Source organism: Barbus barbus (assembly GCF_936440315.1).
Source record: "Barbus barbus genome assembly, chromosome: 4".
Taxonomy (NCBI): Eukaryota; Metazoa; Chordata; class Actinopteri; order Cypriniformes; family Cyprinidae; genus Barbus; species Barbus barbus.
The window spans coordinates 3,374,946-3,447,034 of record NC_136732.1 but is presented as its reverse complement, the minus strand read 5'-3'; the positions used below and the strand labels follow the sequence as shown (position 1 = coordinate 3,447,034).

General features: G+C 37.7%; 2 protein-coding genes across 2 annotated transcripts; both read right to left on the bottom strand.

The window, feature by feature from the left end:
- Positions 1-25,287: 25,287 nt before the first annotated feature.
- LOC306866952 (CD48 antigen-like) lies at positions 25,288-31,322 on the bottom strand. The gene is made up of 7 exons (XM_079412406.1): positions 31,218-31,322; positions 27,100-27,408; positions 26,427-26,693; positions 26,184-26,309; positions 26,045-26,088; positions 25,710-25,823; positions 25,288-25,587 (listed from the first exon to the last, which is right to left on the bottom strand). Exons 1-7 carry the CDS (start codon positions 31,270-31,272, stop codon positions 25,450-25,452), a joined length of 1,053 nt encoding a protein of 350 aa, XP_079268532.1. The 5' UTR covers positions 31,273-31,322; the 3' UTR covers positions 25,288-25,449.
- Positions 31,323-37,690: 6,368 nt separating this feature from the next.
- Positions 37,691-43,116, bottom strand: LOC306867107 (uncharacterized protein). The gene is made up of 4 exons (XM_079412628.1): positions 42,771-43,116; positions 38,832-39,146; positions 38,202-38,516; positions 37,691-38,045 (listed from the first exon to the last, which is right to left on the bottom strand). The coding sequence occupies exons 1-4, from the start codon at positions 42,835-42,837 to the stop codon at positions 37,966-37,968; spliced, it is 777 nt and encodes a 258-aa protein (XP_079268754.1). The 5' UTR covers positions 42,838-43,116; the 3' UTR covers positions 37,691-37,965.
- Between the last annotated feature and the right edge of the window lie 28,973 nt (positions 43,117-72,089).

The following is a 72,089-nucleotide window of genomic DNA, read 5'->3' as shown; positions in this document are numbered from 1 at the left end:
ATTTAAATATGAATTCTGCATGTTCTGCGTGTCTGTATAATGGCACAGACGCGCGGCTTTGATTACCACACACACACACACACACACTGAAGTGTGCGACGCTCGCTGTGTTTTCAGCATCTGCCGTCTCACTAAATGAGGACATAAATGCATGAACAACATCGCCAGAACTGCTCTGAGAGTTACTTCATGAGCATTTGACCGTTTCATTTGAGTAAAACGATCGTCATATCATACATAGGCTACAGAAACTTAAGAGGTCCTCATGGCAACCCGTCAAAAAAAAAGTTTGGTTTATTTACTAATACTACTACAACAATTATTACAACTTTTGCTTAAAAGAATAAAATCACACAATACGCTATTTCTTCCATGTTTTAATTTGAATAGTAAACGCATTTGTTTGCCAAAAAATAGCTTAATTCATTTGATTAAAAGATAAATTAAATTAATGTTTTATGGCTTCATTTGCACTGCACTGTAAATTAAAACTAATGGAAATTACTGTCACATAGGCCAAGATTAAGATGACAGAAATTGTGACATTTCAGTAGGCTATTGAACCAAGTGTGCCTATAACAGGCTATAGTGTTATAGTTTAATTAAAATAGTTGCTGTCTTCTTCGCAACTTCTACAATGGAGCTATGAAGACGATTAAATTTACACTTATTATATACGTTGTGCTTTTTAAGTTAATTGATGTGCATTAGATGACAAACTGAATAGTCACCTCTTGTAAGTTATGATTTAGTCATCAGAAAAGAATGAATGAAGAATTATGAGAGGTTATGCTATTACACATACATTTCTAACATGTAAATTATTGAAGCCAAATACTTGCATTTCCTCAAGCTGTTTAGCTGTAGTACAGTATTCATAGGCTTAATCATGAAGCTGACAGCGGCCCCACTTTTAACATTCTCTATTTATATTACCCTTATTGTAGATGGATGCATGGAGGAAGACAAGAGTAAGAAGTGCAACCAATACCATGGAAGGCAGTTTTTGTCAGAGCCTTTGTTATTCTTAATTTTGACATTAATTTTCATATTTACACCAGACAAAAATCGGTAAAATCCCGGTTATCGGTCTACTTGGTCTGTAATAATCGGCATCGGCCCAGAAAAACACACATCGGTCGACCCCTAGTTGATTGTCTCTCTGAAATCATGAGGTGTGTTCTGGTCAATGGATGAGGTCAATGGATGAGGCTTCTGGTCAAACCAAGTCTCCTCAACAAGTACGTTCACCATCATCACTGAAGATTTACAGGTGCTGGTCATAAAATTAGAATATCATGAAAAAGTTGATTTATTTCAGTAATATCATTCAAAAAGTGAAACTTGTATATTAGATTCATTCATTACACACTGACTGATATATTTCAAATGTTTATTTCCTTTAATTTTGATGATTATAACTGAAAACAAAGGAAAGTCCCAAATTCAGTATCTCAGAAAATTTGAATATCAATTAAGTCCAATGCAAAAAAAAATATTTTTAGAAATGTTGGCCAACTGAAAAATATGAACATGAAACGTATGAGCATGTACAGCACTTAATATTTAGTTGGGGCTCCTTTGGCCTGGATTACTGCAGCAATGCGGCGTGGCATGGAGTCGATCAGTCTGTGGCACTGCTCAGGTGTTATAAGAACCCATGTTGCTCTGATAGTGGCCTTCAGCTCTTCTGAATTGTTGGGTCTGGCATATCGCATCTTCCTCTTCACAATGCCCCATAGGTTTTCTATGGGGTTAAGGTCAGGCGAGTTTGCTGGCCAATCAAGAACAGGGATACCATGGTCCTTAAACCAGGTACTGGTAGCTTTGGCAGTGTGTGCAGGTGCCAAGTCCTGTTGGAAACTGAAATCTGCATCTCCATAAAGTTGGTCAGCAGCAGGAAGCATGAAGTGCTCTAAAACTTCCTGGTAGACGGCTGCGTTGACCTTGGACCTCAGAAAACACAATGGACCAACACCAGCAGATGACATGGCACCCCAAACCATCAATGACTGTGGAAACTTTACACTGGACCTCAAGCAACGTGGATTATGTGCCTCTCCTCTCTTCCTCCAGACTCTGGGACCTTGATTTCCAAAGGAAATGCAAAATTTACTTTCATCAGAGAACATAACTTTGGACCACTCAGCAGCAGTCCAGGCAAGACGCTTCTGACGCTGTCTCTTGTTCAAGAGTGGCTTGACACAAGGAATGCGACAGCTGAAACCCATGTCTTGCATGCGTCTGTGCGTGGTGGTTCTTGAAGCACTGACTCCAGCTGCAGTCCACTCTTTGTGAATCTACCCCACATTTTTGAATGGGTTTTGTTTCATAATCCTCTCCAGGGTGCGGTTATCCTTATTGCTTGTACACTTTTTTTTTCTACCACATCTTGTCCTTCCCTTCGCCTCTCTATTAATATGCTTGGACACAGAGCTCTGTGAACAGCCAGCCTCTTTAGCAATGACCTTTTGTGTGTTGCCCTCCTTGTGCAAGGTGTCAATGGTCGTCTTTTGGACAACTGTCAAGTCAGCAGTCTTCCCCATGATTGTGTAGCCTACAGAACTAGACTGAGAGACCATTTAAAGGCTTTTGCAGGTGTTTTGAGTTAGTTAGCTGATTAGAGTGTGGCACCAGGTGTCTTCAATATTGAACATTTTCACAATATTCTAATTTTCTGAGATACTGAATTTGGGACTTTCATTAGTTGTCAGTTATAATCATCACAATTAAAGAAAATAAACATTTGAAATATATCAGTCTGTGTGTAATGAATGAATCTAATATACAAGTTTCACTTTTTGAATGGTTTTGAATGGTATTACTGAAATAAATCAACTTTTTCATGATATTCTAATTTTATGACCAGCACCTGTATGTCTAACATCTGTTTTTGGAGCATATTTTGATGCGTATCTGCTGTAAATAAGTTCACCCAACAGTTAATGGACATGTGTCCAGTAGGTTAGTGGTAGTGGAATATTTAGAGCCAGTTTTGTCTATCACAAGTAATTTTTTCTTGGCTAATTGTTACTTTAAAATTTACACTCACGACGTCCCCACAACACACCTTCAGTCGCTCAGTGTTGGAACTCTGATTGTGTGTGAAATTAGATGAATCTGGTCCCCATATGGAACAATAACGTTGTGTGAAAGGTCCTCATGAGGCCTGTTTTGTTGAAGATGTGCGTGTGCACAGACAGAGGATGTTGGGCTGGAATAAACTTTTTTTTTTATTTCTCTCTCTCTTAGCTCTGGTCAGCTTTTTCATTTTCAAATACTATACTAAGATTTCAAATACTAATGTCAAATAATGTTTATCCTTTTTGTTTACAGATTGTGACACTGCCAAAATGAGATGTTTGTGCCAAGACTGAGACGGACTAAAAGTGTCATAGTAAGTTTTCAAGAGACTTGATGTCTTTTTTTATTATTGATCAGATCATTCTCATTATCAATAACCCAGCAGAGTGGTGGAAAATAATTTATGTAATATTAATATTTTTATGTGATGTTGACTACCAAATATGAGAGAATAATAAAATTGTATTTTACTTTAAGACCAAAATTATGTAATCAGATATTTATTTTTATTTTTTTGGTCAGATCAATTGCCTGTAACTTGTTCACTGGGAACTTTATTATAACACCGTAAGAAGCAGCAAATCATCACATGTAACTTGAGGGAAAAAAGTTCTTATTTTGACAATAGTTGCCAATTTACTGTATGTTAATCTATGATCAATCAATTGCAGCAGTTCCACATAATTCTTTTTCTTTTCTTTTTTTTAAGGTGAAAGATTCAAATCTTGAAGATTCTGATGAGCTCTTTGATTCTACACCAGAGAGTTCAGATGATTATGTTCCAGATACCACTTCCGAAAGTGACGATGATGTTAGCCTTACACTAAACCAGACAAAACATCAGCTTCTTGATGAACTGGATGTTGATGAATCTGGCTTAGTGAGTTCCCCTGACTGTGACACAACAACATCAGACAAAATGCACAGCCTTGCATCCAAAGCATCTGAAACAGGAGAAGAGCCCAGTTCAAGTCAGAACGCAACAGACGGCGTAGTTGTTAGTGCATACCAAAAAAGAGATGGTGCTAGAGTGTACAACAAGAGACATTACTGCTTGTATTGTGCTAAACCTTATGCTAAGATGGCAAGGCATCTAGAAAGTTCACATGAAAATAAGTCTGATGTACGCTTTCCAAAGGGATCAAAGGAGGGAAAAAAACAGCTTGATTATATTCGCAACCGAGGAAACTATGCTCACAACGCTGCTGTTATGGAGTCAGGAAAGGGGGAACTAGTGCCATTTAAACGACCACGTAAAAAAGCACAGGGAGAAGATTTCATGCATTGTGCATACTGTCAAGGTCTTTTTACAAGAAAGGTCCTGTGGAGACATATGCGAACTTGTAGACTTCAACCGCAATCAGTCCCTCCCAAACCAGGAAAAAACCGTATTCAGTCCATGTGTACCTGTGCCTTCAGACATGACCAAACAACTGTGGCGAGTAATCAGTGCCATGAATCCTGACCCAATCACAGATATAATAAAAAATGGCAGAGTAATTACTGAAATTGGGCAGTACTTGTTGAATAAAGGTGGGCTATCAGATAAGAATAAACAATGTGTGCGGGAGAAGATGCGAGAATTGGGAAGGTTGATTCATAATGCTAGGAGAGTCACCTCCTTAAAAACACTGGAAGAGTGTGTAAATCCAAAAAAGTACATGGAGACTGTCAAAGCTGTCAAGTATACATGTGGGTATGACAGTGAAACCGACAAATTAACTACAGATCCCTGGTTACTAGGGCTGGGCGATATATCTAACGCGATATGCACGCGCATCTTGTCAGTAAAGCTGGTTCCTTGATTAGCGCTAAATCTCCATCGCCTGTTTTCAAATGCGGCTGCATTTAATACATGGAGCCGTAGTTCACTGACAAGCTACGCAGTATCGAGTTCATTATCGAAGGCGATATATCTTTGATAATGAACTCGATACTGCGTAGCTTGTATAAATAAAAATAGTTGCCTGCTGAAATTGAAATGTATATGTTCATTTATATATCATCTTCATGACTACAGGTGCATCTCAATAAATTAGAATGTTGTGAAAAAGTACATTTTTTCTTGTAACTTAGAAAAAGAACTGGACTGTTGCTCAGTGGTCCAAAGTCCTCTTTTCAGATGAAAGTAAATCAAGGTCCTAGAGTCTGGAAGAAGACTGGAGAGGCACAGAATCCATGTTGCTTGAAGTCCAGTGTGAAGTTTCCACAGTCAGTGATGATTTGGGCTGCCATGTCATCTGCTGGTGTTGGTCCACTGTGTTTTCTGAAGTCCACAGTCAATGCAGCATCTACCAGGAAGTTTTAGAGCACTTCATGCTTCCTTCTGCTGACAAGCTTTATGGGGATACTGATTTCATTTTCCAGCAGGTCTTGGCACCTGCCCACACTGCCAAAGGTACCAAAAGCTGGTTCAGTGACCATGGTGTTACTGTGCTTGATTGGCCAGCAAACTCTCCTGACCTGAACCCCAGAGAGGATCTATGAGTAAGATGAGAGACACCAGACCCAACAATGCAGAAGAGCTGAAGGCCACTGTCAAAGCAACCTGGGCTTCCGTACCACCTCAGCAGTGCCACAAACTGATCACCTCCATGCCACGCCGCATCGAGGCAGTAATTAAAGTGAAAGAAGCCCCTACCAAGTATTGAGTAAATATTTTTAGTGAATTGTTGGCCTTCTGGAAAGTATGTTCATTTACTGTATGTTTTTTTTATTGGTCTTATGAAGTATTCTAATTTGTTGAGATGTGAATTGGTGGGTTTTTGTTAAATGTGAGCCTAAATCATCACAATTAAAAGAACCAAAGACTTAAACTACTTCAGTCTGTGTGCTCTGAATTTATTTAATACACGAGTTTCACAATTTGAGTTGAATTACTGAAATAAATGAACTTTTCCACGACATTCGAATTTATTGAGATGCACCTGTAGATAGTCACAGTGAGTTTGTCTTAACTATACAGGTTAGATGCGAGTCACTCAACCGGAGGGAATCCTGTCAGATCATCGTTTGAGTAAAAGCGTGTGCAAGCTGGCCAATCTGGTTTCGTCCGTTAAAGTTAAACTTTTCAAATAAAAATTGCGGTCCCGGACAGTGAGTGACCTTACGTAGACAGGTTAAATTGGAATTTCTCCAGTTAATGTAAAAAAAAAGCTAACAGACTTCATTGAAGTGGTCAGGGTGATCTTTTTGCCTCCACTTAAGCTCCGCCCACAGAAAAACATCACAATATTTACTAACAGGAAAAGGGTCTATAGACGCTGATTTAAATACTGATTATAGGATTCAGAACTTCGGATTGGATAGCATACACTCTTAATCACTTTTTTTTTATGATCACTTTAAGGTGTTTTATGCAAGAGTGAAGCTTTGCATCACTAGCACCGTTTGCAGACCTCACTACATCTCCACATAAACTAATCTAAGTTAAATGTCAAAATTTTAACTTTTGTACTACTAATAAACATTTTAATTCTACTTGGTTGTAGATTAAACCCATTTTAAGAGCAAATTAACAAATGCAGTCTGAAGATTTACTTCATATAAATGCCTTTTATTTGTCATTCGTAATACTTATTGTTGTTGCAAGGTCCCCACAAATCATGGCAATGTGTGTTTATTATGCAAATGATATGCATATAATATTCAAATTAGGTCTCTGCAAGTCATGTTCATCTGATTTTTCAGAGGTCCCCATTAAGGATGGTCTAGTCATTACTTCATCAATTCAGTTGTCTGAAGCCGTGTATAGGCTAACAAAGTTGTGGTTAGTGTCCCTTATTTTTTTCAGACCTCGAAACCCTTTAGAAATGGTGGTCCCCACATGTGATGATTATATAGTTGGTCCCCATCAAACATGGAAACCAGTGTGTGTGTGAGAGAATGAGAGAGAGAAACAGTGAGAGAGATTGAAAGTAAGAGAGTGGCTCTTAAAAGTGCCTTAGTTTTTCTTTGTAAAAAAAGAGGGTCTTATAATCTATAGAACAGTAAGAAATCTGTGGAACAGACAAGAAAACATCATTAGAAAGACCAATTTCTACATTGACTCAAAAACATTGAAGACTTTGGTAGAAGTTGAAGTCAACGTTTAAAATATTACTTGACTAAAAGTCTTAAAATATGTGATATTTGTTGTACTTAAGTACGTTTAAGATTTAAAACAAATACTTTACAGAGCATGTATGTACATTTCTCAAGCACTCATCCCACGTTTTCATGAATATTAAAACCCATTTCCTCTTCCCAATCATGTTTTATTTTCTGAGTGTTATTGTCCACCTTTTCTACCAATAATTTGTAAAAATTTGACACCGTACCACACCATACATTAACAATACTCTCTAAACTCTTTAAAGTTAAATTCAAAACGTCAAAGTCTGAAATGTGCTTCCTAACAAAGCCTCTGACTTGCAAATAACGGAACCAGAGCATAGTATTGTTTTAGTTGTTCAAAGGAACTAAATGTACTCATATGTTTCCATTGAAAAAAGATCTTATCTGGTAACCCCGGAGGGAAAACATGATTGTTGCAGATTGGGGTATCCAGATATAAATCTGGAATTATCAAATATACCTTGATTTGTTTCCATACTTTAATTAGGTTTGAAATAAGTATGTTACCATTGATATTTTTTGCTTCAATTTTGATGGGACTGTTAAGCAGAGCTGATAATGAAGTCTTAGTACAAGAAGCTTCTTCGATTGCTAACCATTCTGGCTTGTCACCTAACTCCACTGAACCAATCTTCCTCCACCACACTAAAGTATTTCAGTTAGCTGCCCAGGAGTAGAATTGAAAATTGGGAACCCCAAACCCTCCTTCATCTTATGATTTGTTTACAGGTTTCTTGTTAATTCTAGCTGTCTTGTTGTCCCAAATGAAGCTGCTTATAATCTATTCTAGCTGTTTAAAATAATTAAGGGGGATAAAAAAAAAGGATTTGATTGAAATACATACAAAAATCTTGGAAATACCACCATTTGTATAGCGTTAATCCTGCCTACCATGGACATAGGGAGTGTCTTCCAAAAAATTATATAATCTTTAAACTGGTCCATTTTATTTTTCCAATTCAACTTTAATAACATTTTTGGTCATTATTACACCCAAATATTTCAAGGAGTGATTTGCAATTTTAAATTTGGTGCTAGATAAATATGTTTTATCTAAATCATCAGAGATTGGCATTAATTCACTTTGTCCCCAATTTATCGTGAATCCAGAAAGACTGCCAAGTTTTTCAATAAGCTCAAGTAATGGTGGAATAGACATTTCAGGGTTGGAAACATACAGGAGAATATCATCCGCATACAACGAAAGACCTCTCACTATAGGTGCTATATTAGGATGGTGTCTGATACTGGCTGCTAATGGTTCCCTTGAAATTATCAAACAAAAAAGGTGACAAAGGGCATCCCTGACGTGTACCTCGAGATAACTCAAATGGATTTGAAATGTCTTGGTTGGTAATAACAGAAGTTACTGGATGTGCATAGATTATTTCGATCCATTTAATAAATTCTGAACCGAATCTGAATTTCTTTAGAACAGCAATCATGTATTTCCACTCGAATTGGTCAAAGGCTCGTTGAGCATCTAATGAAATAACACGTCTTTATGTTTTTCTTGTTATGAATTATGTTAAACAGCCGTCTCAAAATATATATGTCTCTTTGGCATAAAACCGCTCTGGTCCTGATGAATTATAGAACAGATATACTTTTTCAATCTATTTGCAAGAATTTTAGTTATAATCTTAGATTCAGTGGAAATGAGAGCGATTGGACGATGGGAAGACATCTGCAGCTTGTCGCGCCCCGGTTTTGGAATTAATATAGTCCCCATCAAGCTGGCATCTAAACTCACAGACCTCGGCCTAAACTCCTCACTCTGTGACTGGATTCAAGACTTCCTCACCGGCAGACCTCAAGTGGTGAAAGTTGGCCAGTTCACCTCAAACTCCATCACTCTGAACATAGGAGCCCCACAGGGCTGTGTCCTGAGTCCCCTGCTCTACTCTCTCTACACGCATGACTGCGTGTCCTCTCACAGCTCCACATCTATTGTCAAATTTCGCTGATGATACGGTGGTTCTGGGCCTCATCTCCAACAACGATGAGACTGCATACTTGGATGAGGTAGAGAGACTCACATCATGGTGCCAGGACAACTGTCTCTCTCTGAATGTGGGGAAAACTAAAGAGCTGATCATGGACTTTAGGAAGAGACAGCAGCAGCCCTACTCTCCTCTCAGGATCAGTGGGACCCCTGTGGAGAGGGTGAGTAGCTTCAAGTACCTCGGTGTAAACATCTCCGAGAACCTGACTTGGACTACACACATCCAAACACAGGTTAAGAAAGCCAGGCAAAGACTGTACCATCTGCGACAGCTGAGGAAATTCAGGGTCTCACCAGCAATCCTGAAAACTTTCTATTCAGGGACCATAGAAAGTGTATTGACTCAGTGCATCTCGGTGTGGTATGGAAACAGCTCCAATCAGGACTGCAAAGCACTACAGAGAGTTGTGCGCTTAGCTGAGCGCATCTCAGGGTCTGCTCTCCCCTCTCTGCAGGACATCTACCTCAAACGCTGCAAAAATAGAGCTGTTAAAATCTTCAAGGACTCTAATCACCCTGGTAACCATCTATTCACTTTGCTTCCATCTGGTAAGCGCTTCCGTAGCCTGATGGCAAAAACTGAGAGACTTATGAGGAGCTTCTTCCCCCAGGCCATCAGGCTCCTAAACTCTAACTCTGTGTCATAATATCACTTGACTCCATGTAATATCACCATATCAATAAGGTATTCATAATTTTTCTCTACCTCATATTGCTGCTATTCAAATACCCTGTACAACTTTTTGTCAACAACATACTGACCTGCACATTTATATTTATATTTTTTTATCTTATCTTATTTTATCTTATCTTTTATTTTATTTTATGTTTGTACTTCTCCTTCTTAATATTTGTATTCTTTATAATTGCACTGTCCTTGGAGCGGACCTGACCTACATTTCACTGCTGGTTATACTCTGTATAATTGTGTATGTGACAAATAAAACTCTTGAATCTTGAATCTTGAATACTATACTCGCTTCCCTGATAGCACACATACATCTCGGAGACATCTATTTGATGTCTGCATTTACATCTGCAAGACGTGTTTTTTAAGGTGTTTGCTCATCTGCAATGCGTCTATAGGTCTATAGGACGTTTCCTTTTAGATGTCAAATAGATGTCTATTAGATGTCTTTAAGATGTTTATGATTTAGAATGTATGTAAAACTGACATCTTAAAGACATCTGCCAGACGTTTGTAGACAGCAGATGCTTTCCAGATCAAGAGATCTTTAACAGACATCTTGCAGACGTACATGTGCTATCTGGGTTCATACATTGTTGGTGGAAATGTATTTTGTGTTGTTGCACTTTTAATCTATCTTTGAATATATATATATATATATATATATATATATATATATATATATAGGTACAAGATTATTCCTGAATTTTTTATAGAATTCGGCACTAAAGCCACCCGGACCCGCAGATTTGTTATTAGGTAACTGTGATATTACTTCATTTATTTCTTCTAGTGTAATTTCTTTATCTAAGGATAGTTTTGCATCAGTGCTAAGAATAGGAAGATCCAATTGAGAAGAAAATTCTTCTGTTGCCTCTTGGCTTGTTTTACATTTTGATTCATAGACTTCTTTATAGAAATCAGCAATGCAACAATTAATTTCCTTTATTCAATTTAATTTTTTGTATTGCACGAGTTGGATGAGAGTGCTTTAATTGGCGTGCAAGTAATTTTTGGGGTTTATCATCTATTTGAAACTGTCTTTGCTTGATATAGAGTTATATTCACTTCTCAGTGCAACAATTTTCTTAAGAGTAGAACTAGTTGATTTGTATTCACTCTCCAAATTTGTCATTTGTACCGCCACCAAAATTTGTTCTTTCACTTGATAGTGATGAATTCGGGCAATAAATGCCCGACAGCGGCCATCTCTTAATGGTTGTGGCAAACGGTGTGCCCTGTTGATCTGAATTGGACGGTTCTCCTCGAAACTTCACTCCGTTACTCAGTATGTAAAATAAAATGTTCTGCCTGACCCTTTTAAATAAAAGCTGCACATTTAACCTTCCAACTCAAACTCAAAAAAGTTAACATTCCCATGAACTTGAACATTACGAACCTTGAGAATCTGGAGAATTTCACTTGATAGTGATGAATTCGGGCAATAAATGCCCGACAGCGGCCTTCTCTTAATGGTTGTGGCGAACGGTGTGCCCTGTCGATCTGAATTGGACGGTCTAAGTTCTCCTCGCCCAGCATATTTGCCAGAAGATTTGTCACAAACTCAGTAGGTTCACCATTTTCAGCGCCTTCTTTTATACCGACAATTCGAATGTTTTGTCGTCGAATGTTTTGACTCTAAGTCGCAGGTTTTTTTCCTGAAGTTTTTCACATTCGGCCTCCAGGTGTGCACACCGTTTCTCCAGTGACTCGATGCGGGTTTCGTGAACTTTTGCTGCCTCTTCAGTCGCTGCCACTCTGGAAGTAATGCTAGCTATGGATACGTTCAGCTCTGTTAAAGTAGATGAAAGGTCATCAAACTTTCTGTCAAATGATCGGCTCAGTTTCGCTTTTGCTTCCATTATGTCTGTGTTTGTCGGCACCGTTGCTTCAGCGCTAGTTTGATTAGCACTAGCTGGCGGTTCTTCTTGAACATTATCGATGAAAAATCGAATACTTCTTCAGTATTCGATTTTTCAGTTTTCTTATGCTTTGACGGCATTGCTCAGAATGTTACATTAACAACTTGGGATATTTAAACGGCTACAAGGTGACTAGAGAGAAAATATTACAGACACGTGGAGAGTTATAAAAAACCACGTTCACTCCATTCAGCACCGGAAGCGCTCTCCTTTAACTCTCGCTTCCATTTTGTATTTTTGGGTAAGAATAAGAAGCACTTCATCCGGTACTTAGGCCCCGTTTATACTGGCGTTTCTGATGCTTTTCAGAAACAATCTCCGTTTACACTACACAACCAAGAACGTATGTCACGTGACCATTCATGCAGGTACAACCTGTCACGAATCCGGTCCATGAACTTCCTTTTACTCACCACCAGAGGTCACTCGCTCACCACATTGACTCTTGCACTACACTACTGTTGCACGTCACTGATTTTATTTGCACTGATTACACAGCTGATCACACAATCACACACGGTTTATAAGCCTTGGACTTCCTCTCTGTTATTGCCGAGTATTGTATAGCGTATATCACTCTCCTAGCGATAGCTACTCTATGGAGCCTACTTAGTTGTCATAGCCTTGCCTTGCGTGTTTTGATTCTTGTCAGTGTTTCCTGGATTTTCCCTTTGCCTTGCCATTCAGACTCTGTTTGCACCTCTCTTGAACTATTGCTCGTGTGTATATGGTCCATTGCAATATGCTCCATTGCATATTGTTCGCCGATCATCGACCCACGCTTGCCCTAGGATTACTATCTTGCCTGTGATGTTCCTGTTTGCCATTGCATGAACCTTGCTTGTTTTGTGACCTCGCCTTTGAATAAAGCCTTGCAAATGGATCCACACGTCTCATGTCTTGTTCGCCCCGTTACACAACCATAGATATGTATAGGTAGATTCCCTATTATTAGATTGTCTGCGTGCTTGGAGCAGTCGAATGGGGGATCTACCCATACATATCTATGGGTACAATAACGAGCATGATGTTATTGTTTACACGGTCGTCAAGGATACGCAGAGAGAATGTGGGCAGCCACGCCATCGTTTTCAAAAGTCTCCGTTTTGGTCTGTTTACACAACTAAGTCTGCAGCGTTTTCAAAAACGCTTTAATTTCCGCTTTTGAGCTTGAAAACGCCGAAGTAGTGTAAACAATATGCGTAACCGTAGCAAAAGTTATGCGTTTTAATATGAAAACGCACTAGTGTAAACGGGGCCTTAGTGTCTTTCATTCCAACATAAGAAAACATTTCTGGAATCTGCATCTGAAACAGCATTTAGATGTATTTACAGTTTATGTATCTCAGAGGGGACATGGATGCATTTAAACTGCAGTTGCAGATGCATAAATAGGCCTAATGTTTTGCGTTTTAACATAATAACATTGAATACTGATATCTGAAATAATTTAAAACATGAAAAAAATAGTCGATATGAAATTAAAACTGTCAGTAGGTGGCAGAATGAGTAAGGATTCATTCATCAACCGATTCATTCAAACGACTGATTCATTCAATGAGTAAACACTGTCCATTGCTCAGAGACGCAAAACAGTGCTGTGATCTTTGTTTGGAACTATTTTCGTTTGCAAAATTGAGCAAAAACAAGCAATATTATGTCTAAAATGTAAGTCCTTTATTGCTTTACTGAATTTGTTTAAAATTATTATTAAATGTGTTATGCTGATATCTGAAAAAAAACGGTACTCTTTGTGATATTAATTTAACTAAAAATTGTATAAATATAAAAAGCATACAGAAGCATTTTTAGAATGTCTACAATTTAGAATGCCTGGAATTTTGAGTTTTAATAGATTAATAAATTAACGTGAATGCACTCTGTGTGTGATTTGATGATATAGTCTACTAATGTCAGATTGCACATCATTACAACAACACTTACCATATTATTGCAGAAGATATACTTTACATCGCAGCAAACCCCAGATTCAACTTGAGTGGAAAATGAAGCATCCGCGGTTGTGCGCGCACTTGTTTGCACACGAGCAAAGGTGATTTTAGAGTCTAACTTGCAAGCGCCAGACCACTGATTCGTCAAACATGCTTTCCTGCAGTCCGTGTTCTTCTGACGTCTGACTATTTTGTAGTAAGTAACGAATATGCTTCGGGGAATTGAATCGGAGTAAAAGTATACATTTTAATTAGGAAATGTAGTTAGCTGAAATATAAATATTCAAGTATTTTTTGCGAGTATCTGTACTTTACTTAAGTACTGTAATGAAGTATTACAGTGCTCACAACACAACGCAATTAAGCCACAACTCAACGGAAATGCTCCCGACCCCTAGGGGGCAGTGTTGGCAGTTAAAACCAATACTTCCTTGAGACACCACAAGATTGATCTTAATATGTGTAATCGATTTTTAAATAAACAACGTGTTTTTATTTAGTGTTTTGGCTCTGGAGATAATACAGTTGATAAAGTGTGACACTGAAATTACCATGAGCCTCACGTGTGTTTGAGTTTATGTAGTAGAAAAAAACTGTGCTATTCATCTAAACAGAGACACGCGGAACATGCGGCCTTATAAGAGACATGCATGCTTTGACTGGCTGTTGTCATGTGTATTTCTGCTGTGTAAAAGCCTTGACCTCTTATGCTGTGGGTGAAACTCATGTCATGTAATAGGTTGTGACCTCCATCTCTCCCTTCTTAAGTTGCCAGGGCTATGGTATATATTCCAAGTATTATACACATTAGTATAAGGAACTATCCTTACTTTAGGCGGCCGCGGTCCATTATAAAAGTAGCCCAAAAAAACGCAACTATGTAATTTTACCCACAAATCCAAACCATGACCCTGGCAACACTGATCCAGAGATTACTTGAGACTGAAATACACTTGAAACAATATTAAAAACGTGTATAAATTTCACAAGAAAAAAGTGTGCTGAAATAAAAGTACAATATATTTACAATAATTTTGATTTTGCTTGTAAACTTGATCTGACTTTGTACAAATTATTCAGTGATTTTTAAGAGGGTCAGTGTTGGAAGAGCTCCTAAACCATCAACCATAAAAAATATCAGCTGCCTTGACTTTTGATGTACCAGCAACAACCTGAACATCTCATAAGCCATAAATGTTCCCAAACACCAGCCAGCGTCAAAATGAGAGACTTTATAGATACTGAGTGAATATATGATAATAGATGCATATGAGCCTCATTTAAATGAACACAATCAACATTTCAGAAACTATTTCTAGTGTCTTTCTGCAGTGAGATGAAGTTCCTTTCTGCATAAATACATGGCTACACAAACACAGATGAGCAGTGCATCAGTCCACTAGTTTGTTGGCATTTAATGCTGGCAAAAGTGAATGAAAAATACAAGAAGTCAATTTGGAAAGGCGATTACAGATCATAAAGCAATTATAATGTAAGGTCCACCCTTTGGCCCAATGACATGGGTGAAGGTATAATGTCTTATACGTGTGTTTCCGCAAAGTTCACTTAAATTAGGATTTAGTTTCAATTTGATTTGATTAGCTCTGCGTTTAATTCCAATTTCAAGTGATCATTGAATTTAGACAGTTTCTCTAATTAAGAACTGACACAAATATTGATTATGTATTAATGTAGATATTTGGTTATTCTGAATACCCCATACTTTCAATTATTCAGCCATCAGGGACCCAGTGTCGCAACTGAGTCTCATGGATCTCATAATAACACAAACCTGCCAGTCTGATTTTAATCAGAGGTTGTAGATTGACCAATACCTTTAAGTCTGCCGCCTACTGCTTGCTCTTGACAAAGTTTAGTTTACTTAGTCTTCTCCCATACAACTTGCTAAATCAGTGATAGACAGGAATCAAAATATCACTGATGACATGCCTACTGCTCCATTCATCCAGTGTGACCTACCCTGGAGAGTTCATTATCAAATATAACATTTTATATTTTATATAATATATATATATATTGAACTGAGTCAGTCTGTGATAATAAAGGCATTTGAACCTCATTTAAATTAGCAAAATCAACACTGTTGAAACAATTAACTATTTCCAGTGGCCTTCTGCAGAGAGTTGAAGTTCCTTTTATGCAAAAATACTTAAAAACAGTTCCTTAACTGCATAAATACTGGCCTCACAAACACAGATGAGGAGCACAGCACAGTCTACTCCAGGAGAGAAACTAGTGTTAGTTTGTTGGCATCTTAAGTCAAACTGTCAGAAAGTGAATTAAAATATAGAAAAGGGAAATGTACAGAGAACATGAGAAAAGCATCAATTATATCTATGAAAATGACTTTGTCACAAAAGGAAAATTTGAAGAGACCACAGACAGAAACGCAACGAGAATCCAATCATCTGAACTCTAAAATGCATTTCATCACACAACATAATAGCACAAATTTGATAATTGTCACTTAGAGGCACAAGCATTTTCTCAATTTTCATGTTTTCAGTTGTTGTGTGCTGTGCAAAATGGATAAATCAAGAGAATAAAGTCAAGTTGGTTCATCTTCAGGAAGTGATTCAGCGAGGAACAGAAGATACAGAGCAGCTGTAGTGTGTTTGGTTCTTCTGCTGACTGCAGTCATAGTGCTGTGTGTCATCTTCACTTGAGAGACAACAGCTCATATCCAAGAATGAAAACCTGATTAATGAGACAGAGCAGCTAATGCTCAAGAACACAAACCTGACCAATGAGAGAGACCAGCTAGAAAATGAACTTCAGATTTGTGGTAAAATTTCTTTAGTCTAAGTAGTTATGTGCTATCCACCCTATTTTATTTTTTTTTACGTAAGAGCGGTCACTTTTAAGTTGAAAGTGTCCAGCTTCTGGATCATGCGCTTCCACTTATTATTAGCTGTATGAAACAGCTTGCTTTGCTGCTTGATATTGCAAACTGATATATTTTTTTACCATATTATTTTAATATATTGTTGTAATTATAAACAACGTGGTCTTTAGTGCACATTATTTGACCATTTACTACATTTCGCAACTCTTATCCTGTTCTATATTGAACATTCACAGAAAATAGCTTACTTCCGCATTGAGAAAATAAGGTGGATAAAACCGACAACAACCAAACCCCATGATGCTTGAAATGCATGAATGTCTAAGTAACTTTCAGTGTATACACTGTGAAATGTGTCCATTGTCTGTATATGATATAAATGTGTAATTGTTTTATCTGCTCAGGATTTTGTTAAAAAAAGGTTTGGTGGTACTACAGTCTGGATTGGTCTGACTGATATTGATGTGGAGGGCAGATGGAAATGGGTTGATGGCAGCACACTGACCTCTGGGTGAGAAATCACTGAATTGAACTGATTATTATCTAATAAATGATTCTCACAGTCAGCGTATCACACAGAAAAGCACTGAACATCTAATGCTGATCTGTAGTTTCAGCTTCTGGTCGCCTGGAATGCTAAATGGGGGAACAGCAGAGAACTGTGTTGTGACTGGATAATGACCCATGGTGGCCTACTTTATTTGGGTGGTTTGATGTTCAGTGTAATCATGTTTATCAATGGATCTGTGAGAAGAGGATTTCATAACTCACACTGCCATAGGAACATCACACAACCTTTTGACACAAGTTCAGCAGTACAAAACTAGTAACTGTTTCTCATCTAATGTCGAGTTCACACTGCATGATTTTCATGAAGTCATTGGATCGCCGTTGTTTTCACACTGCACGACTATCTGGCGTAGCAATCAGTCGCTGCTGTGTTCACATTGCATGATGGGTCGGCAACAGGAGGTTACACACTGCATGACTTTACAATAGGAGGAATCGCTACAGCCACAGAAAAACTACAGCCAAACGCACACGAGAAGTGATAAGGAAATAACGCAAGATCACACTGATATTATAGTCTATACGAACACACAATAATTAACAAAGATGACTTCCTTTTTAACAACATACTTCTACTGGGAAAATTTTATACACACAAATCTAAGTACTTCAAAGTGAAACAAACATTTTGAGTTTGAGTTTATTTCTAGCCTACAAAAGCCCTCAAAGTGATGACAAATAAAAATTCAATAAATCCTTTGTCCTTTATAGAAATGTGTGTATAATTTTACTTTATTATTGTATATATGTTTGTGTGTGTATATAGGCATAGCCTATATATCTTGTACCTGTTCTGTATATTCTAATGCAAAAAATGTACTGATATTGCCACGTTGTTTGTACACAAGTAATTGTTTAATAAAAACAATGCCTGTATCGCTGCCTGTATCATGCTCTCTCATTGGCTGTAGGTCATTGCCAATGTATTTTTCAGTCAGAACTCGTTCACACGCCATGATTTTGAATCGCCGACAGCTCCAGATATTTAGCCAGTGTTGCAATATTGGGCGGTTTTGAATTTGATTGTGCGGGTAAATATTGGTTTGGGCAGGTGGACAAAATTTGGGCTAGTTTTATAAAACATATAAATTGTATAGGCTAATTGGTTAACAAACAAGCCCAAGTATGCATATATATATATATATATATATATATATATATATAGCCTACTGCATGCATCTAATCAGTCATCACAACGTTACTAAACACACACGCACACTGTAAAGACGACTGGTGCTGATGTTGACATCGCGGTCGCACAAGTGCTTTGTTAGATCATCAGTCTGTTGAAACTGTTTAGCTGTTGCACTGGGTGGTCAGTCTGTGATGGCACTCAAAGGCCTGATGGTGTGGTGTATGATCTCCGTTGTTTCTCTGCCTCTCCTCAGTCTGGCTTTTGATTGCTCCTGCCAGAGTTTTGCATTTCAGGATGTTCTCTTCACCCTCAGGAAAAGTCTCAAGTGAAAGATTCACCCTTTCCTGCTTTAAGTCAGCCTTTCTACATGCAGAAGTGTGAATTCCTCTTTCTGGAGGGTAGTTGACAACGCATCAGCTTCTTTCTCTGCAGCCGTGTCTTTGCTTCTTCACCACTTTGTTAAACAGACTCCAGTTCATTGCTTCCCTTTGTCACTGTTCCAGAAGCCATCTGAAATTTTAACACTCAGAGACCACATTAATCAAATTGAACCTTTGTAATCTCTATCCAAATTGTGTCTGAGCAATCAGCTCTTTATCTAATTTTCACTTTTCTACCATCTCTTTCAATGGTCCCTAAGTAAAAAAATAAATAAAATAAATGAAAAAGGTCATCTGGTTAAAAACAGCAGTTCCCTTATTCTATTTTAGTAAAGCAAGCAGTTTTTTCTTTGCAAAATGCAGAAAGCAGCTACCTTTATTATATAAGTGAACTACAATAAAACAAAAGAATCCTTCTTTTCTACAACAGCATGACATGCGTATGGTAAACTAAAGACTTTATTTATATATATAATATATATATATTTTTTTGTCATATTTGCACACATGGTTCTAGTAATGGTGAATGAATTTAACATAAAATGTAATCAACAATTTCCATAACAATTATCAAATGTCCTATAGCTTTTGAATCTATTTCTATGAACTTGGTCACCCAATCTTGCTCTCATTCAACATTTCACTACACAAGTTATTTTTAGTTAAACTCAAACCCAAATCTCTGAAACTCTATAATAGATTCACTTTCATACGGTCTCCCAGGGACAACAAGATACACATTTTCTTCAGATATAAGATATAAAGTTTTAAGCACGTGCAATATTTGTATTAAGCTATTAAGATAAGTCATTAAATAATACAATAATATTTGATAAAAATTGTATATCTTATTTTAATTAATGTATTACTTTTTCAATAATCTGCAAAGTCCATATATTGGAACACATTTTTAAAACAACATTCATACAAGTCCCCATTTGTTATTTAGGGTTCATACACTCATCCTTTGTCCCTTTTTAAATAGGGCTCCTACACCCATTCACTCTTCTCCAGTGTAACACCAACTGCGTCCGTCTCCGTGACCTGATCACACTCAAGTGGCAGCCCAGGAGGGGCGCACACCTTTTGTCCCACCAGATATAGAGAGAGAGATTTTATAGATTTTCTCATAAAACCACAATCATTCACAAATACACTCAACACAAACTTTACACTGCACTCTTCCTGAGTGACCTGTCAGTTGTACTTCCTCTTTCACTGATACACTTCCTCAACACAGTAAAAAAGCAGCACCCTGCAGGAATCTTTGCCTTCCCGTGCAGACCTCTGTAATTTCCTTACAACTTCAACATAGCGGTATCCGTAGGACTTTGCGCGCTTTCCTATACTTTATCTGCTTCACGTTTGTTATCCTTCAAGGCCCACTTAACAATAAACACAGACCATTGCATGCAATGTATATCTGCTTAACGTTTACGTCATCCATCAAGGCCCTCTTGACAGTAAACACAGATCTGTGCATGCAATTATTTCTTCTGGAATCAAAACTTTTGTTCTTTAAATTTGAAAGAGCAATCTTTAGGAGTCCTTACCACCAAGGGCTAACTGGCAAACAATACAAACGACTTATATAAGCAAAAACTGCTTACCTTTAGTGGCCACAGAATCTGTGACGTCTGCCAAGCCAGCCCAAAGTGGAGAAAACTCTGCAGAGAGATCTCCCGAATCTCTTTTTGTATCCTCTTTAAATAGTTTTTCCTCTAAGCGTGTTCAATACATTTCATATATATGCGTTTTACCGTTTTTGGCTGTGTTTCTAGTCTGCTACCAAGATGCATCATGCCAATTACATAATGAAACAATTTGTAGCCAATTTATTACAATTGTGAAAAAGCAAAATGCATGCTTTCCTGTAGCTCAAATGGTAGAGCATGGCGCTAGCAACGCCAAGGTCATGGGTTCGATTCCCAGGGAAAGCAAGAGCTGATAAAATGTAAAAACTGTAACTTGAATGCAATGTAAGTCGCTTTGGATAAAAGCGTCTGATAAATGTAAATGCATACCTGACAGCAAAGCTCCAGAGACTCTCTCTTTTTGAAAAAGTTACCTAAAACTGATGTATGTCCGAGATATGAAAAAAAAGAAAAACTGTAATATGTTAATGGGCTTTTCAAAGAGCATGTTTTTTAGCTACGGTGAAGCCTATGCTAGTCAAATAATGCCTTATAAAATATATCAAATGAAACTTTCTTTCCTATGTCCATCCGTTCCTCCTTTTTTTGCCTATTCTTTCACTAAATTATTCTAATTCTATATAGATGCTCTTTTTAGATCAAGGGAGCTGCATTCAAGTTAGTTTTAGTTATTATTCAAATTATAATTTTTTAATTTTTTTAAATTGGAATGATATTTCACAGTATTTCTGTTTTTCCCTTGTAAAGAAATGCAGCTTTGTTTGTCTGTGTGGTTCCAGCCAATAATATGCTGCTAAATCTCAAAACTTACTTTTGGGGATGTCCTGTTATTTAGTATTATACGCAAACCAGCAGTCTAGTTTAATGCAAGTTTTTGCAGTTTGACTTTTTTTGAAATCACATTCAATATTGTTTTATTCTGAAAATTCTAAATGTTTCTTGCATTGTTTGTAGCTAAAATGAATGAATAATTCGAATAAATAACATGTTATAATTCAAATAAAATCAATAACTGTATGCAATTGTAATTTTCTCTTAGGAGACAACAGCATTTGTTGGGTCAGTGGAACAATATGAACAAACCATCAATTAAAAACAGAAAATGTTAAATATTTTAAATTACTGTATGCAAGACAAAAATAATACAATAAATATAATGAAATATCAAATAAAATAAACATTAAACAGTAGTTTGAGATCTTTCCCTCTTTATATCATGTCCTTTCAGTCAACATGTTTTACAAGTTAGTGTGTGAGAGGCTCCACACCTCAGCTGACCAGTAATTAACAAAGATTTGAACTATCCGTCTCCAAATCCTGTTGGGTTCCAGCTCATGGAACTGGTGTCACAGGTCTGCTGTTCATTGAAACTATACACAGCTTTCTCTGTTTTTAGTGTACAGTGTATCTGTGAGGGAGTGTGTTGCATCATACATGCTATGGCGGTTTATGTATGTGATTGTGCCTGCATTGACCTGTGCGATTTCGTGTGGTCTCCGCTGAACTTGATAGCACTCTACCAAAGGCTGCACTTTGCTCCCAGACAGCTGTACAAAGGTCATGGGCATCCTGGGCAAATCCTGATGAATGTCTCAGAAGAATAAGATCTGAATTATCAGCTAAAGGTTGAAGCATCTAAACAAAGTTTTTTATAGACCTTGTGAAATGTAAATCTGCAGAGATCGAGCAATAGTGGCCTTGCCGTATATGGGGTGTCAGTTATACTTGTAGTCAACATAAAACTAAATCTCCAAAGTGAAAGGTTGAACGCATATATTGTGGGGGAGCCTTATATACCTCACCATAACGTTCGTGTTGATTTGATTGTGAAAATTAATTTGCAATATTATAAAAAAAAAAATTCACTGTCAAGTTCAGCTCTGTATAAAGTTGCAATACCAAAGCCATAAACATTCAGTGTGGAAAAATATTTTTCAAGGCACGTCAGTGTCTATAACTTTTTATCTTTTGGAGCATTATCAACTCAGGATGATGGATAGTAAAGCCCAGAGTGTCTTCTTTCCAAAGATACCTAATTTGTTTGTGTAGCACACTTTGACAGGAACTGTTACCATTTTAATTTAGGTAGGTTATTTTCACCTGTGAGGCCCACAATGAGGGGCGAAGGTTAACAGGTTAAGCATTGGACTTCTGTGGTCTGTTTTAAATGTAATGGATCAGGTGGGTCATTTAAGGATAGGACCACAATACGACCATGTTTCCGCCGTACTAAAGGCATTTTGGCCATCTGCCAACAAAAATTCCCCCTTCTGGACACACACACACACAAACGCAACCATGCAGCTTGGAAGAATACAGCTATTGCAGACTGTTTGTTTATAACATAGTACAGTGTTTAAGTGCTGAAATTGATGATTATGTCTGGTTAATAAACAATAAATCGTGGATTTGGTCAATTGTAAGGAAAAGAAACAGCAAGATTATCTATTATCTCCCTATAATAAGGTGCAAAACTCTAACTGGGGCAGTATGCATTAAAAAGGTACTTATTAATACCTAAAATGTAAATATATGTACCTTTAAGTTAATGATATGTACTTTTTAGGGGTAAAGATGTACCCTAGGGTACATGACAGCCCTGTACCTGTACTTTCTCATTTAACAAGTTTATGAAGTTCATGCTACTACATTTCCCATCATTCTCAGCATTAGGAGGATAAAACATGTATGACTTTACAGATAATGATTTAATGGTATATTATGGTATAGTACTTTAGTTTTTAGCTTGACAACCATTTAGTAAAATACAAGACCTAAAAAACTATATTAATGCACTATTTTGACTGCTAAACTCCATTGTCCAATGCAGTGACAGTAGTTTCATGTAGCACTCTGTTGTCTCTTTCTTCTCATTTACTAAAATAATTTCAGCTCAAAGCAACATTATATGTTCATTTATTTATTTGGTAAGCAACCATATAATAAGGAGGGAATCGTTAGCTGAAAATAAACCACTTCAGGGTGACTCAAATCCCCTTCACTTCATGCCGGGGTCTTGATCACCCTGTCTGGGTTTATTTTGCAATAATACATTAGCAGTAGCCTATAAATTAGCCTCACATTTTAGTCAACGTAAAAATGTATTCGCTTCCATTTCCAAGTGACATTAATAATCTTTACAATTGTAAATTCTTGAGACTGAAAGGGAAAATAATGCATTGTAAACTCTGTAAGTACGCTAAAACTAAATTATATCTATCCTCTTTGTGCTGTTTCTGTTACATGATGGTGCCGATTATTTAGATTTTCTACTCTTTAAAGGTCATAACAACCAGAACATGAATGAAATGTGCAAAAATTAACTATATTTCACTAAAGTATATTCACCTATTTTATTTATATAAACTAATCTAACACATGAACACAAGCATTCACACGTTGCAGAAAGAGAGAAAGTGAGGAAAGGATGAGTTTAAGAGAATGGAAATGTGAAATCCCAAGTTTACAGCAATATGTTCAATTGCATCGACCTGAACAACCATCAATCACTTATTTAACCCTCGCTTTGAGTTTCTCAATGAGGCTAACATTTATATTAACTGCACCGATTCAGTTAGAACCTGGAGGTGTTACTTCCTTTGTGTCGTCGTTGCAGACGGGGGTTCCCTGAAGTGTCTGATTGGTTGAGAGTTCAGTAGTCATTGAAGTGACGTCTTGGGAAGCCGATGGAGTTGTGGCTGGTAGACGTTTTGAGGCAGTCACAGACTCCAGTTGAACTCGGTTAAGTTTTGCCGCCACGCCTCGTCTCCGAGTACACGAAACTCACAACGGAAAAGAAAAGAAATTGAAGTAAAAGAATAAAAGGATGTAAAGAGACTATAGGTTGGTTTTCTTCTCATTGTTGTAGCAGCTGGCACGTGGGCCAGAGCACGCTCAAAGAGCAGCTTCAAAATGCGGTGGCAAAAGAGAAGAAAAGGAGAGAGGAGAGGACCAAGAGTGAGTTTGATGCTGTCCTGAGTTTTTAAACTCGGCTTTCAGACCGTCCCATCTGGACGTCTTGACCAATTAGATACTGTCCTTGTTTCTGGGCATAACGTGCAATACACCAATCAGAGTCTCATTTCTCATTCCCTTTAAGAGCCAGTTGCGGCCGCACCATGGTGGACTCGCTATTTAAGTGGCGTAATTTTAAGGTGCACAGACTGAACACGTCTCCAGAGAGCTAACAGATCTGCTCATGCGCGAGCTAATATGTAGGCTAATTCTGATACACGCAATGACTATCCATTATGACATTTTTATATTTATGAAGCCAAGACAATAATATTCTTTTACACTGTAATCCTTTCATTTTGAATATTTGGCGTCCCTGTGTGTAATAAGCAAAATGGACCTGCCCAGAGGCACATTTTCCACTAACGCTCTCTTTAAATAACAAAAAGAATCTTGCGCCATTGACTTTAGACCAGGTTTGAGTTGATCTATGGGGCAGTCTATTTTCAGTTCCTCAAAATAGCAACGCACCAACAATGTGCCTGAACAAACCTCTTTTTTAGACCAGCATGCCCAAAAGCGCACAAATGAGCGCAAATGCATTTGCTATTTAAACAACGCATCACAGGACGGGAAAATGAGAACCGCGTCGGGCTGAAACTAGCAAAAACACTTACGCCGGGTGTATGATAGGGCCCATGATATTATGGCAATATGCTGTATAGTTCACTGAAAAATGACTGCCATCATTTATTCACCTCAAGTTGTTCCAAACCTGTACGAGTTTTTTCTTCTGCTGAGCACAAAAATGTTTTCTTCTTGCTTGATTTTACTTATAAATGTTTCTCATGGCTATAAGAGAGAGAAGCATGACACCTTACCTTTATTTACTCAAATCAAATTAATATTAAGAGCAGTTTCAGAGCAAAAATGTACAAAGAAGTCAGAACACCGTTAACTAAACAAAGAAAAACAGTTTAATGGCAACAAATCAACTTCATCAAAACAGTTATCACCAATATTAGCACTCATTACTTGCCATGATATGTTAAAAATATCTTTCAAATTATTGTATGATATCTATCGCCAAACACAATTTAACATATATTTAACCTCTGCTATTTAATGCACAGGTCGTCTGCCCGGCGTGGATTTACACACTATTGAATAAATTGTATGATCTGTTTTAGAGGCAAATGATGGCGTTTGGTGTTGTCCGATTGCACTGTAGGTGGTGCTGGTTTGCGCCTGTTTCCGTATCTGTGAATATATCAAATAGTAACAAACATTTAATTGGCCTTTTGACATCCATCTATCTATATTTGTAAGGTGTTGCATAAAACATTTGTGTGAAGAAGTAAATGCGTCCCTCTCTTTCTTACCTGAGGACTAGGCATTGTCTGACTGGTATTGTGTTCCCCTGTAAATCCATACACAGTTTGAGGATTCGCCGATTTCTCCGACATCTCCAGGGGTCTTTGCACTTTATTCCTCGGCTGCAGGTCAAACAGTCATATAAATCCTTCCGTACATGCACATTTGCATTTAGACTCTATGGCTAATATTATGTGGACACCACCTTCCAACTGAACAAGGTTGAAAGACTTCCAATGAAGAACACAATTCTACATTCTAGAGAATTATGTGTTAGGATTCATTCTTGAATTAAGAGTGTTAATTTTATATGATGGCTATACAAAAAATATGTGAAGCTTACCTGAACTTGTGCATAGACTGTCTGATCATTCTGTTGAGAAGCACCTAAGAGATTTAATAGAATAGATTTAGAAAGTGACTTGCTTACCAAAAACCATACTGAGGCTACAGTCATTTCTATTTCATTAAGGCAAACATACTCTTTTTGCGCTTCTTGCAAGAGCAGCATATTACAGAAACTGCTGTGAAAACCAACATCGATACACCAGCGATGACCAGGAGCCAATGGAGAGGAAACGAACCATTGTTTTCTTTGGGATTTTCTTCTAAAATGAAAGCGGTCACATTAACAGTCATCAGAACAGTCATGTCCTAGTTAAAGATACTTTTTAGTATTTTAATTTGAGAATTCAAATATGGACGATGTAAGAGTAGTCATTTACCTTCATGAGGTGGGCAAAGTTGGTTCATCTCTTTTGTGTCATTCTTCCAGCTGACTGGGTTGCTGTAGCTACAAACAACTACGTTCTCCATACAATACAGGGCTAGAGTCTGGATTCCAAACGATGTCACTTCCTCCTGAGTGCAGTTGTTGCTGTGGTAGCGGTCTCTGATTGTATGATCACGCCCACTGCATGAGACGTTCACAATACAGGCGTTAACACTTATTCTGGTGACGTCCCATTTCAGAACAGGAGACTCCACTGGATCTGAAACATGTTTAGGAAAGATTAGCGTGGAGAGGTTATAGGTTAAGACTTTTCAGAGCATGTTGCAGCAAAGGTGAAGCCTGACTTGGACATGCAATGCACTGAAATAAAATATCTTAAAAAATGTTCTTTCAGTAAATTATTCTGGTGCCTTGATGAGTGACTTCCTATAGGACACTTTTTAGGTGCTCTTTATAGATCAAGAGAGTTAAAATTTGCATATAAAAATAATAGTCTTTGCCGTTGCAGATATGCCTGAGATTGAAAACAGATGTTTCTCTGTAAGCAGATGCACAGCTAACAATATCCTTCATATTGTCCTGTTTCTGTTACATTATAATGTAGATTCTATTGCTATTCTCATCTGAAAATGTCAAAAGAGAAAAATTGTCCAATATGCAATCACCTATAACTGATACGTTGTGTTCAGCAACACATATTTCCTTTTCTCCTTTTGTTTTTGCCATGTAGAGTCCACTGTCTGTCTTCTTCATGTTCCTCAGTGTTAGAGAGAAGGTTTCCGTATTGAACTCCACTCTGTTCTTATATGAACTGTAATATTTTATATCTCCAGACTGACTAACGAATCTGACAATAGTTTCTGATTTATCTTTCATCCAGACTAATTTATCAAACTCTGGCAGTGTGTTATTTTTTATATCCAGTTCAACAGAGCCCCCTGTCTGTACGAACACATGGTCTCCAGGTCCGGATGCTGAGGAGAAGAACAAGAAGAAGAGGTGTTCATTTGAAAGAATGCATCATGCCTTTCTTTATCAGATTCATATTTTTGCAATGGACACCGCATAGTCCCAACCAAGGTTATTATAGATATATACAATATATATGCATTTACCCAACTATTATCAAAAGTATTTCTAAATAATTACAACAAAACATTTTCTTGCGACCTTATGTGAAGTATCATAACAAAATGCATTATGAAGAAGAATTGGACCTGTTCTGCAGGTGGATTAGAGCTAACATTAGCATCATGCTACATAAGACAATTTAAGAGATTAATAGTACACTTTTACTCAAAACTCACTTTAAACCACCATCGAGTGTTTGTAATAACTTCCTTTTGCGATTACATGTGGGATTTGGTCGTTTATTGTTGTTAAAATGTGCCATTTATAGCCTTTTTTAATCGCTGTACAAGTTAGCATTTCAGATGTAAGGTAACACATTCATTATTGTTATGAAAATATCCAAATCTCAAGAAAATCACAAATCATATCCTATTGTAATCGTGTATTTATTATTTGATATAATCTATAGTGGATGTTGTCATGTTTATTTCTGCTGTGTAAAAGCGTTAACATGTAACGTTATGCTCTGGCTGAAACTCACGTTGTTTGTGATGTTACAACCGCCTCTCCGTTCTCAAGTCGCCAGGTATACATTTCAGTATAATACACATTAATAAAAGGACCTATTTTCATTTTTATTTGTCTGTATGCACATTGGGCAGCCGCGGTATGTTATAAAAGTAGCCCAAAAAAGCGCAACCCACGGTTCTGTAATTTTTCCCACGACTGCGTTTTCAAACTAGCCCGACCCTGGCAATACTGGTTTGCTGTACCCTTATCACTAGGGGTGTTCGGTTCCAGGTTTTTCGGAGTCGACTCTGACCATAGGAGTTGATGGAATCGTGACTGTCCAAATTAGTCTAATTTAGGGGTGACATTACCTCTAAATAAGCTATCAGTGTTGTTTGCTGTTGCCAACACTTAAGTTCACAGAGGGAAAAGTCACGAAAAACAGCCGTGGTGGAATATTCTCTCAGAATTAAATAAAAGAAGATATTCTTTAATGAATTCGTCAAATATAATGGTCAGGGGATGGCGCTAAACGCATATTGTCTTAAACTGCATTGATATTAAAAAAAAAATACAAAAATACATACAAATGTAGGCCTACACTTACTGATTAGTTTATTTCATGCTTATTAGGCTATGTATGGTTTGCTGTACCCTTATCACTAGGGGTGTTCGGTTCCAGGTTTTTCGGAGTCGACTCTGACCATAGGAGTTGATGGAATCGTGACTGTCCAAATTAGTCTAATTTAGGGGTGACATTACCTCTAAATAAAGTAAGTAAAGTAAAGTCGTGACGTATTGTCAAGTATGGTGACCCATACTCGAAATTGGTGCTCTGCGTTTAACCCATCCAAGTGCACACACACAGCAGTGAGTAGTGAACAAATGCACACACACACACACACACACACCGTGAACACACACCCGGAGCAGTGGGCAGCCATTTATGCTGCGGCGCCCGGGGAGCAGTTAGGGGTTCGGGGCCTTGCTCAAGGGCACCTCAGTCGTGGTATTGAGGGTGGAGAGAGCGCTGTACATTCACTCCCGCCACCTACAATCCCTGCCGGCCGGGGACTCGAACCCGCAACCTTTCGATTACGAGTCCGACTCTAACCATTAGGCCACGACTTCCCCACTGATAAGCTATCAGTGTTGTTTGCTGTTGCCAACACTTAAGTTCACAGAGGGAAAAGTCACGAAAAACAGCCGTGGTGGAATATTCTCTCAGAATTAAATAAAAGAAGATATTCTTTAATGAATTCGTAACAATATAATGGTCAGGGGATGGCGCTAAACGCATATTGTCCTAAACTGCATTGATATTAAAAAATAAATACATAAATACATACAAATGTAGGCCTACACTTACTGATTAGTTTATTTCATGCTTATTAGGCTATGTGTCAGTTTTTAATGATTTAAGGTTAGTTTAATGATTGAATAGCCTCTATGGAAAACCGACTGCATTAAACCTAGGGTAACATTGCATAACATCAATTATACAAAGCTGTTACAGAGGCATGTATACAAACTAAATGTACTATTCCACACATGTTTAATACTCCGTTTGCAGTGCGTGCTTTTTTCCGTGTGGTGCCTGCATGCAGCATATCGCAGCGGTCGTTTCCGCACCGAGTCTATTTTTGCTGTGCTGCACACGCTAAAAATGTACATGGATTGATACGAAATGTATTAAATTGCACCATGAATGCATATAGGCTAATTAAAGTAGTTATAGCTATAGGGGGTAAAACAAGGAAAAGTAGCTACCCTAAACTTTGATAAACATGGCACTCGTGGAGTTAGAAAACAAAGTTATTTTTATAACCAGCAGGATTATTTGTAATGTAAATGAAAAAAGGCACGAGACGGCTGTTTCTAATTTAAAACTGGGAGAGCCTACCTTTTAACGTAAGAAAAGTAGGCTGTTTACATGCTTTTTCACTTGCCTGAGCATTTTAATATATAAACTTTTTTTTAATGAATCAGTACAGAAGTAAAATGCAATTAGTAATATTGCGCTTAAACGCGAGTATGTCTAGGAAAGATAGCATTACTGTGTGAAAAGATAATCACTATGCTGAGAGAGAGAGAAAAAAATGTAACAACGTTCGAATTTGAAATGAAAATAATGATGGTAAACAGCTGCGGATCATAGCTGAGCACTAAATAAAGCACACTGAGCCCGTGCTGCTTCTGCACCGCATACGAACTGCACTGCAAACGGATCATCGCTTAATTTTGTTCACTCCTAGCTGATATACAGCACTCAACTGCCATGCACTGGACTTGAGAATCTGTGAAGACATCAGCGATTTCAGAGTCGATACCGAGAGTCGATTCCAGCGCTGGAGTCGATACCGAGAGTCGAGGGATCGACTCCCCATCCCTACTTATCACACAATGATAGATTACCTTCCGCTCTGCGATGATGGGAAGACGTTGGGGTCAAACCTTATCAAACGATTAATTTGCGTTAAAAACTAAAATTTTTAGATTAATCGCATGTGTTAACATTGACAGCTCGAATACAAACATACACCAAAGGAAGCAGTCAAGCCTTTTTACTAAATAAATCTACACAGTTGCGTTCAACGTCATATCTAATGGTGTGTTGAGATATTTAATATGAAAATAAATGTAACCTAAATTACGTGTCTTTTTTCTTATTTAACCATAATCGTGATATTGTAACTGTCATGTCTTGCTCACTTTTCCGTGAACATCCGCACATAAATCATAACGGGGACTAATGAAATTCAATAATAACGGCAATCGTATTTAACAGTAAACGCTCATATTTGAATATGTTCTTTTCTTTATTTATGAAGAATTACAAGCGTGTATGATGTGATTTAGCCTATGCATTTTTGTTCAAAAGTTTGGCAGAGTGGTGCTAGACCAAGGTTTGTAGGCCTATTGTTTACAGAAAGCACCAACTTGCGTGCACAGGAGGGGGACGAGGGGGGGCTCAAGCCCCTGCCCCTTTAATACTCAATGCTAAAGTGCCCCTTTGGTCTTATCGATGTGCCCCAAGGAATGCGATTTCTCCCATGCCCCTCCAGAGGTCTGTGCACACCACTCATCTAACCAGTTATAGAAATAAATCATCACTTTAAATAGGAATATTGTCATGTATTGCACACAACCATATACATAACCATTAACTGATAACCAGGGTAAAGTAAATGGGTTTTGGTACCTGTGCTGGAGATCAGAACCGTCATGAAGAACACGAGAAAGTGACCAATTTCCATTGCAGCAGACGGATGGAGTCTGTCTTGCTGTGATGATGTGTTACCTACTAGAAGAGGAAGTAGAGCGTTTTGTGTGAAACACTCGGTGAACCTCATTTAAATCACCTAGACAGGAAATCTCAAAATGCCTCGCATATTAAAACAAAAACAAAATGCAGTACTGTATGTCTGTTCTGATCTGTTCTTGCAGTCACCTAAAGAACTAAACCGTCAGAGATAGAGCAAAGAAGATTGATCTTACTATGGTTACTTACCACTTGACAAACCACTAGCCCTTAGAAGTAAGTGTGTGCAGACCAGCTGTTTTGCACTTATCAGCTTGTCTTCAGAGAGCGGTACATTCTCATCTCATTATCTCTTATATTTGATGTTCATTTCATTACGATGGCTTGGACATTTCAAGGCCATCTTTAATGAACAAATGTTAAAATCGCTAAAACAGAATTTTGTATTCTTCACACAACACCAACAAAAACAAAAACCTAAGGATATTTGGTCAAACCAAAGTGAGCAGCATAGGAGGCCATTTATACAGCATACAGTTTTAGTACATTAGCTCAGTTAATTCAGCCTTAATGCCACATCTTTATCACGTGCATCAAAAAAATTTGTACAGAGAATCAATTGATCATGATTTCTTAGCACATGCAAAAAAGTTTCATAAAGCAGACTGATGAGAGTCAGAGTTGTTTTTGTTTTTTTGCCTGTACGTTTTCTTTTGTCTTCATCTTTGCCTTATATGTTGGCCTGTTTAGCTTGTAGACAGAGATGTGGGTGAGAGAGATCAGAAAGCTGACTGCCTGAAGCCCACATATCTTTCCTACATCAATGAGGACATCTAAGCACTTACCAGAAGCTGCTGCTGTAGAGAGGGGCATTTCAAAGCTCCTGTATGTCATAGACCAATGAGGCTGTTCTCAGAAATGGTTAGTGCACAACTGTGGCTGGTTATCTTTTCTTGCATCATTACATATTTTTCTCATCTGCGGCAAAGAATGTCATTTAATTCAGTCTATTGTTCATCCGCCATTTCTTATTTTCTGCACATTTCCTCTTCTTCTTTAATATTACTTTGATATGTTTACAGGCGTGAGGATGGGACAAACCTGTCAATGATATTGAAAATGATTAAAGTGGTCATGAAATCAAAAATGACCCGACCCTACTTATTTTTTAGTGCACATTACTAGTCTTTTGGTGAACAATTAAACCGTGCAAGTCAATACACCGGGAAAATAAATATATAAATCTTTAACTTTTCCCCGCCAGCATTTAAAAAAAAAAGTTGCCAGCCACCGCCAGCATTTTTGATGATTTTTACCTAAATTTGACGACCCTCCGAATATTTTCTACTATGAATATATGAACATATTATATATATCAAAATACTCTGCTATTAAATGGAAAAAAAAACCTATTTTATTCTAGCTTCGTGTGTTTATGTTTTATCACCACTTGAATGCAGATAGGTTTCATCAGAACTACAACATTTTGGACAAAAATACTGAGAAAAATGCATTTTTATCAAAGTAGTGCATTTTCAAGCAAAATACATTCAGATGTCATATTCTTTCAAAAATAAATAAACATTGAAAATAAATACAATTGGTAAATAAAATTTAGGCACTGTATTTTATCTTTGAGTGGTAAACTGTGTAACAATTCCCAGAATGCAAGAATGACTATTTTCACAGTTTGTTTGCCTCGCCATGCCAAGACCATCACATTTTCAGTGTTTCCCCAATCCTAAGGTCAACATTTCTGAGATCTCAAATGACTGGTGGTTCACCTCTGTTTTTCCTAATTGTACCACAGACATGGGTTTTCAAATCAAGTAGGTGTTTACACAGTGGTAATTATCCATAAATAACCTGTAACCATGACCTGCTAGGCAATCAAGAAGAGAGACAGAGCAGAACTTTCTCCACAATAGGGCTTCACGTTAAAACAGTACCCTGTTTCATAAACGCACAAGATGTAGGATTTTATTCCATATCTGATGGGTTTTTGAGGATTGTGCACCCTGAAAGCTAGGCACCCACGCCACAGAAGCATACCCTCATCAATGCAAATGTTTGTGTTAGGCTGATACATTTCACAGAATTTGGACACGAGCTGATCTAAAACAGGGTGCACTTTGTACAGCCTGTCAGTGTCATTGGCTGGCCTTGCTGTATTATCATTGAAGTGGAGAAATCTCCATATGATTTCAAACCTGCTGCGAGACATGACCTTGCTGAAGTAGGGGGTAGCTAACATTTAATCTGTAGACCAGTACATATCAAGTTCAGGCTTATGAATTATACCAGTGAGAAAAAACACGTGTCTGACCTTTCTCGTTGCTGTGCTCTACCTGTAAATTGTTATATGAATAATTGAAATTGCATTCAATAAACAGAACAGACACACACATTTATATACATATATAGATCATGCACACACATGTACATACATACATATACATTTATGTGTGCACAGTGCACACATATATATCACTATATGTATATGCACACTATATTACACCAAATGTGCACAAGAAAGATACACTTTTTTTGGCCATTTCCTTATCTGTCTAACCTCTATTGACTCTGGCACATTGGAAGGAAGATTGAGACAGCTTTGAATTTCTGCACGAAGTATCGCCGTCTGAACTATCAGTGTCCACACTGCACTTCGTCTAGATCGATGGGTTATCGGTCTATCCACGACACTAGAAGTTTCTGTGTTTGATTCAAAATTATCAAAGCACGAGTGATCGGAGTCCGAGTCCATCAACACCTCCAGTGCATGTTCAGCTGTATACCTCTTCATTTTAATATGTGATATGATCTATATTTTCCGTTTACGTTATGCTGATCATCTTTGAATTTCGCACCCAGAAGACCTGGAAGTCCCGTAACTTATTTAGGACATGCGCTAGAACACAGATTGCCATAAAAACTCATCAATGGCAGGGAAGAGTTGTCTCTTAATTGACGAGGAAAGAGTTAATCAAAAACTGAAAATTTGTTTCCGCTCTGGAATAGCGTTCTCGTTCTGATGACATCAGTGTGACAACTTTGGGAGAATCCTCTTGTTAAGTCATGACGTAAGGACTGCTGTTTCCGGGTCCAAGCCTCTACTCATTTCACTTGAGAATACTATCTGAACAACCATTTATGAGCACTATTTAATTAATATTACATATTTAAGCTAAGCAAATTACAAATTAGCTGTTCACACTACACATATTTTAGCTGAATCACTGTCTGGCCATCTGGGATTTCAGTATGGAGATAAAGGTTAGGGTTATAAATTTTCAGTATTACATGACATCATGGGTGTATATTAGCACAGTTTGTTGTTTTCTTGGGGCGTCTGGCAGAGCGTTAGGACCCAGAAGTGGTGAAGCGTGATGTCAGTCGTAACAAGCAGATATTCGTAACCACTCCTACCCAACCGTGAATCTGCTATGAGCAAGAGGTGGAGTGGAGGAGCACCACCATAAAACCCCGCCCTTTATTCAATATTCCCTTTCACTTGAAAATACATCACAACACTGAAGTCAGTTGCAACTTTGATACTGATATATTTTATTGAAGTTAGAAAGTCCTGTATCATGACCACTAATTCACGTACTTTGTCAATAGGATAAAAGTGGGTTTTGTTCAAAGTAGCTATTATCCAGATGCATCTTTGATATGAATTAATATGTTTTGGTAATTCATTATATACCGCCAGCTAAAAAGTAACTAGTAACTGAGTAGTTTTAGAGAAAAGTTTTTATACTTTTACTTAAGTACTTTTGACACCAGTACTTATGCTGCTTTCCAGGCAACCCATAACCCGTGTTTTTCCAACCGTCTACCCTTGAAAGTGCACTGGAACGGCAGTCAAACCCGTGAACTCGTACTAGATCGATGTACTCCCAGTTCCGCGCTCTGACACCACATAGCCCGCGAAACAACAATGGCAGCCCCTACGGATGCATTTCCAAATATACAAATAACGTTAAATAAAAGGTATAACAGCTTCTCTTGCCTTATGCGCCGTTTTTCCTCCTCCGTTTCCCTCAAATAAGTAAGGAGTAAGCACCTTTTGCGATAGAAATGATTGTAAATGAGCATAAGCCCCGTACGGTCCGCCATTGCTGGTTTGTTTACATCTAGCTACCACAATTCCTTGCGCCCTGGCAGTTTGCCGTGACTTGCCTGGAACGCTACAAATTTATGAGTCGTGATTTGAAGTCGTGACTTACGGGCTCAAAAACCTGCCTGGAACGCAGCATTAAGTATACATTTTCAGTACTCTTTCCACCACTGATTTATGCCTACGTATTTTGATTTTCAATACTGTAATAATACTAATTTCCAGTGTCAGGGGTAACGCATTACAACTAACGTGAGTTACATAATGAGATTACTTTTGTCAAGTAAATAGTAAAGTAACACATTACTACAGTAAAATATCTAAGTTTAATAAAGTTAATTTGTTATCCTATTTATTCACTGACACCTTTCCTGTCCCCGTGTTGAGAGAAACTGTGAGTAAGTGCAGAGGCAGAGGGATTTTCTTCATCCTGAGGCTTAAGTTCACTCTTGGTGTGAAAGGGCCTTTACAGTCGCCAAAAATATAACTTTTGGTTTTCTGTTATTAAAAATAAATAAGCAAGCCCAGCCCAGCCCAGGTGACAAAAAGTACACAAAAGTAACACAATGCATTACTTTCCATAAAAAGTAACTAAGTAACCAATATTGTAATGCATTATACATATGCATATACAGTGCCCTCCAAAAGTATTGGAACAGTAAAGACAAAATTGCTATGTTGGCTGTGGAGTCAAGACATTTAATAATATGATTTAAAGATGAATATGAGAAAAATCTACAGAATGTCACATTTTATTACTGGGTGATTCAACACATAGATGTTTTACCAGCATAGATGTTTTCAGCACTTTTATAGTTTCATCCCTCTATCTGATGTGAGCATAAGTATTGGAGCAGTTTCCTCACAGGTCTTTCTAAGTGATCTGCTGTGTCCTGTTGCATTAATTCTTCAGATATTAAAAGCAAGGAATGTGTTGTATCAGTTATATCCATTACTTCTGTATTCTGAATCTTGCATTCGATGATGACACACAGCTGACTTTGAGAAAAAAGCAAGCAATTTGGATGCTAAAAGAAAAGAGGAAATCAATTAGAGCTAAAAATAAAGGGCATGGAGAAATCAAGAGTTTGGAAACCACCAGCGACACCAACAACCAACAACTACCTGATCGGCTGAGAAAACAACAGTAGTTGATGACAGACAAATTAATCCTAAAAGACGTGTCTGTAAAATCACCAACAGCTTCCAGAAAGCTGGGGTGATGCTCTGACTGTCCTCAGGAGACTTTGACACAGAATTACAGATGCTACACAGCAAGATGCAAACCTCTGACCAGCACCAAACATAGAAAGACAAGATTAGAGTTCACAAAAAAGCAAAGTGTGGGCAAAGCTAAGTGATGGGAAAGCACAAATGTGGAGGGAAAAAAGGGAACTGCAAATGATCCCAAGCATACAGCCTCATCTGTAAAGCATGGTGGAGGTGGTGTCATGGCATGGGCATGCATGGCTGTCTCTGGAACAGGCCCTCTCAACTTTACTGATGACATCTTACCTACCAATATTCAAGAAAATGCCACCAGATTCATTGGGAAGTGCTTCATATTGCATCAGGACAATGACCCAAAACACCCTGCCAGTTCACTCAAGGAATTTATAAGAGCAAAGAAATGGAAAGTCTTAGATTGCCCAAGTCAATCTCCAGATTTAAATCAGATTGAACATGAATTTCAGCAGCTGGAGAGGAGAGTAAAGGCAGAAACTCCCCAAAACAAGCAACAATTGGAATTGGCTGCATTAAAGGCTGGGAAAAGTATTTCAAAGGATGAGAGCAAGAGTCTGATGATGTCTATGGGTCACAGACTCACTGCTGTGATTGTGTGCAAGGGATCTGCAACTAAATAATAGCTTTTAATCTTTTATATCTGCCTTATGTTCAACTGTCCCAATACTCATGCTCACATCAATGAGTGGGATGAACTCCGTGAGTGCTGTTCTTTATATTTGGTAAAACATCTGTGTTGAAACAGCTAATAATAAAATGTGACATTCTGTAGTTTTGTCTCATATTCATCTTTTAATCATATTTGCAAATGTCTTGACTCCACAGCCAACAGAGCAATTTTGTCTTTACTGTTCCAATACTTATGGAGGACACTGTATGTATATATATATATATATATATATATATATATATATATATATACGTTTATCAGATACTTTTATAAGAAAAAATATAATAAAGACTTTTTATTTTATTTATTTATGTATTTGTTTTTTTATTGTTTTCTTGCTTTCCTTGGTGTTTCAAGTGCCATTTTCTACTGTTTGAGCTATAGGAATATGTGCATGTAGAGTTATGAATTCAGAGCATCTTTTTTTCAGGGTAGAATGTCTTTGAAAGTTTGTATACACAAGAACCTGTAAATAGATTATGTGAAATGGCTCTGATGTCAAAATTGCTCAAAAAAGTCTGTCTCTTTGCTCTTGGAAAATACGAAAAGTGTCATTTGCTTGTGCATGCAACGAAGAAGCTTAATGATAACTGTTAAGCGAATAATACAATTGTTGTTGTTGTTTCTGTAGCTCCAGTAAAGTAGTTGGCTCAAATTATTGCACTGAAAAGGACAAGGAATATGATCCAAGTGAGAGAAACAGATCCGGTGGTTCCGTGACTTCTTGTATCTGAAATGTAAGCATTGACTTTAATATACAGCTCAGAATGTACTAAACTGAACACTACACAATTGTGCTAATCTATGAGTTAAAGTGCTACTTAAAGTACTTTCTGATTGTTGAGTAGATAGCTTTGAATTCTAAATGTGACAATTAATTACTTACCAACAGTTACATTATATTGTCCAATGATGGTAACCGAGTCTGCACTTGCTCTAGCAGTGTAGAGTCCACTGTCTGTCTCCTGTATGTTCTTCAGTGTTAGAGCATAGTTGTCAGTGTTAAAATCCACTCTATCCCTATAGGACGAATGAATCTTTACTCTACTAAAATCATACGAGACTACAATATCTGAATCATCTTTTAGCCATTCCAAATCATCAAATTTTGGGATCTTATTTGCAGGTTTTTGTATAGTAAGATGAACAGGATGTCCTTTCTGAACAGTTATTGCTGTTTTTTGGATTGTGTCACTGGATACTGTGGGGAGAAAAAAATAATTAGTTACGACAATAAAAGTGATTACTAAATTTAATTAGGAGCCTCTAAAGATGCCCATCCATTTAAGTTTACCAGAGAGTAAAGGTAGATTATTAACATTTTTTTTTATCAAAAAGTTGTATAGCATTACACTTCTTTTTTTAATGTAAGCATTGACTTTAATATACAGCTCAGAATGTACTAAACTGAACACTACACAATTGTGTTAATCTATGAGTTAAAGTGCTACTTAAAATACTTTCTGATTGTCGAGTAGATAGCTTTGAATTCTAAATGTGACAATTAATTACTTACCAACAGTTACATTATATTGTCCAATGATGGTAACCGAGTCTCCACTTGCTCTAGCAGTGTAGAGTCCACTGTCTGTCTCCTGTATGTTCTTCAGTGTTAGAGCGTAGTTTTCAGTGTTAAAATCCACTCTATCCCTATAGGACGAATGAATCTTTACTCTACTAAAATCATACGAGACTACAATATCTGAATCATCTTTTAGCCATTCCAAATCATCAAATTTTGGGATCTTATTTGCAGGTTTTTGTATAGTAAGATGAACAGGATGTCCTTTCTGAACAGTTATTGCTGTTGGTTGGATTGGGTCACTGGATACTGTGGGGAGAAAAAAATAATTAGTTACGACAATAAAAGTGATTGCTGAATTTAATTAGGAGCCTCTTGTTATGAACGCAGCCAGACAACAAGGGTAAGTAATAACACTGTGATCTTTATTTCTAGGTGCGGGTGCAGGAGATCGTGGTAATAGGTGAGTGGCTTCCAAGTGGGCAGTGTGGATGTGCCCGATAGTCGTTCTGACTTTGTCTTCCTGCTTTACAGGTTCGAGGCTCGGGGCAGAGGATGAGGACCGGAATCCAAGGACGCTGTTCACAGACGAGGCAGGTCTGGAGACAGAGGAGACAACGAGACGGAGAACAGGAGGTAAGTCTAAGAGGTAAATGTATATAAAATATACTCATCGATCCGTGGGATGCGGGAGTAGAGTCCACGTTGTATAAACGAGATCGGACAGTTTCTGTGACTGGGGTGAGTGCTTAAGTAGTGACCATGATGAGGGTGATGATGAGGTGCAGGTCCGCGTGATTAGTGACTGAGGGAGATCAGGTGAGGGCGTGCATCCGGATTGGAGAGAGGAAGGACAGGCAGACTCGTGACATTACCTCCCCCTCCCGGAAGGTGCGTCCCGCACCATAACAGTGACATCGGGGAGGGGGAGCGGGCGCCCTGGAGGCCGGAATAGGGCCAGGACACCCAGGAGACTCGGGAAGCCTCCAGGGTGGATCAGGAGACACAGGGAGCCATGGTGGGACTGGAGACTTGGAAGGCCACGGCGGATCAGGGAGCTTGGACGGCCATGGCGGATCAGGGAGCTTGGACGGCCACGGCGGATCAAGAGACCCGGGAGGCCACATCGGATCGGGGTCCTCGGGAGGCCACGATGGATCGGGGTCCTCGGGAGGCCACGATGGATCGGGGTCCTCGGACGGCCATGGCGGATCGGGGTCCTCGGGCGGCCTTGGCGTATCGGGGTCCTCGGGCGGCCTTGGCGGATCAGGGAGCTCGGACGGCCACGGCGGATCAGGGAGCTCGGACGGCCACGGCGGATCAGGGAGTTCGGACGGCCACGGCGGATCAGGGAGCTTGGATGGCCTGGGTGGATCGGGGTCCTTGGGCGGCCTTGGCGGATCGGGGTCCTTGGGCGGCCTTGGCGGATCGGGGTCCTTGGGCGGCCTGGGCGGATCGGGCGCATGAGGGCGCTCTGGAGGAGCGGGCGCCTGGGGGCGCTCTGGAGGAGCGGGCACTTGGGGGCGCTCTGGAGGAGCGGACTCTTGGGGGCGCTCTGGAGGAGCGGACTCTTGGGGGCGCTCTGGAGGAGCGGACTCTTGGGGGCGTTCTGGAGGAGCGGACTCTTGGGGGCGCTCTGGAGGGGCGGACTCTTGGGGGCGCTCTGGAGGAGCGGGCACTTGAGGGCGCTCTGGAGGAGCGGGCACTTGAGGGCGCTCTGGAGGAGCGGGCACTTGAGGGCGCTCTGGAGGAGCGGGCACTTGAGGGCGCTCTGGAGGCGCGGAGCTGGACGGAACCAGCGGGGACGAAGGAGAGCTGGACGGGACCAGTGGAGATGCAGGAGGGCGCTCTTGCAGCGCGGACACTTGAGGGCGCTCTTGCAGCGCGGACACTTGAGGGCGCTCTTGCAGCGCGGACACTTGAGGGCGCACGGGAGGCGCGAAGCTGGATAGTACCAGCGGAGACGAAGGAGAGCTGGACGGGACCAGTGGAGATGCAGGAGGGCGCTCTTGCAGTGCGGACACTTGAGGGCGCACGGGAGGCGCGAAGCTGGACAGAACCAGCGGGGACGAAGGAGAGCTGGACGGGACCAGCGTAGATGCAGGAGGGCGTTCTTGCAGAGCGGACTCTTGAGGGCGCTCTTGCAGCGCGGATTCAAAGGGGCGCTCTTGTAGCGCGGACCTTAGAGGGCGCTCTTGCAGCGCGGACATTAGAGGGCACGCTTGCAGCGCGGACATTAGAGGGCGCGCTTGCCGCGCGGACATTAGAGGGCGAGCTTGCCGCGCGGACATTAGAGGGCGCACGGGAGGTGCGGGGCTGGACGGGACCAGCGGGAAATCAGGTGGGCTGGACGGGACCATCATCGCCGTAAACGGCGCAACGTTCATCGCCTGTTGCGGCGGTTTCCACATCGCCGCGGGCGGAACATCCTTCGCCGTGGATAAGGCTCCGGCTCGGGGTCGGAGACTCTCCAGACACCGGATGATGGCGTAAGGTGAGGAAGTGAGGTCGGAGGTGTCTGGGAGCTCTCGCTGCTGGTGGTGCGTGAGCCCGAGCCGGAGCAGCATCTTGAGGGTCCCATCTTCGAGTGAGCTGGTGAGGGCAAGAGGCGCAAAAGCCAACAAAAAACTCACTGGATCCTGGATGGCGTGGGCTAAATCAAAAAACTGTGCGAGTTCGCCCATCTTCTGTGTTGGTCCGATCTTCTGTTATGAACGCAGCCAGACAACAAGGGTAAGTAATAACACTGTGATCTTTATTTCTAGGTGCGGGTGCAGGAGATCGTGGTAATAGGTGAGTGGCTTCCAAGTGGGCAGTGTGGATGTGTCCGATAGTCGTTCTGACTTTGTCTTCCTGCTTTACAGGTTCGAGGCTCGGGGCAGAGGATGAGGACCGGAATCCGAGGACGCTGTTCACAGACGAGGCAGGTCTGGAGACAGAGGAGACAACGAGACGGAGAACAGGAGGTAAGTCTAAGAGGTAAATGTATATAAAATATACTCATCGATCCGTGGGATGCGGGAGTAGAGTCCACGTTGTATAAACGAGATCGGACAGTTTCTGTGACTGGGGTGAGTGCTTAAGTAGTGACCATGATGAGGGTGATGACGAGGTGCAGGTGCGCGTGATTAGTGACTGAGGGAGACCAGGTGAGGGCGTGCATCTGGATTGGAGAGAGGAAGGACAGGCAGACTCGTGACACCTCTATAGATGCCCGTCCATTTAAGTTTACCAGCGAGTAAAGGTAGATTATTAATTTAATAACTCCCACTTTTGCCAAGGTGCTAAGCGAAGGGCTTAGCTTTAAATTAGCTGATTGTATTGTGGATACCTTTGATTCAAGCTATATTTTTGTTGCTTTTGATTCATTTATATGAATTATGACTTGATGTTTGAATAGTAGCATGTTTATATTTAAGTTTTTGTATGCATTCAAAAGGGAAAGTTTTTGAGCACCATTATAGCAGAGTGATGGTAGTACTGTAACTGCTTATTACAATACGAGACAGTCATAAAGCTCAAATAAAGAAGCTAAATGAGTAAACTGATAACTGTTTTGAGAAAATGAAATCTAGCCAATTTCAGACATGAAGCAAAGCCGTAGGTAAATGTTGTAGCATTCACAAATTGCTAATTGATTTTTACTATTAATGATCATACTTGAAATGATTTTTTAGCTAGTTTGGTTGAGTGGTAATAAAAAATACATGAAAACATGGTATATCAAATCTTTCTTTCAGTATTTTAAAAAGTGTTGTAAAACCCATACCACAGAAATCAAAACAGTTTGTTAATTTGTGTAAGACAACAACTTTACTGAAAAATATTTAGGAATTGAAATATTGTCTTACCCCGTCTACATTAAAAAGATCATATTTTAATGATATTAAATGTTAACCTTGTACTTTGAGTAGTATACAGTGACTTTGGTACCTGTGTTGGAGCTCAGATGACTGATAAACATCACAGTGAACACCAGAAGAAGAGTAGTTAACACCATTTTAGATCACGCTGGTTCATGCTTACTTGTATATCCAAAATCAGAAGAGGAAGTGTCTGATATACAGGAAGTTACCCACAGTTAAACAGAAACTTATGGCTGTTACCTGGTGACAAAAGCCCTTGTAAACTATCTATTTGGAAGATCCTGATTCCCATAGAAAAAAAAATCACATAGTTTTGACCTTGTTGGGCATATTTAATTGAATTGTCTCAAAAAAAAAAAAAAAAGAAAGAATTTTCAAAAGCATTTAGACTAGAGTAATGATTTTGCAGAAGTAAGCATGTGATTTTGTGACTAATGTTTTGTGTGTGGGAGGATATGATATGAAGAAAGGGGATAAAATTGAGAAATGTACTGGAAAGGCCACAACACTGAATTCAACATACATTTACATTGAATTGTGCTCTGTGAGGAGAGGACACGGGCAGTTGTAGTACTCCTGAAAAGAAGTTTAAAGAAAAAAATGAAAAAGAGCGCTGCAGTAACGACTTCTTTCGTTGCGTATTTACTCTGAATGAATAAGAGCATATGCATATAACAAAAGCTCAGCACATTACAGCACCAACCCATTACAGTATCACTTTTTCCCAGTAATGACTGAATGTAAACATGAGTGACTTCAAACACTTCCCATAAGAATAGGGGAAATAAGAAAATACGATCAACAGGCTATTTAACAAACTCTCTATACGGTTCACATGCTCTAGTCTCAACTGACACAGTGACACTCACGTTTTTTTTTAGAAACAGCATAAGATATTCAAAATGTACTCATAAGCACCAAACGATATATAACATCTTCATCAGTATTCACTCTTACCAATTAAATTAAAGGGACTAAATTGATAATACAAGAATACAGCTAGGATATTAACCACATGTTCATCTTCAAAAGCTGTTCAATTCGTAGTACCTGATGTGCTTCATTCAATAAAGGCATATACAAGATTAATTCAGATAACCATAATGCCTAACTCAGGCACAAACTGTTTAAATTATCTAAATGTGCCAGTTTACGATACCTCACAAGTATGAAACAACATCATTAACTTTTATACACACAAATGCCATCGACATACTGACCATTTATAACATACAACGGCCATCGTGCTAATCGCATTCTTTGTTTGTGATGCTTTTCCAGGCTTTCACCGCAGCCTGTTTCAGTTTTGGGGGGTTACTCCCTTCAGTCTCTTCTTTAGCAGGTAAAATGCATACTCTACAGGGTTTAAGTGTGGAGATGGACTTGGCCAGTCTAAAACCTTCCACTTCTTGCCCCTGATGAACTCCTTTGTTGTTTTGGCACTATGTTTTGGGTCATTATCTTGCTGCATGATGAAGGATCTCCCAATCAGTTTGGTTGCATCTTTCTGTAAATTGTCAGACAAAATATTTCTGCAGACTTCTGAGTTAATTTTGCTGCTGCCATCATGTGTTACATCATTAATGAAGATTAATGAGCCTGTCCCAGAAGAAGCGATGAAAGCCCAAGCCGTTACATTACTTGTGTAATGTGTACTATAATGTACACCTGTGTACACTGTGTTTCAGATGAGCTTGTGTGTTTGGGATCATGAGCAGATCCTTTCTTTCTCCGAACTTTAGCCTGTCCATCACTTTGGTCCATAAAACCTTGTCCCAGAATTTCTGAGTCTCGTCTCCTATTCTTCTTGCTAATGAGTGGTTTGCATCTTCTGGTGTAGCCTCTGTACTTTTGTTCATGAAGTCTTCTGCGAACAGTAGATTGGGATACCTTCACTCCTGCCCTCTGGAGGTTGTTGCTGATGTCACTAACAGTTGTTTTAGGGTCTTTCTTTACTGCTGTCACAATGTTTCTGTCATCAACTGCAGATGTTTTCCTTGATCTACCCGTTTGAGGTGTGTTACTTAGTACACCAGTGGTTTCTTTCTTCCTCAGGAGATTCCAAATGGTTGTACTTGCTATTGCCAGTGTTTGTGCAATGGTTTGATTGATTTTTCAGCTTCTCAATTGCTTGTTTTTCACCCATAGACACCTCTCTGGTTTTCATGTTGGTTTCACGTCTAACTAACTATAAATGCAGTCTGCACGGATCTGAAACTGAGCGCAGACATTCAGTGCTATTTATTGTTTGAATAATCAATTAATAGGACACACCAGGGCAACAAAACAAGTCAGTCACCTGTCAGTCACAATACTTTTGGTAACATGAAAAATGTGTGGGTTCAAACAAAAGGTGCTATCTTCTAAGTTGTGTATCAGATCCAGATGAAAATACCTGTAAATAAAGGCTGAAATGTTAATCTCTCGTCTCATATTCATCTTTTGATGTCAAACCCAAATGTTTTCAGTCTACAGCAAAAATAAAGGAATTGGCCTTACTGTTCCAATACTTTTGGAGGGCACTGTATATGGTTTCTTAATGTACTGCATGTCTCACATTCCAAGACGGCACCAGTGTCCATGGCATGCCGTCTGTCTCCATGTTGTCTGCTTAGTCTGTTGTTTGCTATCGCTTTATTTATTTGTATATGTAGTCGAGATGTCTCTGCCTTGCTTGTCTATCATTGCCAAACACTTTATAATATTAGAGCTTCTGAAGATACACTGTCTGGAAGATATTGTGTTGGGAAACCATCAGACTATGGGCCTTCCTCCCTTCCTGGCAGATATACCGGCGTTTCTACACCGACCACCATGAGTTATTCCTCGTAAGAAGCGTTGTAGACGACGGGGGAAGCGCGGTGGTGTCCTGGTTAGATTCAAGGCTTACCTGGCGTCCACATGTGTGATGTCAAGTCAAATCACTATTATTTGTATAGCGCTTTTAACAAGGCAAATTGTGTCAAAGCAGCTTTACATCGGCTTGATATAAAGCTGGGTGGCTAAATCTAGGCTAAAGCAGAGTCAGATTGTGCAAAGGACTCATCTGGTTCCAGTGGTCTTGTCCCGATGGCCGTCTAGGAGACAGGGTCTTCACTGGGGATCAGTCTCTGGGGCTCATCTAGTTGTCCTGGTCTCCGCTGACATTCAGGGCTGTAGAGGTCATCTCTAGGTGCTGATCCACCATCTGATCTGGATACGGACTGGATCCGGGTGGCTACAGTGACCATCTGATCTGGATACAGTCTGGATCCGGGTGGCTACGGTGACTTCGGAATAAGAAAGAAACAGACTAATATTAGCGTAGATGCCATTCTTCTAACATTGTAACAAGTACATCAGGTGTTTTAGGACGTGTTCCCGGTTCCGGTTGACCTAATTAATGCAGCCTAACAATCCTTTAACAGATTTGAATTATAGAAATGCGATAGTGTATCATGTGGTTAAAGAGATGGGTCTTTAATCTAGATTTAAACTGACAGTGTGTTTGCTTCCCGAACAGTGTTAGGTAGATTGTTCCAGAGTTTGGGCGCTAAATAGGAAAACAATCTCCTGCCCGCAGTTGATTTTGATATTCTAGGTATTATCAAATGGCCAGATTTGAGATTGCAGCGGACGTGAAGTACTATAGTGTGATAAGAGCTCACTCAAATACTGAGGTGCCCTAATTCACTGCTATCCATCAAAGGCCCTCTTAACAGTAAAACAGATCTGTGCATGCAATTATTTCTAATGGAAACAAAACCAAAATCATTAATAGAAATGTTGATGGCCATGGATCCTAGATTATGCAGAGATCTCCAATCCTCTTCTCAAAGTAGCTCATGAGCAAAGGTTAGTATGTGACTAAACTTTAAATTACACACACAAGTGACAAACAAGTGAAATTACAATTGGCTCTCTCAATTGCATAATGCCTACATCAATTATTCTAAACCACTTAATCTATTAGATTGTGTTAGAGAGAGAAAAAAAAGAGGTTTATACTGCGGTGTTAAATTAAACCTTATAGTGACTGACATCGTCCAGTTGCATATTATGACATCCAGCACCTATGTGGAATGCTACCAGGTCTACGCTCAATACAGTGTAATGAAAAAGAAGTTCATGTTATCCTATTTAGAATCCGTGGCATCCACAGCTAAAATAATTCAGTTCACAATCTGCTGAGGTCTCACAGAGAAAAATAAGTTTTGGCCATAAGGGGGGTGTGAATGATGGTGTTGTGGAGTGAAAGAAGGTGTCTGGTGAGACACTGAGGCAAATTAATCATTTTGCCAAAACAGCTGTATGCAGATTTTAATATGTGGGCCCACAGGGTAAATTATTCCCAATAAAATAATGACCATGGATGAATTTGGTTAAGTTTCCTGGTCAGTACCTAGGTTATTATTGTTGTGGCAGAAAGAAAAACAATGTCACACTTGCGCAGCACATTTCATGGGAAGGCAAAGCAAACAAGATTGCTCTGTCCACCCCATATCTAACTTTTCTTTTCAGCATATCATGATGGAGCTGATTCTGTGTCAAAAGGCTAAAATACTGTCTTTCTGACTGTTAACACAAATAAAGTGGGTTGAGTGTTTTCCAGGTCAAAATGCCTATGCTACTGAGCAAGATAGGCCCAGGAAATTATTGAGTTATATAGTGGAACTCAGTTTATAAAATAAAAAGATAAATTAATTTGTAAATTGTTGAGAATAAATTTGAAAAACAATAAGGATGCAGACAACTGAGTAAAACCAAATTCTTTATTATATTATAGAAAATGGGTATTAGCCCTGTACTCATTGTATTGACAGCAATGTATTTGTGTCCCTCAACCCACATGAAGTTTCCACAGGTCACACCAAAAAAGACGACTGGCCAGATGAGCAAATGAGCATGCTTGATATCACTAACAAAAACTGTTTACAGGTGACTGCAGTTCTATCAAGGCCAAGGAATGGTTACCATTAAGAACCAGTGAGTGTGCAGTTATAGTCTCGAGGAAGAATCTTGCATTGATCAACAAAATGGTTGCAAAGTGACACATGGGTCCCAAGGAAATAATAGGAAATGTTTCCAATCTCGCATTTTGTAATTAATGTTGGTATATCATATGCGAGTATGTGTGTGCGTATCATTGAAACGCAAATTTAGGTACAGCCGAGTGACTTTGAGTGACCCCCCTTGTCCCACTCTGCAACTAACAGTTTGAAAACTCTTCTAAAATCTAGTGAAATAGGAATAAATGTAATAAAACTGGGAGGTAAATGCTTAAAGCCCCGCCCATTTCAAGACAACCCGATCCACTTCCAGGTTAAATCCCGCCCATTTCCGGGTTAGGCCCCGCCCAGTCCGAGTACAGATACAGATAATTCATATGGTTAACAGATTGGCTTGGATTCAATTTATTGTCATTGCACATGTAGGTACAAGGCAACGAAATGCAATAAAGAAGAGAATACAGCACAACATGAGGAAAGAGAGGAGAAAAAAATAGTCCTCACACTACGCTCCTGAACGAGAGTGCAGTGTGAGAACAGACAAAAACCTCAGCATAGAGCACAGTCAACACAGGAACATAACTTGCATAGAAAATCTAATTCAGACGAAACAGCCATCCGGCCTGCAGCCATTACAGCGCGAACACAGACCCGTTATCAACTGACGGGATGAAGCGACGAAGGTGTGGGATGGGGGTAGGGAGGTGGATGACAATCTGTATATATGAGTGTATGAGTGTGTGTATGTGTAAGTTCGTGTGAGTTCGTATGCCTTGAAATCCATTGCGCCAGTACTCCAAACCAGTTGTCTCAGTTCGCAGGTTGTGGTGCGACACAGCAATTGCCATGGAAACGACCTTGGCCAGAGCCCAAGCACCCGACAATAACAAGGTGTTTGATGGGGGAGGGAAGAAAGAGCGTCTCCCTGCAGTATTCACAGGAGAGTTGATACCAGAGCGGCCTTGCCAAGCCGTTCTGTTTTGGGAAGCCGGAAAGAGATAAGATTGTTTTGTCTTTGGGCGAAAAGCTGTCTTCCAGTTTCACAGCTATTCTCATTGTCCATTCTGATCTCCTTGTCCATCAATTTTCCTTTCCAAAGCCAAGAGCTTAGCCGTGATCAAATCCATATTGCGGTTAATCGTCTCTGTTTCAGAGGCGACCGCTCTGCCTACAGACTCAATCATGACGGGCAGCCTTGAGAGGTTTTGGATAGCCAGTCCCGTCTCCTTAATTTTCCGATAGTTTAGGGCAACACCCAATCCAAACAGCAGAAACCCAGTTATCATGGTTCCGAATAAGAAGATGTCTTCAATGTCCTCCACGGAGAGAGCCGCCAGACACACGACCCGCCATCTCTCCCATGCGTCCATCGTGTAGCCAGCAGCAAACGTCCCAGCAGGACATTCCGGTTCTCCAGATCCCGATCTGGTGTCAATTGCGTTAAGAGACCAGTTGATCAGATCCATAATTTCGGTTTTGTAAATAGTGCAGCGAGAGTCTCTTAAGAAGGACAAGACAATACGAGAGAGCAAGCAGGGAAGTTCAGGATAGGGAGGGTAGAAAAATGCGACCGCCTTCGAACAGAGCCAAACGAGAATATAGATAGAGATACAGATAATGCTGTACTCGCTGATCCCTAATAAATATGTATAATAATATGCGGGTAAATAAATAATCAGAATCAGCGTGTCAGAGTTGAAAGAGGTCTGATCTGGAGTGTTGTGGTTCCGAAGTATTGTAAGGAGGTGTAAAATATTCTAGGGAGATGTATTCTGTGAGCTAATTTTTCCAGTGTGCTATGTGAACAGTGTTTCGGGATTTCCAGTTCAAGAAGATAGTTTTCTTGGCGATGGCTAAAGCTTGTTTGTCATTTCCTGATTGAGAGTTGATAAATCACCCAGTAGACAGAGTAATGGGATAATGGGATGCGGCAGCGCAGGAGGCAAGATAGGGATTCAGTGACATCTTTCCAAAGGACACCACTGTCCTTTTTTAATACATATTGATTGATAATGTCCTTTACTGTACTGCTGTAGGATTTAGACATTTTGAGAATTGCATATCACAAATCCGTGACTAAACTTTGTTTTTTGGTGGTGTGAAGAACTAGATGTGGTATGGTAAATTAAATATCTTAAGAGGGTTTCTGTGCAACATTTCTGTATGAAATAGCTAAATTTAACTAAGTAAACTTCATTTAAACATTTGCACAAATGCCATAAACTTCGTTTGTAAGTGACAAGTCGATATGCATTTAAAATTAATAGCTGAATTTGGTTATTGTCCCAATCCAAATGTTGTGGAAATGTTTAATGGGTTTGAAACCAGAGATAGAATTATGTGATCACTTGTAGATATAATACATAAGGACACTTATGCACTTGTTTTGTCTTAATTTTAATTTATGATAATGCATTTTACAAATAGGAGAAACTCCTTTGTGTGTGGACACTTACCTGTGATGATCATAATCATTTAAGTCAGAGTGTTTCCAACTATTTACATTTAACACTAAACTGATTCAAAATTCAATAACTAGAAATAAATGTTTATTTTCTGTGTGCATTAATGTATTTACATTATGCGTGGGTGTAATGTGTGTTTTTATGTGGACAGACAACATTTATGGCATTCTGTGTCCCCTCAGAGAACTTAAAATATACTGATCTGGTTCAATTATTAGGCAAGGAAGATGATCAGATATAGATCTTTCTGTGATCATCTGAAACTAGACCAAGATCTTGACTTTCTTGAACATTGCAAGACTGGGGTGAAGGTCTGCAGTCACCTTGCTGCTCTTGTTTGTTATTGAATTTACATGGAAGCAATATTGGCAATGAGTTATGAAAAAAAAACAAAGTTTTATTGAGACTGATCATACTATCTTGGTCATTAACAACAACAATAGTAATAGTAACAATAGCGACAATACTAACTAAAAGTGTAAATGATGCTCATATGCCACTGAATGATATAGACATTAACTCAGTAATATACCCAGGGTGATCTTTAAAATGTTTGAATTTTACACGGACAATCTTTAAAAACAGGGTGACACCTAATCAATGTCATCCCTGTTACCCACGTCACAACCTGTTACTCCAAAAAAGTAACAGGGCTGACAGTAACAGGTTTGATATTTCAAACTAATTTGCTAAATGCTAGCTAACAGTCATGTTTACAAAAGCACATGTTGGTGGTAGCAGCACAGACAGGAAACAGGAAGGTAGCAGAAGGGACAGGAGGCTGGGTGGCAGGACGAACAAGTTATGATGGTGTCTGGCACAGTGAAAAGGAAGCATTTATTTTTGCATGGAAAGCAGTGTTGTCGGTGGTAGGGTAACAGAATGAATGGAATGCATAAATATGAGAGGGTCTTGCAGAGCAGGGGTGTAGCCAGGTGGGTTAGGGATGGCTGAGGACACCGTAACAGGAAAGGAATCACTGTGTCTGGGGACTTTTGAGGGATATTTATTTTTAAAAAATTAACTAAATGGTCCTTGTTAATCCTTAGAGATGAACATCCTTTGTCGTCCTTTAAATCAATAGAATTGGCATCCACATTCATAACAGTGTATGGACCAATGTAGTCTGGGTTTACCCCCTTTTCTCTGCCTGCTTCATATGTTGTGGTGCAGCACTCTGTCTCCAACTTTATTGTTTTTTTTATTTTATGTTTACTTTGAACTAATATTCTCCTGTGCAGTTTTGAATATCCTGCCGTGCCTTTTGATACATTCTGCAACACACTCCTCTGCTAAAATATCCTCAATGCTTTCAATGATCTATCCAAGAAAAGTTGCATTTAACTTTAGATTGCAAATGAAAACTAACTTTGAAATGTAGCTTTTCTGCACATTTTAGAGCAGCCTTTTATTGTGGCCAGCCTAAGGCACACCTGTGCAATAATCATGCTGTCTAATCAGGATCTTGATATGCCACACCTGTGAGGTGGATGGATTATCTCGGCAAAGGAGAAGTGCTCACTAACACAGATTTGTGACCAATATTTGAGAGAAACAGGCCTTTTGTGTACATAGAAAAAGTGTTAGATCTTCGAGTTCAGCTCATGAAAAATGGGGGCAAAAACAAAAGTGTTGCGTTTATAATTTTGTTCAGCGTGTATGTATATATATATATATATATATGTATGTATGTGTGTGTGTGTTTCAAGTTTTCCCGGGTCATGTTGACGATGACATGAAACGGCTTGGGATTCGTTTTAAAAACGACTTGTTTCAATGATTCAGAGTCAACTCTTTCTTTTTAGAGACAATAACTTTATACACTGCACTTTCAGATTGAAAACTTTGCAGGATGTTTTCATACATTTAGACCTATTTTACACTGCATGAAAGGTAACTGTCAAAAAATCCATAATAGGGGCACTTTAATTACTGATTCATCATCAGAACACAAATTAAGATATTTTTGATGAATTTCCGAGAACTTTCTGATCCTCCATAGACATGATCCGTAAGGTTCCTTACACGTTCAAGGCCCAGAAAGGTACCAAAAACATCGGCAAAGTAGTCCATGTGACATCAGTGGTTCAATAGGAATTTTATGAAGCTATGAGAATACTTTTTGTGCGCAAATACAATTCAACAATTTATCTCCTCCGCATCACCTTGGTATGGCAAGCCGTTCAGGAAATAATTAATGTGTATTGTGTTAATATGGATTGGTTCTCTGGTTGAATGTATGGTTTAATGACAAACGCGTTCGTTTATAATACATTGGTATAACCAGACATATATTGGTTTAGATACATCGGTCTGATCACATGCACGTGGGTTTGCGCCTGTATACGTTGGTTTGTTCAAGTAAACATTGGGCTCCTCAAATATGCAATGGTTTCCTCAACTATATATTGGGTGAGATAAATCGGTTTCCTCAAGTATACACTGGTTTCTTCAAGTATACATTGGTTTGTATATATATCGTTTTCTTCAAGTATGTTATGGTTTAGATACATTGGTTGGCTTCGGTATACATTGGTTTGTTCAACAGTATATCGGCTTAGATACATCGGATTACTTAAGCTTATATAGGTTTTTTCAATTATATATTGGTTTAAATACATCGGTTTTCTCAACGATGTATTGGTTTGTATACGTTGGTTTCTTCAAGTATATATTGGTTTGGATACATCGGTTTTCTCAGCAATGTATTGGTTTGTATACGTTGGTTTCGTCAAGTATATATTGGTTTGTATACGTTGGTTTTTTCAAGCATATATTGGTTTGGATACATCGGTTTTCTCAGCGATGTATTGGTTTGTATACGTTGGTTTTTTCAAGTATATATTGGTTTGGATACATCGGTTTTCTCAGCAATGTATTGGTTTGTATACGTTGGTTTTGTCAAGTACATATTGGTTTGTATACGTTGGTTTCGTCAAGTATATATTGGTTTGTATACATCGGTTTTCTCAACGATGTATTGGTTTGTATACGTTGGTTTTGTCAAGTATATATTGCTTTGTATACGTTGGTTTCGTCAAGTATATATTGGTTTGTATACGTTGGTTTTGTCAAGTACATATTGGTTTGGATACATCGGTTTTCTCAGCGATGTATTGGTTTGTATACGTTGGTTTCTTCAAGTATATATTGGTTTGGATACATCGGTTTTCGCAGCGATGTATTGGTTTGTATACGCTGGTTTCTTCAAGTATATATTGGTTTGGATAAATCGGTTTTCTCAGCGATGTATTGGTTTGTATATGTTGGTTTCGTCAAGTATATATTGGTTTGGATACATCGGTTTTCTCAACGATGTATTGGTTGGTATACGTTGGTTTCTTCAAGTATATATTGGTTTGGATACATCGGTTTTCTCAGCGATGTATTGGTTTGTATATATTGGTTTCGTCAAGTATATATTGGTTTGGATACATCGGTTTTCTCAACGATGTATTGGTTGGTATACGTTGGTTTCTTCAAGTACATATTGGTTTGGTTACATCGGTTTTCTCAACGGTGTATTGGTTTGTATATATTGGTTTCGTCAAGTATATATTGGTTTGGATACATCGGTTTTCTCAACGATGTATTGGTTGGTATACGTTGGTTTCTTCAAGTACATATTGGTTTGGATACATCGGTTTTCTCAACGATGTATTGGTTTGTATACGCTGGTTTCTTCAAGTATATATTGGTTTGGATAAATCGGTTTTCTCAGCGATGTATTGGTTTGTATATGTTGGTTTCGTCAAGTATATATTGGTTTGGATACATCGGTTTTCTCAACGATGTATTGGTTGGTATACGTTGGTTTCTTCAAGTACATATTGGTTTGGATAAATCGGTTTTCTCAGCGATGTATTGGTTTGTATACGTTGGTTTCGTCAAGTATATATTGGTTTGTATACATTGGTTTTCTCAACGATGTATTGGTTTGTATACGTTGGTTTTGTCAAGTATATATTGCTTTGTATACGTTGGTTTCGTCAAGTATATATTGGTTTGTATACGTTGGTTTTGTCAAGTACATATTGGTTTGGATACATCGGTTTTCTCAGCGATGTATTGGTTTGTATACGTTGGTTTCTTCAAGTATATATTGGTTTGGATACATCGGTTTTCTCAGCGATGTATTGGTTTGTATACGCTGGTTTCTTCAAGTATATATTGGTTTGGATAAATCGGTTTTCTCAGCGATGTATTGGTTTGTATATGTTGGTTTCGTCAAGTATATATTGGTTTGGATACATCGGTTTTCTCAACGATGTATTGGTTGGTATACGTTGGTTTCTTCAAGTACATATTGGTTTGGATAAATCGGTTTTCTCAGCGATGTATTGGTTTGTATACGTTGGTTTCGTCAAGTATATATTGGTTTGTATACATTGGTTTTCTCAACGATGTATTGGTTTGTATACGTTGGTTTTGTCAAGTATATATTGCTTTGTATACGTTGGTTTCGTCAAGTATATATTGGTTTGTATACGTTGGTTTTGTCAAGTACATATTGGTTTGGATACATCGGTTTTCTCAGCGATGTATTGGTTTGTATACGTTGGTTTATTCAAGTATATATTGGTTTGGATACATCGGTTTTCTCAGCGATGTATTGGTTTGTATACGTTGGTTTTGTCAAGTATATATTGGTTTGGATACATCGGTTTTCTCAACGATGTATTGGTTTGTATATGTTGGTTTCGTCAAGTATATATTGGTTTGGATACATCGGTTTTCTCAACGATGTATTGGTTTGTATACGCTGGTTTCTTCAAGTATATATTGGTTTGGATACATCGGTTTTCTCAGCGATGTATTGGTTTGTATACGCTGGTTTCTTCAAGTATATATTGGTTTGGATACATCGGTTTTCTCAGCGATGTATTGGTTTGTATACGTTGGTTTCTTCAAGTATATATTGGTTTGGATGCATCGGTTTTCTCAGCGATGTATTGGTTTGTATACGTTGGTTTTTTCAAGTATATATTGGTTTGGATACATCGGTTTTCTCAGCAATGTATTGGTTTGTATACGTTGGTTTTTTCAAGTATATATTGGTTTGGATACATCGGTTTTCTCAGCGATGTATTGGTTTGTATACGTTGGTTTTGTCAAGTACATATTGGTTTGTATACGTTGGTTTCGTCAAGTATATATTGGTTTGTATACATCGGTTTTCTCAACGATGTATTGGTTTGTATACGTTGGTTTTGTCAAGTATATATTGCTTTGTATACGTTGGTTTCGTCAAGTATATATTGGTTTGTATACGTTGGTTTTGTCAAGTACATATTGGTTTGGATACATCGGTTTTCTCAGCGATGTATTGGTTTGTATACGCTGGTTTCTTCAAGTATATATTGGTTTGGATAAATCGGTTTTCTCAGCGATGTATTGGTTTGTATACGCTGGTTTCTTCAAGTATATATTGGTTTGGATAAATCGGTTTTCTCAACGATGTATTGGTTTGTATACGCTGGTTTCTTCAAGTATATATTGGTTTGGATAAATCGGTTTTCTGAACGATGTATTGGTTTGTATACGCTGGTTTCTTCAAGTATATATTGGTTTGGATACATCAGTTTTCTCAGCGATGTATTGGTTTGTATACGTTGGTTTCTTCAAGTATATATTGGTTTGGATACATCAGTTTTCTCAGCGATGTATTGGTTTGTATACGTTGGTTTCTTCAAGTATATATTGGTTTGGATACATCGGTATTCTCAGCAATGTATTGGTTTGTATACATTGGTTTTGTCAAGTACATATTGGTTTGTATACGTTGGTTTCGTCAAGTATATATTGGTTTGTATACATCGGTTTTCTCAACGATGTATTGGTTTGTATACGTTGGTTTTGTCAAGTATATATTGCTTTGTATACGTTGGTTTCGTCAAGTATATATTGCTTTGTATACGTTGGTTTCGTCAAGTATATATTGGTTTGTATACGTTGGTTTTGTCAAGTACATATTGGTTTGGATACATCGGTTTTCTCAACGATGTATTGGTTTGTATACGTTGGTTTCGTCAAGTATATATTGGTTTGGATACATCGGTTTTCTCAGCGATGTATTGGTTTGTATACGTTGGTTTCTTCAAGTATATATTGGTTTGTATACGTTGGTTTCGTCAAGTATATATTGGTTTGTATACGTTGGTTTCGTCAAGTATATATTGGTTTGGATACATCGGTTTTCTCAACGATGTATTGGTTTGTATACGCTGGTTTCTTCAAGTATATATTGGTTTGGATAAATCGGTTTTCTCAGCGATGTATTGGTTTGTATATGTTGGTTTCGTCAAGTATATATTGGTTTGGATACATCGGTTTTCTCAACGATGTATTGGTTGGTATACGTTGGTTTCTTCAAGTACATATTGGTTTGGATAAATCGGTTTTCTCAGCGATGTATTGGTTTGTATACGTTGGTTTATTCAAGTATATATTGGTTTGGATACATTGGTTTTCTCAACGATGTATTGGTTTGTATACGTTGGTTTATTCAAGTATATATTGGTTTGGATACATCGGTTTTCTCAACGATGTATTGGTTTGTATACGCTGGTTTCTTCAAGTATATATTGGTTTGGATACATCAGTTTTCTCAGCGATGTATTGGTTTGTATACGTTGGTTTCTTCAAGTATATATTGGTTTGGATACATCAGTTTTCTCAGCGATGTATTGGTTTGTATACGTTGGTTTCTTCAAGTATATATTGGTTTGGATACATCGGTATTCTCAGCAATGTATTGGTTTGTATACATTGGTTTTGTCAAGTACATATTGGTTTGTATACGTTGGTTTCGTCAAGTATATATTGGTTTGTATACATCGGTTTTCTCAACGATGTATTGGTTTGTATACGTTGGTTTTGTCAAGTATATATTGCTTTGTATACGTTGGTTTCGTCAAGTATATATTGGTTTGTATACGTTGGTTTTGTCAAGTACATATTGGTTTGGATACATCGGTTTTCTCAGCGATGTATTGGTTTGTATACGCTGGTTTCTTCAAGTATATATTGGTTTGGATAAATCGGTTTTCTCAGCGATGTATTGGTTTGTATACGCTGGTTTCTTCAAGTATATATTGGTTTGGATAAATCGGTTTTCTCAACGATGTATTGGTTTGTATACGCTGGTTTCTTCAAGTATATATTGGTTTGGATAAATCGGTTTTCTGAACGATGTATTGGTTTGTATACGCTGGTTTCTTCAAGTATATATTGGTTTGGATACATCAGTTTTCTCAGCGATGTATTGGTTTGTATACGTTGGTTTCTTCAAGTATATATTGGTTTGGATACATCAGTTTTCTCAGCGATGTATTGGTTTGTATACGTTGGTTTCTTCAAGTATATATTGGTTTGGATACATCGGTATTCTCAGCAATGTATTGGTTTGTATACATTGGTTTTGTCAAGTACATATTGGTTTGTATACGTTGGTTTCGTCAAGTATATATTGGTTTGTATACATCGGTTTTCTCAACGATGTATTGGTTTGTATACGTTGGTTTTGTCAAGTATATATTGCTTTGTATACGTTGGTTTCGTCAAGTATATATTGCTTTGTATACGTTGGTTTCGTCAAGTATATATTGGTTTGTATACGTTGGTTTTGTCAAGTACATATTGGTTTGGATACATCGGTTTTCTCAACGATGTATTGGTTTGTATACGCTGGTTTCGTCAAGTATATATTGGTTTGGATAAATCGGTTTTCTCAGCGATGTATTGGTTTGTATACGTTGGTTTCGTCAAGTATATATTGGTTTGGATACATCGGTTTTCTCAACGATGTATTGGTTGGTATACGTTGGTTTCTTCAAGTACATATTGGTTTGGATAAATCGGTTTTCTCAGCGATGTATTGGTTTGTATACGTTGGTTTATTCAAGTATATATTGGTTTGGATACATTGGTTTTCTCAACGATGTATTGGTTTGTATACGTTGGTTTCTTCAAGTATATATTGGTTTGTATACGTTGGGTTCGTCAAGTATATATTGGTTTGGATACATTGGTTTTCTCAACGATGTATTGGTTTGTATACGTTGGTTTCTTCAAGTATATATTGGTTTGTATACGTTGGTTTCTTCAAGTATATATTGGTTTGGATAAATCGGTTTTCTCAGCGATGTATTGGTTTGTATATGTTGGTTTCGTCAAGTACATATTGGTTTGGATACATCGGTTTTCTCAACGATGTATTGGTTTGTATACGTTGGTTTCGTCAAGTATATATTGGTTTGGATACATCGGTTTTCTCAACGATGTATTGGTTGGTATACGTTGGTTTCTTCAAGTACATATTGGTTTGGATAAATCGGTTTTCTCAGCGATGTATTGGTTTGTATACGTTGGTTTATTCAAGTATATATTGGTTTGGATACATTGGTTTTCTCAACGATGTATTGGTTTGTATACGTTGGTTTCTTCAAGTATATATTGGTTTGTATACGTTGGTTTCGTCAAGTATATATTGGTTTGTATACGTTGGTTTTGTCAAGTATATATTGGTTTGGATACATCGGTTTTCTCAACGATGTATTGGTTTGTATACGCTGGTTTCTTCAAGTATATATTGGTTTGGATAAATCGGTTTTCTCAGCGATGTATTGGTTTGTATATGTTGGTTTCGTCAAGTATATATTGGTTTGGATACATCGGTTTTCTCAACGATGTATTGGTTGGTATACGTTGGTTTCTTCAAGTACATATTGGTTTGGATAAATCGGTTTTCTCAGCGATGTATTGGTTTGTATACGTTGGTTTATTCAAGTATATATTGGTTTGGATACATTGGTTTTCTCAACGATGTATTGGTTTGTATACGTTGGTTTATTCAAGTATATATTGGTTTGGATACATCGGTTTTCTCAACGATGTATTGGTTTGTATACGCTGGTTCCTTCAAGTATATATTGGTTTGGATACATCGGTTTTCTCAGCAATGTATTGGTTTGTATACGTTGGTTTTTTCAAGTATATATTGGTTTGGATACATCGGTTTTCTCAGCGATGTATTGGTTTGTATACGTTGGTTTTGTCAAGTATATATTGGTTTGTATACATCGGTTTTCTCAACGATGTATTGGTTTGTATACGTTGGTTTTGTCAAGTATATATTGCTTTGTATACGTTGGTTTTGTCAAGTATATATTGCTTTGTATACGTTGGTTTCGTCAAGTATATATTGCTTTGTATACGTTGGTTTCGTCAAGTATATATTGGTTTGTATACGTTGGTTTTGTCAAGTACATATTGGTTTGGATACATCGGTTTTCTCAGCGATGTATTGGTTTGTATACGTTGGTTTCTTCAAGTATATATTGGTTTGGATACATCGGTTTTCTCAGCGATGTATTGGTTTGTATACGCTGGTTTCTTCAAGTATATATTGGTTTGGATAAATCGGTTTTCTCAGCGATGTATTGGTTTGTATACGTTGGTTTTGTCAAGTATATATTGGTTTGGATACATCGGTTTTCTCAACGATGTATTGGTTTGTATATGTTGGTTTCGTCAAGTATATATTGGTTTGGATACATCGGTTTTCTCAACGATGTATTGGTTTGTATACGCTGGTTTCTTCAAGTATATATTGGTTTGGATACATCGGTTTTCTCAGCGATTTATTGGTTTGTATACGCTGGTTTCTTCAAGTATATATTGGTTTGGATAAATCGGTTTTCTCAGCGATGTATTGGTTTGTATACGCTGGTTTCTTCAAGTATATATTGGTTTGGATAAATCGGTTTTCTCAACGATGTATTGGTTTGTATACGCTGGTTTCTTCAAGTATATATTGGTTTGGATAAATCGGTTTTCTGAACGATGTATTGGTTTGTATACGCTGGTTTCTTCAAGTATATATTGGTTTGGATACATCAGTTTTCTCAGCGATGTATTGGTTTGTATACGTTGGTTTCTTCAAGTATATATTGGTTTGGATACATCAGTTTTCTCAGCGATGTATTGGTTTGTATACGTTGGTTTCTTCAAGTATATATTGGTTTGGATACATCGGTATTCTCAGCAATGTATTGGTTTGTATACATTGGTTTTGTCAAGTACATATTGGTTTGTATACGTTGGTTTCGTCAAGTATATATTGGTTTGTATACATCGGTTTTCTCAACGATGTATTGGTTTGTATACGTTGGTTTTGTCAAGTATATATTGCTTTGTATACGTTGGTTTCGTCAAGTATATATTGCTTTGTATACGTTGGTTTCGTCAAGTATATATTGGTTTGTATACGTTGGTTTTGTCAAGTACATATTGGTTTGGATACATCGGTTTTCTCAACGATGTATTGGTTTGTATACGCTGGTTTCGTCAAGTATATATTGGTTTGGATAAATCGGTTTTCTCAGCGATGTATTGGTTTGTATACGTTGGTTTCGTCAAGTATATATTGGTTTGGATACATCGGTTTTCTCAACGATGTATTGGTTGGTATACGTTGGTTTCTTCAAGTACATATTGGTTTGGATAAATCGGTTTTCTCAGCGATGTATTGGTTTGTATACGTTGGTTTATTCAAGTATATATTGGTTTGGATACATTGGTTTTCTCAACGATGTATTGGTTTGTATACGTTGGTTTCTTCAAGTATATATTGGTTTGTATACGTTGGGTTCGTCAAGTATATATTGGTTTGGATACATTGGTTTTCTCAACGATGTATTGGTTTGTATACGTTGGTTTCTTCAAGTATATATTGGTTTGTATACGTTGGTTTCTTCAAGTATATATTGGTTTGGATAAATCGGTTTTCTCAGCGATGTATTGGTTTGTATATGTTGGTTTCGTCAAGTACATATTGGTTTGGATACATCGGTTTTCTCAACGATGTATTGGTTTGTATACGTTGGTTTCGTCAAGTATATATTGGTTTGGATACATCGGTTTTCTCAACGATGTATTGGTTGGTATACGTTGGTTTCTTCAAGTACATATTGGTTTGGATAAATCGGTTTTCTCAGCGATGTATTGGTTTGTATACGTTGGTTTATTCAAGTATATATTGGTTTGGATACATTGGTTTTCTCAACGATGTATTGGTTTGTATACGTTGGTTTCTTCAAGTATATATTGGTTTGTATACGTTGGTTTCGTCAAGTATATATTGGTTTGTATACGTTGGTTTTGTCAAGTATATATTGGTTTGGATACATCGGTTTTCTCAACGATGTATTGGTTTGTATACGCTGGTTTCTTCAAGTATATATTGGTTTGGATAAATCGGTTTTCTCAGCGATGTATTGGTTTGTATATGTTGGTTTCGTCAAGTATATATTGGTTTGGATACATCGGTTTTCTCAACGATGTATTGGTTGGTATACGTTGGTTTCTTCAAGTACATATTGGTTTGGATAAATCGGTTTTCTCAGCGATGTATTGGTTTGTATACGTTGGTTTATTCAAGTATATATTGGTTTGGATACATTGGTTTTCTCAACGATGTATTGGTTTGTATACGTTGGTTTATTCAAGTATATATTGGTTTGGATACATCGGTTTTCTCAACGATGTATTGGTTTGTATACGCTGGTTCCTTCAAGTATATATTGGTTTGGATACATCGGTTTTCTCAGCAATGTATTGGTTTGTATACGTTGGTTTTTTCAAGTATATATTGGTTTGGATACATCGGTTTTCTCAGCGATGTATTGGTTTGTATACGTTGGTTTTGTCAAGTATATATTGGTTTGTATACATCGGTTTTCTCAACGATGTATTGGTTTGTATACGTTGGTTTTGTCAAGTATATATTGCTTTGTATACGTTGGTTTTGTCAAGTATATATTGCTTTGTATACGTTGGTTTCGTCAAGTATATATTGCTTTGTATACGTTGGTTTCGTCAAGTATATATTGGTTTGTATACGTTGGTTTTGTCAAGTACATATTGGTTTGGATACATCGGTTTTCTCAGCGATGTATTGGTTTGTATACGTTGGTTTCTTCAAGTATATATTGGTTTGGATACATCGGTTTTCTCAGCGATGTATTGGTTTGTATACGCTGGTTTCTTCAAGTATATATTGGTTTGGATAAATCGGTTTTCTCAGCGATGTATTGGTTTGTATACGTTGGTTTTGTCAAGTATATATTGGTTTGGATACATCGGTTTTCTCAACGATGTATTGGTTTGTATATGTTGGTTTCGTCAAGTATATATTGGTTTGGATACATCGGTTTTCTCAACGATGTATTGGTTTGTATACGCTGGTTTCTTCAAGTATATATTGGTTTGGATACATCGGTTTTCTCAGCGATTTATTGGTTTGTATACGCTGGTTTCTTCAAGTATATATTGGTTTGGATACATCGGTTTTCTCAGCGATGTATTGGTTTGTATACGTTGGTTTCTTCAAGTATATATTGGTTTGGATGCATCGGTTTTCTCAGCGATGTATTGGTTTGTATACGTTGGTTTTTTCAAGTATATATTGGTTTGGATGCATCGGTTTTCTCAGCAATGTATTGGTTTGTATACGTTGGTTTTTTCAAGTATATATTGGTTTGGATACATCGGTTTTCTCAGCGATGTATTGGTTTGTATACGTTGGTTTTGTCAAGTACATATTGGTTTGTATACGTTGGTTTCGTCAAGTATATATTGGTTTGTATACATCGGTTTTCTCAACGATGTATTGGTTTGTATACGTTGGTTTTGTCAAGTATATATTGCTTTGTATACGTTGGTTTCGTCAAGTATATATTGGTTTGTATACGTTGGTTTTGTCAAGTACATATTGGTTTGGATACATCGGTTTTCTCAGCGATGTATTGGTTTGTATACGCTGGTTTCTTCAAGTATATATTGGTTTGGATAAATCGGTTTTCTCAGCGATGTATTGGTTTGTATACGCTGGTTTCTTCAAGTATATATTGGTTTGGATAAATCGGTTTTCTCAGCGATGTATTGGTTTGTATACGCTGGTTTCTTCAAGTATATATTGGTTTGGATAAATCGGTTTTCTCAACGATGTATTGGTTTGTATACGCTGGTTTCTTCAAGTATATATTGGTTTGGATAAATCGGTTTTCTGAACGATGTATTGGTTTGTATACGCTGGTTTCTTCAAGTATATATTGGTTTGGATACATCAGTTTTCTCAGCGATGTATTGGTTTGTATACGTTGGTTTCTTCAAGTATATATTGGTTTGGATACATCAGTTTTCTCAGCGATGTATTGGTTTGTATACGTTGGTTTCTTCAAGTATATATTGGTTTGGATACATCGGTATTCTCAGCAATGTATTGGTTTGTATACATTGGTTTTGTCAAGTACATATTGGTTTGTATACGTTGGTTTCGTCAAGTATATATTGGTTTGTATACATCGGTTTTCTCAACGATGTATTGGTTTGTATACGTTGGTTTTGTCAAGTATATATTGCTTTGTATACGTTGGTTTCGTCAAGTATATATTGCTTTGTATACGTTGGTTTCGTCAAGTATATATTGGTTTGTATACGTTGGTTTTGTCAAGTACATATTGGTTTGGATACATCGGTTTTCTCAACGATGTATTGGTTTGTATACGTTGGTTTCGTCAAGTATATATTGGTTTGGATACATCGGTTTTCTCAGCGATGTATTGGTTTGTATACGTTGGTTTCTTCAAGTATATATTGGTTTGTATACGTTGGTTTCGTCAAGTATATATTGGTTTGTATACGTTGGTTTCGTCAAGTATATATTGGTTTGGATACATCGGTTTTCTCAACGATGTATTGGTTTGTATACGCTGGTTTCTTCAAGTATATATTGGTTTGGATAAATCGGTTTTCTCAGCGATGTATTGGTTTGTATATGTTGGTTTCGTCAAGTATATATTGGTTTGGATACATCGGTTTTCTCAACGATGTATTGGTTGGTATACGTTGGTTTCTTCAAGTACATATTGGTTTGGATAAATCGGTTTTCTCAGCGATGTATTGGTTTGTATACGTTGGTTTATTCAAGTATATATTGGTTTGGATACATTGGTTTTCTCAACGATGTATTGGTTTGTATACGTTGGTTTATTCAAGTATATATTGGTTTGGATACATCGGTTTTCTCAACGATGTATTGGTTTGTATACGCTGGTTTCTTCAAGTATATATTGGTTTGGATACATCAGTTTTCTCAGCGATGTATTGGTTTGTATACGTTGGTTTCTTCAAGTATATATTGGTTTGGATACATCAGTTTTCTCAGCGATGTATTGGTTTGTATACGTTGGTTTCTTCAAGTATATATTGGTTTGGATACATCGGTATTCTCAGCAATGTATTGGTTTGTATACATTGGTTTTGTCAAGTACATATTGGTTTGGATACGTTGGTTTCGTCAAGTATATATTGGTTTGTATACATCGGTTTTCTCAACGATGTATTGGTTTGTATACGTTGGTTTTGTCAAGTATATATTGCTTTGTATACGTTGGTTTCGTCAAGTATATATTGGTTTGTATACGTTGGTTTTGTCAAGTACATATTGGTTTGGATAAATCGGTTTTCTCAGCGATGTATTGGTTTGTATACGCTGGTTTCTTCAAGTATATATTGGTTTGGATAAATCGGTTTTCTCAACGATGTATTGGTTTGTATACGCTGGTTTCTTCAAGTATATATTGGTTTGGATAAATCGGTTTTCTGAACGATGTATTGGTTTGTATACGCTGGTTTCTTCAAGTATATATTGGTTTGGATACATCAGTTTTCTCAGCGATGTATTGGTTTGTATACGTTGGTTTCTTCAAGTATATATTGGTTTGGATACATCAGTTTTCTCAGCGATGTATTGGTTTGTATACGTTGGTTTCTTCAAGTATATATTGGTTTGGATACATCGGTATTCTCAGCAATGTATTGGTTTGTATACATTGGTTTTGTCAAGTACATATTGGTTTGTATACGTTGGTTTCGTCAAGTATATATTGGTTTGTATACATCGGTTTTCTCAACGATGTATTGGTTTGTATACGTTGGTTTTGTCAAGTATATATTGCTTTGTATACGTTGGTTTCGTCAAGTATATATTGCTTTGTATACGTTGGTTTCGTCAAGTATATATTGGTTTGTATACGTTGGTTTTGTCAAGTACATATTGGTTTGGATACATCGGTTTTCTCAACGATGTATTGGTTTGTATACGTTGGTTTCGTCAAGTATATATTGGTTTGGATACATCGGTTTTCTCAGCGATGTATTGGTTTGTATACGTTGGTTTCTTCAAGTATATATTGGTTTGTATACGTTGGTTTCGTCAAGTATATATTGGTTTGTATACGTTGGTTTCGTCAAGTATATATTGGTTTGGATACATCGGTTTTCTCAACGATGTATTGGTTTGTATACGCTGGTTTCTTCAAGTATATATTGGTTTGGATAAATCGGTTTTCTCAGCGATGTATTGGTTTGTATATGTTGGTTTCGTCAAGTATATATTGGTTTGGATACATCGGTTTTCTCAACGATGTATTGGTTGGTATACGTTGGTTTCTTCAAGTACATATTGGTTTGGATAAATCGGTTTTCTCAGCGATGTATTGGTTTGTATACGTTGGTTTATTCAAGTATATATTGGTTTGGATACATTGGTTTTCTCAACGATGTATTGGTTTGTATACGTTGGTTTATTCAAGTATATATTGGTTTGGATACATCGGTTTTCTCAACGATGTATTGGTTTGTATACGCTGGTTTCTTCAAGTATATATTGGTTTGGATACATCGGTTTTCTCAGCGATGTATTGGTTTGTATACGTTGGTTTCTTCAAGTATATATTGGTTTGTATACGTTGGTTTCTTCAAGTATATATTGGTTTGGATACATCAGTTTTCTCAGCGATGTTTTGGTTTGTATACATTGGTTTTGTCAAGTATATATTGGTTTGTATACGTTGGTTTCGTCAAGTATATATTGGTTTGTATACATCGGTTTTCTCAACGATGTATTGGTTTGTATACGTTGGTTTTGTCAAGTATATATTGCTTTGTATACGTTGGTTTCGTCAAGTATATATTGGTTTGTATACGTTGGTTTTGTCAAGTACATATTGGTTTGGATACATCGGTTTTCTCAGCGATGTATTGGTTTGTATACGCTGGTTTCTTCAAGTATATATTGGTTTGGATAAATCGGTTTTCTCAGCGATGTATTGGTTTGTATACGCTGGTTTCTTCAAGTATATATTGGTTTGGATAAATCGGTTTTCTCAACGATGTATTGGTTTGTATACGCTGGTTTCTTCAAGTATATATTGGTTTGGATAAATCGGTTTTCTGAACGATGTATTGGTTTGTATACGCTGGTTTCTTCAAGTATATATTGGTTTGGATACATCAGTTTTCTCAGCGATGTATTGGTTTGTATACGTTGGTTTCTTCAAGTATATATTGGTTTGGATACATCAGTTTTCTCAGCGATGTATTGGTTTGTATACGTTGGTTTCTTCAAGTATATATTGGTTTGGATACATCGGTATTCTCAGCAATGTATTGGTTTGTATACATTGGTTTTGTCAAGTACATATTGGTTTGTATACGTTGGTTTCGTCAAGTATATATTGGTTTGTATACATCGGTTTTCTCAACGATGTATTGGTTTGTATACGTTGGTTTTGTCAAGTATATATTGCTTTGTATACGTTGGTTTCGTCAAGTATATATTGCTTTGTATACGTTGGTTTCGTCAAGTATATATTGGTTTGTATACGTTGGTTTTGTCAAGTACATATTGGTTTGGATACATCGGTTTTCTCAACGATGTATTGGTTTGTATACGCTGGTTTCGTCAAGTATATATTGGTTTGGATAAATCGGTTTTCTCAGCGATGTATTGGTTTGTATACGTTGGTTTCGTCAAGTATATATTGGTTTGGATACATCGGTTTTCTCAACGATGTATTGGTTGGTATACGTTGGTTTCTTCAAGTATATATTGGTTTGGATAAATCGGTTTTCTCAGCGATGTATTGGTTTGTATACGTTGGTTTATTCAAGTATATATTGGTTTGGATACATTGGTTTTCTCAACGATGTATTGGTTTGTATACGTTGGTTTCTTCAAGTATATATTGGTTTGTATACGTTGGTTTCGTCAAGTATATATTGGTTTGTATACGTTGGTTTTGTCAAGTATATATTGGTTTGGATACATCGGTTTTCTCAACGATGTATTGGTTTGTATACGCTGGTTTCTTCAAGTATATATTGGTTTGGATAAATCGGTTTTCTCAGCGATGTATTGGTTTGTATATGTTGGTTTCGTCAAGTACATATTGGTTTGGATACATCGGTTTTCTCAACGATGTATTGGTTTGTATACGTTGGTTTCGTCAAGTATATATTGGTTTGGATACATCGGTTTTCTCAACGATGTATTGGTTGGTATACGTTGGTTTCTTCAAGTACATATTGGTTTGGATAAATCGGTTTTCTCAGCGATGTATTGGTTTGTATACGTTGGTTTATTCAAGTATATATTGGTTTGGATACATTGGTTTTCTCAACGATGTATTGGTTTGTATACGTTGGTTTCTTCAAGTATATATTGGTTTGTATACGTTGGTTTCGTCAAGTATATATTGGTTTGTATACGTTGGTTTTGTCAAGTATATATTGGTTTGGATACATCGGTTTTCTCAACGATGTATTGGTTTGTATACGCTGGTTTCTTCAAGTATATATTGGTTTGGATAAATCGGTTTTCTCAGCGATGTATTGGTTTGTATATGTTGGTTTCGTCAAGTATATATTGGTTTGGATACATCGGTTTTCTCAACGATGTATTGGTTGGTATACGTTGGTTTCTTCAAGTACATATTGGTTTGGATAAATCGGTTTTCTCAGCGATGTATTGGTTTGTATACGTTGGTTTATTCAAGTATATATTGGTTTGGATACATTGGTTTTCTCAACGATGTATTGGTTTGTATACGTTGGTTTATTCAAGTATATATTGGTTTGGATACATCGGTTTTCTCAACGATGTATTGGTTTGTATACGCTGGTTCCTTCAAGTATATATTGGTTTGGATACATCGGTTTTCTCAGCAATGTATTGGTTTGTATACGTTGGTTTTTTCAAGTATATATTGGTTTGGATACATCGGTTTTCTCAGCGATGTATTGGTTTGTATACGTTGGTTTTGTCAAGTATATATTGGTTTGTATACATCGGTTTTCTCAACGATGTATTGGTTTGTATACGTTGGTTTTGTCAAGTATATATTGCTTTGTATACGTTGGTTTTGTCAAGTATATATTGCTTTGTATACGTTGGTTTCGTCAAGTATATATTGCTTTGTATACGTTGGTTTCGTCAAGTATATATTGGTTTGTATACGTTGGTTTTGTCAAGTACATATTGGTTTGGATACATCGGTTTTCTCAGCGATGTATTGGTTTGTATACGTTGGTTTCTTCAAGTATATATTGGTTTGGATACATCGGTTTTCTCAGCGATGTATTGGTTTGTATACGCTGGTTTCTTCAAGTATATATTGGTTTGGATAAATCGGTTTTCTCAGCGATGTATTGGTTTGTATACGCTGGTTTTGTCAAGTATATATTGCTTTGTATACGTTGGTTTTGTCAAGTATATATTGCTTTGTATACGTTGGTTTCGTCAAGTATATATTGGTTTGTATACGTTGGTTTTGTCAAGTACATATTGGTTTGGATACATCGGTTTTCTCAGCGATGTATTGGTTTGTATACGTTGGTTTCTTCAAGTATATATTGGTTTGGATACATCGGTTTTCTCAGCGATGTATTGGTTTGTATACATTGGTTTTGTCAAGTACATATTGGTTTGTATACGTTGGTTTCGTCAAGTATATATTGGTTTGTATACATCGGTTTTCTCAACGATGTATTGGTTTGTATACGTTGGTTTTGTCAAGTATATATTGCTTTGTATACGTTGGTTTCGTCAAGTATATATTGGTTTGTATACGTTGGTTTTGTCAAGTACATATTGGTTTGGATACATCGGTTTTCTCAGCGATGTATTGGTTTGTATACGCTGGTTTCTTCAAGTATATATTGGTTTGGATAAATCGGTTTTCTCAGCGATGTATTGGTTTGTATACGCTGGTTTCTTCAAGTATATATTGGTTTGGATAAATCGGTTTTCTCAACGATGTATTGGTTTGTATACGCTGGTTTCTTCAAGTATATATTGGTTTGGATAAATCGGTTTTCTGAACGATGTATTGGTTTGTATACGCTGGTTTCTTCAAGTATATATTGGTTTGGATACATCAGTTTTCTCAGCGATGTATTGGTTTGTATACGTTGGTTTCTTCAAGTATATATTGGTTTGGATACATCAGTTTTCTCAGCGATGTATTGGTTTGTATACGTTGGTTTCTTCAAGTATATATTGGTTTGGATACATCGGTATTCTCAGCAATGTATTGGTTTGTATACATTGGTTTTGTCAAGTACATATTGGTTTGTATACGTTGGTTTCGTCAAGTATATATTGGTTTGTATACATCGGTTTTCTCAACGATGTATTGGTTTGTATACGTTGGTTTTGTCAAGTATATATTGCTTTGTATACGTTGGTTTCGTCAAGTATATATTGGTTTGTATACGTTGGTTTCGTCAAGTATATATTGGTTTGTATACGTTGGTTTTGTCAAGTATATATTGGTTTGGATACATCGGTTTTCTCAACGATGTATTGGTTTGTATACGTTGGTTTCTTCAAGTATATATTGGTTTGTATACGTTGGTTTCGTCAAGTATATATTGGTTTGTATACGTTGGTTTTGTCAAGTATATATTGGTTTGGATACATCGGTTTTCTCAACGATGTATTGGTTTGTATACGCTGGTTTCTTCAAGTATATATTGGTTTGGATAAATCGGTTTTCTCAGCGATGTATTGGTTGGTATACGTTGGTTTCTTCAAGTACATATTGGTTTGGATAAATCGGTTTTCTCAGCGATGTATTGGTTTGTATACGTTGGTTTATTCAAGTATATATTGGTTTGGATACATTGGTTTTCTCAACGATGTATTGGTTTGTATACGTTGGTTTCTTCAAGTATATATTGGTTTGTATACGTTGGTTTCGTCAAGTATATATTGGTTTGTATACGTTGGTTTTGTCAAGTATATATTGGTTTGGATACATCGGTTTTCTCAACGATGTATTGGTTTGTATACGCTGGTTTCTTCAAGTATATATTGGTTTGGATAAATCGGTTTTCTCAGCGATGTATTGGTTTGTATATGTTGGTTTCGTCAAGTATATATTGGTTTGGATACATCGGTTTTCTCAACGATGTATTGGTTGGTATACGTTGGTTTCTTCAAGTACATATTGGTTTGGATAAATCGGTTTTCTCAGCGATGTATTGGTTTGTATACGTTGGTTTATTCAAGTATATATTGGTTTGGATACATTGGTTTTCTCAACGATGTATTGGTTTGTATACGTTGGTTTATTCAAGTATATATTGGTTTGGATACATCGGTTTTCTCAACGATGTATTGGTTTGTATACGCTGGTTCCTTCAAGTATATATTGGTTTGGATACATCGGTTTTCTCAGCAATGTATTGGTTTGTATACGTTGGTTTTTTCAAGTATATATTGGTTTGGATACATCGGTTTTCTCAGCGATGTATTGGTTTGTATACGTTGGTTTTGTCAAGTATATATTGGTTTGTATACATCGGTTTTCTCAACGATGTATTGGTTTGTATACGTTGGTTTTGTCAAGTATATATTGCTTTGTATACGTTGGTTTTGTCAAGTATATATTGCTTTGTATACGTTGGTTTCGTCAAGTATATATTGCTTTGTATACGTTGGTTTCGTCAAGTATATATTGGTTTGTATACGTTGGTTTTGTCAAGTACATATTGGTTTGGATACATCGGTTTTCTCAGCGATGTATTGGTTTGTATACGTTGGTTTCTTCAAGTATATATTGGTTTGGATACATCGGTTTTCTCAGCGATGTATTGGTTTGTATACGCTGGTTTCTTCAAGTATATATTGGTTTGGATAAATCGGTTTTCTCAGCGATGTATTGGTTTGTATACGCTGGTTTTGTCAAGTATATATTGCTTTGTATACGTTGGTTTTGTCAAGTATATATTGCTTTGTATACGTTGGTTTCGTCAAGTATATATTGGTTTGTATACGTTGGTTTTGTCAAGTACATATTGGTTTGGATACATCGGTTTTCTCAGCGATGTATTGGTTTGTATACGTTGGTTTCTTCAAGTATATATTGGTTTGGATACATCGGTTTTCTCAGCGATGTATTGGTTTGTATACGCTGGTTTCTTCAAGTATATATTGGTTTGGATAAATCGGTTTTCTCAGCGATGTATTGGTTTGTATACGCTGGTTTCTTCAAGTATATATTGGTTTGGATAAATCGTTTTCTCAGCGATGTAGTGGTTTGTATACGCTGGTTTCTTCAAGTATATATTGGTTTGGATAAATCGGTTTTCTCAACGATGTATTGGTTTGTATACGCTGGTTTCTTCAAGTATATATTGGTTTGGATAAATCGGTTTTCTGAACGATGTATTGGTTTGTATACGTTGGTTTCTTCAAGTATATATTGGTTTGGATACATCAGTTTTCTCAGCGATGTATTGGTTTGTATACGTTGGTTTCTTCAAGTATATATTGGTTTGGATACATCGGTATTCTCAGCAATGTATTGGTTTGTATACATTGGTTTTGTCAAGTACATATTGGTTTGTATACGTTGGTTTCGTCAAGTATATATTGGTTTGTATACATCGGTTTTCTCAACGATGTATTGGTTTGTATACGTTGGTTTTGTCAAGTATATATTGCTTTGTATACGTTGGTTTCGTCAAGTATATATTGGTTTGTATACGTTGGTTTTGTCAAGTACATATTGGTTTGGATACATC

What these genes read in the sequence shown, in the direction of transcription:
- LOC306867107 (XM_079412628.1), bottom strand. Translation starts at nt 42,837, where the DNA reads ATGGTGTTAACTACTCTTCTTCTGGTGTTCACTGTGATGTTTATCAGT. An exon ending in ACAATATAATGTAACTGTTG is followed by an intron (nt 38,517 to 38,831) that starts GTAAGTAATTAA and finishes TTCTCCCCACAG; the next exon opens with TATCCAGTGACACAATCCAA. An exon ending in ACAATATAATGTAACTGTTG is followed by an intron (nt 38,046 to 38,201) that starts GTAAGTAATTAA and finishes CTTACATTTCAG; the next exon opens with ATACAAGAAGTCACGGAACC.
- LOC306866952 (XM_079412406.1), bottom strand. Translation starts at nt 31,272, where the DNA reads ATGGAAATTGGTCACTTTCTCGTGTTCTTCATGACGGTTCTGATCTCC. An exon ending in CAGTCTATGCACAAGTTCAG is followed by an intron (nt 25,824 to 26,044) that starts GTAAGCTTCACA and finishes TTTGACCTGCAG; the next exon opens with CCGAGGAATAAAGTGCAAAG. An exon ending in AGACAATGCCTAGTCCTCAG is followed by an intron (nt 25,588 to 25,709) that starts GTAAGAAAGAGA and finishes ATATATTCACAG; the next exon opens with ATACGGAAACAGGCGCAAAC.